The sequence below is a fragment of the Diadema setosum genome, chromosome 22 (genome assembly GCF_964275005.1).
Source record: "Diadema setosum chromosome 22, eeDiaSeto1, whole genome shotgun sequence".
In the NCBI taxonomy this organism is placed as follows: Eukaryota; Metazoa; Echinodermata; class Echinoidea; order Diadematoida; family Diadematidae; genus Diadema; species Diadema setosum.
In genome coordinates, this window is record NC_092706.1 from 26,521,251 (window position 1) to 26,593,339 (window position 72,089).

Below are 72,089 nucleotides of genomic sequence, written 5' to 3' on the forward strand. Positions count from 1 at the left end.
ATAATCATTGTAAAGAGACCCGATAGGTTCCTCTAAAAAGTTGGTAAAACGCGGACTTGAAGTATCAAAAATCGGAATGTAACCAGATGTCCTATATCTATAAGATAACTATAATCCAAAAGATTGTGGAGTGAAATTAATGATGGCCTCTAATAGTAAGTTGTTGTTGTTGTTGCTGTTGTTCTTGTTTTGTTTTTTGTTTTTGTTTTTTGCAGAGTGCGTATACGTGCAGCAGACAAGATGATAATGAATGCGACACCTTCTTGAAAAATCCCATTAAAAGATGTTCTCTATTTTAGCTCCACTAGCATGACTTGCCACCATGGTGAAAATAGCAGTCGAGCCTTGTACGTATTGGCTTGACAAGAACTCCTCGTCAAAACAATATGCCCTTGCAAAAGCTGCACACACTAAGTTAATTCACTAAAAATTGAATAACATGAGGATGAAATACATAAAAATATGTCAAAAAAGATCAATCAGTCTATTTTTCTTTGAAGTTGTTATGTCATTCCTACATATTTCTCTTCTATCCTCTATTCTACCACTCGCATTTGGAACCAGTTGCCAACCAAGACAGTTACTGCCCCAACAGTAGCTGCCTTCCAGGAGGCTGCCCTTCCTGTCATCAGAGGACTGAAACCTTCTGTGGGTTCTATTTTGCTGTGAATTTTACAGAATTTTAGTGTGCATGCACATCACTAGTTTTATTGTAAACATGCTATGAAATATTGACTGCACCATCACCTACTGTCACAACAAATCCCATGCCAATTTAGTTCGGAAAGACTTGCTTCAGGCATTATGTCAGTAAGGATCAAGTGTGTGCGCCGATAAGTATAACCCTGTGAGATATTTACTTGCAGAGTAAGTTCTGTTTAAGTTTGAATCAATATAACTTTGAATATGGTTAACAGAACAATAGGAGTATCAATATTGTTATGAATATAAATCCGGCAAAAGATGAACAGTGCATGAACCTGAAAGTTCCACAGGTTTCCATGAAACAATATGTGGTCGACCAGGTAATGTCAGAAAGATTTTTAGATGACATCACCTTATGTGTTTTACTTTGGTTTGTGCCTGAGCATACAATGAAAATCAAGTTTTTAGCAAATAATTTAGCACCTCCAAGCCCCCCCCCCTTATCTAACAATAAATAAATTAAGCACCATTGCATTTAATGTTATGGTAATTCCTATGACGACTCCATGATTAACTTAGTGCAAAATGGTTCTTGTTCTTTTTTCTGCCAAAGGAATTTAGTGCAAGGTTGTGCTTCTATAACAGGTCAAGGTAGAGGTCTTTTTATGGCGAATATGTCAAATAACGCTGCACCCTTAAAAGAGATTTTTTTAAACTTCCATCTTTCATTTGCATTTGCAAGCGTAGCAAAGCACATAGTGTTCTGTTTACTTGATATTCGAGTATCTAAAGTTAACATATACATAGGTGCAGAATGTTTGTCGGTTTAAGGCTTGGCACTGTTTAGATTTTGATGGCAATTCCGTGGAAAATATCAAAATACCTGATAAGAAAGAAAGCTCCCTGCCATGCAGTTATCACGCTTAACACATGTTCTCGTTTCCATCTACATGCATGTGAGAATTCATTCATGCCATTTATATCAGAATGTTGATCAAGATATGCCAAAGAGAAATATATGATCGAAAAAAGCATTTTAATTATACTGCATTTGAGTATTCTTACCAATGGCATTTAAAGCTTCTGAAAACTAGTTTTGATAGTAGCAGCACTGACAACAGAATTGCTTTTGAAATTATTCAGGTGTCTTTGAGGTTGGGCACTGAATCTTAAGGTATATACCAAAATATAATTATATATATATATATATATATATATATATATATATATATATATATATATTCACACACTCGTTGCTATTCATCGAATGTTCATAAAATCATGTATGAAAGGATTGGTTTCTGTCACACTATCAATATCGGTTTTTACTCCTTTTAACAGACATCAAATCAGCCAAAATATTATTTTTTAGAATCAATTGTGTAAAAGAGAACAGGGTGAAACAATTCCGGTTAGATAATTATTTTTCTCACAAAGTATTGCCTTTCAGAGCAAAATTATGTCGGTGGAATATTGCATCTGAGCCAAGTACATGCACAAAGTCGAAATTATCTCTTTTTCCTATTTCAGTTTCCTCTTTCCCCACTTTTCTTATGTTCCGTTTTTCCTCATATCCGCACTCTTGCAGTTTTTCGCTATTCACCTATTTTTTATCTTCCTTTTGAGGTACCCACATAGTATACGCACAGTCTTTTGAGTTTGTACCTCCATGTTTTTTTTTTCTTCTCACAGAATGAATAAACATGTTTGTATAAATTATGCCTCACTTTGTAATGACTACTGACATGAACATGCTACTCCTTGCTTCCTGTACCATTCCATAAAATTCATGTCAAATTTACGTATTTTCTGTACATTCTGTTGAAAGAAAGTGAAAATAATGTTTGAATTGAATTGAATGGAATATACTGCATGTTTAGTTACATTTACAAAAAAAAAGAAAAAGCAAAAGCAAAAGCGGAACTAAACAACAACAACAAACATATAACATTGATAAGCCGTTCTTGTACTTAAGATTAATCATTCCTGGTATGCGTTTATACTTATGTTAGGTCTTGTTTTTTCCTACTAAAATGACCTGTAATGTAATGGTCATTCACAGTCCTCCTCTTTGCGAAAGATATTTGAGATCATAAAATGGCGGTGATAATGATCGCGGTGAGTCTTGTAAACCGCACAGGTCTGCAACCCCGTCGAAGATGGTCAGTCATGGCGCTTTGGTAGAAATTGCATTACTGGGCCTGTATACAGCAACAGAGGAGCAATTAAGCAACAGTTGAAGAAATACAAGGAAGGCACAGATGATTAAAGGGGAAATTTAGCATACAGTCTTTGAAAGTCCTTTCCAAATTTTTGGACCTGTAACAGAATACGCTTGAACATGAATATATCCCATGAGTGTTTAGTGTTTGGTGCATTGAAATAAACGTCCTTGTGCCGTACAGAATCCGGGTAGGTTTTTATATCATGGATAAGATTTACTCATGGCATTGAATTACTCAGGGAAGACTAAAATCAGCAAAGGGATCTTGAGAGGGATTCTTTAGTCTACTGGGAGCTAGTGGAAAAACCTCAGAACTTGCGATATATGATCTGATTTTTTAGTGCTAAAAGGCAAGCTGCAGAATTCTCAAGGCCTTGGATATTTCTTTTTCTAACAGGAAGCTTTCAGATCAGGGAATTGCGTTAGCCCTTTGTTTTTTAGTTACTTTTGTTTGTAGAATTTTCGCAAACCTGTTAATTCCCAACATTTTACTTATTGTATGAAAAAGCAACTTATTTTACATGGTTTAAGTTCCCATTTCTCTCTCATTAATTGCAAATCTTTGAAAACGATGTTTCAGAGTTTGTGTAATGAAACAAGTTCTACTAATCTGTATCCAATACAGGATATGCAGCGTAAAATTTAGAGTTGCCCGCATAATGAGGGCAAAGTGATATTTTCTGCTGAAGAATTGCCCTAGGATTTGTTGGTTTAATGTAGCTCTCTAGCGTATACTCGCAGCACACGTACTACACCGCCAACAATCAGATAGAGCGCCAGCGGACCCCAGCTGCAAACATTGTGGCGCCGCGCCAGGTTTAAGCAGCTTGAATGTGGATCTCCATTTTATTTCGCAGTACTGAACGGCGCTACATCATGTGCATGCACACAGCGAAAATAAAGCCATTCAGAAATTGCAGTCATTTTAATACAAGAAAGAAATGACAACTGGCAATTGCAATAACCGATATCCCATCATGACGCCCTTGTTTAATCCTTTGTGTGCTGGATTAGTGCCAATTAACATAGGAAAACACACACACCATCCGACTCCTCGAAAACAAAGAGGGTGAGTATAGGATGGGCAACGAATCACTTTTCTGTAGAAAATTCGTATGCAGTTCAACTGCACATTCCACCATGGCTACGAGTATTCATTTTTCGAAAATACAGCATATGTATAATGTGCATATCGACTATATCTGACTCTGCATCACAAAACCCAACTTAATTCACCAAGCAAAAATTTTGAGTCGATTACGATTAAGACAAAATCATGAATTGAAGATTCTCAACTATGAAATCATACAACAAATTAATTGAGATTTGATATTCCTCAACCACTAAAGTAGATTTTGGCAAACACCATCTACACACACACATGCAAACAATAATCATAGATGCTGCTATTAAAGAAAGTAGCATTTTGACGTAACGGGCCCAGTCTAGTGCAATTACATATAATTGTGAGTAGAACAAAAACAAAAACAAAAAGCATAAAAAGGATTTAGAAATGTTTAATTCATGTTATTGTGATTATATCAAATCATCAATGTATCAGTTTTGTCACGTCGGAAAACTCAAAATCATTTCAATTGCCCCGATATATCTACCTATCTATCATATCTATGCATATCTATAACTTATAGCCGAAGTATGCTGTATACTCTTTCTGAATTTCGTAAAGATGAGTCAGGTATAGAATAAACGAATTGTTTGAATGCAAAAACGGAGTTTTTTGGGGATGCGTGCGGTAAGGATAATCATGATTAAATATGGAGAAACATTAATTCTTAAATGATACTAATCTCGTTGGATAGCAAGAAATGTTTATGAAGATGTCGAAATTATGATATCAATTCTAATAATTTTCTTTGTTTTTAAGCAGAATATGTTATATACTATACATGTGTATGTATATATATATATATATATATATATATATATATATATATATATTCAATATCATGAAATGAAGAAACAAACTAGTAATTCATTTTCGGCCAATAAAGCATGAGTTTATTCGACTCAAATTTTTTCGGCGTCCTACGCCTTCTTCAGGAGTTTTGACAAGAAGAAGAAGGCGAAAATGCATTACCAGTTTGTTTCTTCATTTCTTCGTGAAGCAAATACGTGAAATCTCAAATATATACAGCGTTTGCTGTAGTTGCTGTAGTTAACATCTCACAACTTTTGTAGAATTTCATCGAAAGTACCGCCGACAGCTCATCGGAGTCTGCCACTGACTAACTACTTGTATTTTTGGGATAGTTTTATCTCTTCTTTTAGATAACATAATGACAACACTCATGAATGTTTATCAAATCCGAATACCTTATGCATACGTAGCAGTCATACTTCTAAGAGGTAGCCATAGCCAGTTGTGGAAAATTCGAGCAAAGAGTATAAAGGGGACGGAAAAACCGAAATCAAATTGATTTAGGCCTAGCTGGAAATAACTGGCCGTCGAAGATACATACATACATTCATGGCCGTAAGCAGGTAAGGGGGAGGGGGAGGGTTCGTACACCAGCGAGGGAGAGAGGCGACCAATAGGAGGGGAGACGGATCGGACAGGGTATCCCTTTGCGACCCAATGGAGCCTTTGTATTTTTAGACTAAAAAGAACAATTCATTTTTAATTCTGTTAAGTATTTCGCAGATACTAACTATATCGAATTGTAGAAAGTAGAAATATACGAAAAATCATAAACTTTGAGAAATTGAGAGGGCGGAGAGGGACACCCCTACCCCCCTCCGATCCCTGCCTATGGGAATAGTTATGCTACAATTAGTTATTATGATGCTTAATTTTTCAGATCATTTCTTCTTCTCTTTTTTTGAACGCGGCCCAAGGCAATTCGAATGGACGTTTTTAAGATTAACTGTATCCCTTGATAGATAATAATACCAGGCAATGAGTCCGGAGGGAAATTTACAAGACTGCTAATCTCTATTTCCATAGCTGATGATATTTTCCGGTGTGCTTGAAAAAGAAGAAGGAAAAAGTTCCGGGTTCGTTGTGGCAAATATATTAATGATGTGATCAGATACTTGAACTCAAAGCTCTATCATTCGATAGGAGAGCATATTGCATATCAAGTAACCGGGCAAACTTCACTCACGCTGAAGGAAATTCATTGAAATGATAACACCAGGAAGTTAATTTCAACATTGACCAATCTGATGAAATATTGTGAATCAGTTTCACAAGAAATAAACCAACCAACCAAACAAACAAACCTAGAACACCACGTTACCTTATCTACGAACGCTTCATGATTATCCGCTCCTCCTTTTCACGTCCGGCATTAAATCTCAAGAAATAAAGTCCAAAGTTCTTGTCTTTTGTTCAGTGTTGTTTTCATTTTCCTCTTTTGCTTGCATAACACATTCTTTTCATGTCTGTGTCTGCCTTCTTAAATCATGTTACCTTCGTTCAATAGATATCTTGTTAAATATAGATATGCCCTAGAGCGCATGTAAGTTTATTGAAAGCAATAAAAAGAAGTATACAATTTTGCGACTGATTTTACCCACCTCTTTTACAACTCAACCATGATAATGAAATAAAAGAAAGAAATAAGTGGCATCTTCTTTTCCCTACATCACCAGGTTGCACTTCGACATACTTTTGCTACTTCGGAAAATCGAGGAAGTAACCTTTCAAAATTGAAAGAAAAATGCATAATCGAAGTAACTCTTTTGAATTCTACATTCCCCAGAAAAGTAGACGGGTTAATTGATTTAAAGTCTCATCTAATCACATTACTCATTTTATTTGTTTAAGCTCATTTGAATATTGCAATCTGTTCTTTCTGCTTAATTGTTAACACCTGAATTTGGTATCCCATTATTTGCTTTTATCAATACATGTACCAGCATCTAGGAGCACTATATTATATGCGACAACTTTAATATCACAGCATTACAAACAAGTAAAGTGTATTGAAAATGCTGAAAATTCACTCAAAGTATGTATTGAACTTAAAGATTTCGGGATTTAATTTGTACCTCACAGAAAGTGCAAATATGTACGGTACGTTATCAAAGACGACGTTTTTGTTTTTTTTTTTTCTTCTTCCAGCCATTTGTCTGTACTTTTTTTAACCTATTCATTAGGTAAACTGCACGTCAGTATTGTCATGTTTCATAATATTTGCATATCTCAACCTTGGCATGGATAAAAAGCAAACGTATAGTGTCCTCTGCCGTAAATAGTTACAGGGGTGCCATCGGGAAATATCAATCTTTCAGTTCAGGCTTCCCACTGTCAACTCCATCGAAATTTGAAAGCATTGATATGTATAAGAATCTATTAACATTTCAATTTTTTCCCTTAAATAGGTAGATACAGAAAAGGATCAACTAGGTGTACCTAATGCTATTTAGAATGATAAAATTCTATTAAACTGACGAAATATTGGTTTGATGTCAACTTATCGCTGGCTTTAACATGTTATGTATAGTAGGTTGTAAAGTCCTTCGACAATGGACTTCCCTTATGATGTAAATTACATCCCTTCGAAATGTAAATTGCAGGTTTTTAAGCAATAACCAACAGCTTCTTTTTTTTTTCAAATCTGTTTCACCTCATTTCATACGAACCCTTCTGTTTTAAATGCTTTATCTATAGTCGCCTTGTACGTTTATCTAAAGAAGATTTGAAAACATGAAGCGTTGATTACGTTTATGGTATATACGTTGATTGATAAGATTTGCTCGGCGCCAATGAAGAAAGAAGAGTGATTAACTTCCATACATAGGTAGATATCATCTAGTCGTTCTTCTCGACTTGTGGAACAACCATTAACTACTCAGAGCGGCGAATCGCCAACTCACTTTCTTCATGTGTATTCGTCTGTCCGTTGCACTCTTCCCTGTCACAAACGCGCCTTCTCTGGAGGACACCCCAATGTGAGCATGCGTAAACGCGCGTGGGCGATGGAGGCGTTGTTCTATTATAAGATTAGGGAGTGGCGGGTAGAGATGGGAGAGAGAGAGAGAAGGGAAGAGAACAACGAGTCGCGATATTGACGTACCCTATACTTTCGCTCACGTTTCGTACTTCCAGCTAATAGAGTGCGAGCTGGCTGCGCCGCACTATCCCGATGGTATTTTACCTCGAGGAGGGACCGACCAACACAGAGAAAAAAAAAAGGGGAGAAAGAAAAACATCGCACACGTGCGACAACTTTCACGTGGCTCCAAATATTCAAAGCGGTTCTTATCTTTTAGCAGAGACATTGCTGATTGGTCGCAGCTACCGAATATCGGTCCCTTTTTTTCCATTATTGCACAGTATCATATTGTGGATGTAGAGCAGGGATTTGAAAGAAAGCTGCGAGGGCTGTTGCTATATTTTCTCTTATTTCTTCTCCTTACCCCCTTCCCAAGTTTCCGTCCTGTTCTCGAACAAGACGTGTTTCCTTCTCCAATATCGTAAAACTTGTCTATTCACTATCGCGTCGTTTGGGTACGTGATATGACGTATTTCTCAGGACTTTTGGTCTTAAACTGTGGGTCAACATTGGACTATATACATTCGTCTATTCAGCCATCTCCGAAATAAGGTAATGTGACAACATGTTTGAATTGTATTCTCTCAGATAAAGGATAACTGCAGCTTCCTGTAATATCTGATAACGATTTATAATATTCAAGTAGAATAACGATTTATAATAATCAAGTAGATTCCATGCTGCAGCACACATTATTTCCAGCACCAGTTCTTTGCTTTCAGTAGTTAGAAATTTCGGGTAAAAATCATCTTGCATCTTTTGACACACTAAATCATTTTAAACATTATATAGCTGGCGCAACTTTTTTGATTTGACATTAATTTGATAGAGTTGACAAATCCTGTATTTAAACCTTAATACATCATTAGTTTTGTTATACTACTGACATTAATGCGGGCAATACTGTTCTTATTAGTTTTCACAAAAAGAAAGAAGTAATCTCTGGAGAGATGCTAAACCTGTTTTCTTAATTGATATTCTGTCTATCATAATTGTTTCAAAACTCTCCTGGGATACAGATTAAGGGATATTAGATTGATATCCAGAGCAATATCTTCACACAAAAACAACAACAACAACGCTTGATGAAATTGTGGAAATATCGGGCGATTCGATTTAAAGTTTTTAATTGGACTGCAGAATCTAATCGAAGTAGTTTATTTTAGTATGTTTCCCTGATATTTGAAAAGGGTGTTAACAACAGCCATGACGCTTGAAATAATGACTTCGAGCATTGCAAATTTTTCTCATGCCTTTGACTCCTTACCTCCAGATAATACTTTTTGAGTGATACTTTTCCCCTAGTGTTGACAAGATAAACACTTCCGGGTCCAGTAAGCAATAACTTAAGATGCCACTTCCTTTTGACAAGGTAGTCCACTCACACAAAATGAAACGGGACTGTACAAAGAAAATAGAAGGATGGCTTGTGACCGTACACATAATAGTTTCATCGGCGCACTTCTTACCTTCCTTATTATACCTTCTTCAGTATTTGTGACATTCCGATGCTTGAGCGTAATACGAAGTATGGGAGGGTGCATGTTCGCTTCATAGTAACAGAAGGGAAGAAAAAAAAATGAGAGAAAAATAGGAAAGAAGGAAAAAATGACATGTTCACCTCGGGTTGTCCAACACTATTACCGTCTCTCGGAGGTGGATAACCATTGGTCGAGGGAGTTTACTGCCTGATGATGTACAGTCGTGTAATGCGCGACTGCTAGGCGATTTCTCCACGTCACTATACGTTGTCAGTATCAGCGTAATACACGTCTGTCGTCACAGATTTCTATGAGGCATGCCAATTAGGGTGTGCGCGGAAATAACCCGACTGGATAAGGCGACACTTTTTTTAAGTCGTAAACACACTCGTTATCTGCAAGGGCTGGGAGCATTTCAAATCTGAACTAGGATTAACAGCAGTGTATATATCGGTACAAGAATAACGCTCCCCTGCAACGACTGCCTTCAGAGGAAACAGAGCAGAGAGTCGTCGAATTGAACTAGATATTAAATTCTTTATTCAAATTCAAATTCTTCATTCTAAATCGGGGGAACACGACATACGACTCGGTAATCTTCTTTTGGATTTCATAATATCTAAGTGATTTCAGAAGAAAATTATTCCCCCCCCCCCCAAAAAAAAAAAAAAATGATTAAATGTGGCTGAAATAGAATATCACATCTATCCTCAAATTTTAGACGAGATCTACAGGATATCCAAATTAACATCGTTCAAATAATCAAGAGTAGTTTTCTCCGAAATCCTTTTTTTTTAAACGTAATCATTTCCATAAGTGTAGCCTGTGGAATAGCTCGGAGTACCCTGTTCTCTTCGTACCTCCCTGCTGTTATCCAACTTTACTACGCGATATACAATTTCACTGCTTAGAAACGATCGTAGATACCGGAGCAACAATTTAAAGGGGCATTCCAGACGATTTTCATAATTCCACATCATGTCGTACATAAATCAACAGCTCTATGTATGAATTTGTGGAATTTATTGTGATTCAGGAGCAGAAAACAATACTATAAAAAAAAAAAAACATATCACAGATTACACTGAACAAGGATGATGACATAGGAGGCTCACATATTTCAGAAATGTAGCAGTGTAATTCCATTACAATACCGCTTGCTTGAGAGTTCACCTGTGTATAATCTATTAATGCCTTCTTCTTTAGTTCTGCTTCCTTGAGCCCAAACTCATGCATTCTTATGGTAACCGTGCCATGTCATCATCGTTGTTCATTGCATTTTGTTATAAATTTCGAAAATATTCTTATTCTTCATCCCAATTATCATAGATTCTGAAAGTCTGTCCTCAGTATAACTAATCTACAATTGTTCAAACGTAAAAATCTTAGAATCATCCGGAGGTCTACTTTAAATGTCACACGCCGATTGATTGATGGTAGGCCGCTGCCATGATAGATGTGTTCGAATGCAAGTAGAAATATATTCAAATTGTTGCAGACGTTTTGCCTAACCCGGCGTTTGGGTGAAAGACAGAAAAATATGATGTTGCCCTTTGTAATAGTCATTACCAGCATGTCCAGTGTGAACACTCATTTCCGCCAAGCGCTATTTGAAGTCTTCCTTAAGGTCTTGAGTTTGGTTTTAGGTCTGTTAAGAGCTATACAGTCATCTTCAATAGAAGACATCCCTCATACGAAATCAGAATCAAATACTTATTTTGTCTGTCAGGCTAGATGAGGTGTTTGTAGGACGGGATGACTTCATGATTACGCTAAATATCACGGCCGCCATCATCATCACCACCAACACGTGAACTCTGACGGCGTATCGTTAGCCATGCACTTTTACGGTTTTGAACATCCGTTAATCGATCGTTTGCGTTCATACTAATGTCACCAGGCTGTGTCAGAATGATCTCGAAATAGTGGGCAACAATGGTCCACAAGTTGGAGACATGAGTCGTGCATAGTTTCCAACCTCAAGGCGGTATCTCTCTGAGCAGCGAATATTTGCGAGCGTAGCGAATTCTAGGGAATCTCAGATTCGTTAACATTAATCATTGCAATCAAATTCGCAAATAGTTTGCATTGTCGTTGACAGTCTTTGTTGTCGCAAAGAAATTTTGAACATGCTTAAAATTGGCCGCTCAGTGAGACACCCCTTTATCTGTGCACCTTATAGGTTGAATATGCATTCACATGCATTCTTCTTGTTTTCCATAAAAATAAGACCTTTCGTTCCTTGATCTTTTCATAGTTTGCCATTATAGCCTGAGCTACACAATCATATTGAAATATGAATCATCAGAAAGGTACCATTCCTTTAGCCCCTTTATTTCGTTCTTAAAGAGCAAAATGGTTTGAAGTCTGAACTCGAGTGAACTAACAGTCAATGAAGTGTTTTATAAATGCATAGGGCCCTATATACTCACAATGTTATAATTATACAGATAGAGATATACGTTTATATTTACGTATATACGTGTATGTATATAGGTATATACATATATTTATCAGATCTTATGTCATATATATATATATATATATATATATATGTTTATCAGATTTTATGCAACATATATATATATATATATATATATATATATATATATATATATGACATTCATATTGGGCATTCAAGAAAATATGCAAGGTGTGGTTATTGCTCTAGTAAAAACTGCCGAAAATGCATAAATAGAAGAATGTGGCATAGCACAAAGGTAACGATCAATTTAGTGAAAACGCGTGAAACACACACACACACTCACTCACACTGTGTGTATTATATATATATATATATATATATATATATATATATATATATATATGTATATATATATATATATATATATATACATATATATATATATATATATATATATATATATCCCTAGTTGGCACCTTAGGGAGACATATTGGGGGGAAGTGTCTTCATTAGGGAGACAACTGGTCATTAAGGAGACAATTTTCGTGTCTCCATTGCGTAAACTGTCATTGAACATGTAATGATAAATTTGCATATAAAACAAATGGAAATGTCTTCCAAATGACCCATCTAGGAGTATATATATATATATATATATATATATATATATATATATAACATCTATGTGTATAGCAATAATGCATACATATTGTATATATCCACATAAGTACAGTATGTGTGTGTTTATGTATGTCGCCCCTCAGAATTGTTATATTTCTTTTAATGTTGAGGAGGAGATGTTGTTTTTAGAATCTGACGTTGTTGACGTTGATATTTCGTAGTGTATCTTAGTCCCTCCAGAGTCTGTCGAGTTACTGCTAATAATTGCATTATTACCATTCCTTCTCTTACCTACATCGCATGAAAGCGAGCCAGTTTATCATCCCGTTGTTTTACAAAATATGTATGAAATAATTATTGTCCAGATTCATAACTTGATGCTCGCATTTGCATTAGGAATGGAACTAAATATATGTTACTGTTTGAGCTTGATTAAAGGGACATTCCGGACGATTTTCATAATTTCACATCATGTAGTACATAAATCAACAGCTCCATGTATAGATTCGTGGAATTTGTTGTGGTCCTTGAGCAGAGAAACCAATAAATTGAAAATCTTAAACAAATTACACTGAACAGTGTCGATGACATCAGAGCCTCATACATTTCAGAAATGCAGCAGTGCAACTCCATTACAATACCACTTGCTCAACAAGTTCACATGTGAAGAATCTATGCATGCCTTCTTCTTTTGTTCTGCTTCCTTGAGCCCCAACTCATGCATTCTTATGGTGAGGCTGCCATGTCATCATCCTTGTTCATTGCAATTTGTTATAAATTTTGAAAACATTCTCATTCCTCATCCCAATCACTATAAATTCTGAAACTCTGTACTCAGTTTAACTGATTTATAGTTTTTCAAATGTAAAAGTCTGAAAATCATCCGGCGGTCCCCTTTAAGCAGTAATACAACCCTGTTTGAGTTTGATTAAGCAGTATGTGTCGCATGCATGACGTCATTACTTTATAATATAGGATGAAATTATTCCTCGAAAAGCGAGAATAGGTTACGGAATCACCGTGGATTACAACTTGATTCATGGAGAGTGTATTTGAAGGCGACGGAGTCGATTTTCCCTCTTGCAAAGGTCGTGGTCAGTTGTATATTTTACCCCCTTCTCAAGCGACCGTCCGCTCTATTTTCTGCGAACCTGCGTGGGCTGGGATGCAACTAACATCAGCGCAGAGCGCGGATCACATAACAGCACCCACGGGCTGGGGGATACCTTTTATGGTAGAATTCACTCGTGGTGTACGTCGTACCGTAGAGTGATTGTAGTTCAAATTGTGTGCTAATTCTTTGTGCCCTTTTGTGCTCTTTTACGTTCAACTCTCGTACGTTTCTTTGTCTTTTTTTTTTCCTCTCTCTCTCCTGTTCTATTACATGTCTCTCCCCCTTTGAATACCCCTTACTTTTCTCTCTCTCTCTCTCTCGCTATCTTTCTGGTTTTTTACAGTATTAGTAGAGTTGTTGGGCTGTAGCCTAGTTTTACATTCCGTGCAGGCCGTATTTTTGTCTCACCTTCTCTGCGTGTGTGCGTGTATTTGAAAACACGTGGCTATTGTTAGAATCGATTATAATGTTGTCTTTCAAAGTATGTGACAATTGGCACGTGCAGTGCGTTGGCGTTATTGATCAGTTTTATTTCATTGCGGGTATTATCTGTGGGAAACTTATTGGTCCTGCATAAAGATTATGCAAAAATTCTGAATCTCGTAAGGAATGTGTGAAAATATATCATGTCCCCATAGAAGCAGCATAAATTATCGCATATTTTTGGTCATATTTGATTATATAGCGTTCTCCCCTATTTCCCCCTTTCATCCTAGCGGATGTGCGGTAATGCACAATTGCGCCTTAAAACATTACCTAAATTTGATTCAATTTGATTCCTGCCCTTTTTCAAACAATTTAAATACAAGTAGATCGGAAATATTTCTTTTCAATAAATTCACATTTATATTGTATTTTGAATATGGCTAGGCATAATTATAGCATGCGATATCAAATATCTTTGCATTTCCCTTCATGCATAAAATAAAGCGTCCGTCTTCTCTTCCGATAAAGGACATTTCACCCCAGGCTGTAATACGTCTGCATAAAAAAAGGATTTCGTCCGAACGTAGCTCGCTTAAGACAGAGAGGGAAAGAAGTTTGTTTGTTTGTTTGTTTGTTTGTGTTTTGCTTACAAGCGAATTACAAATAATCTATCATCATCTCCTTCGTGAATAACCGAGGGAATCTTGCCCTATTTTACGTATTAAGACTCGGAGAGTTTTACAATGCCAACTCGAAAAAAAAACAAACAAACAAACAAAAACATTATTCAAACAAGCTGACATTTTAACAAAATAACGTAGATTCGTCTTCTTTTTAGATAAAGAATTAAAATAGATAAAATAGAAATCTAATGTACTATTTCACTTGGAAAGAACAAGTGTCTGACAAAGAAAAAGTATTGCAGATGAGATACGAGTAATTTCAATATACTAAGTAAACAAGCTTGCAAGGTGTTGACGGTATATACCCATCATCTTTCTCTGTTTTATTGACATAATTAAGACATTAATGATTGAAGACTTGAAGTTTACAAAATCAGCGTCCATGCAGCCGGGAAAACGTCTCTACCAGAGAATCATGTATAAAGATGGTGGTAGTCTCGAGAACACGTATCTGGTTCAAGTACATTTCACCGCGTACCTGTTTTGAATTGTTAAAACATTAAGTCCCCCCCCCCCCCCCGACAATGCTATAAACACACAATTAAAGTGAGTATTTCGGAGTTGGAATTGGGAAAAAGGAATGTACGAGTTCACGTCTCCGCTATATACCAATTGCAGTTCAAAGTAAACGAGAATATTCTACGATGGCGGGGAGACTTTTAATAGATGGTAGCCTCAAAACTTTGTGGCTGGCTGGCTGGCTGGCTGTCGACCCGAATCTGAAAACTCGGACTGTCTCATAATACATTGGCCGTAATCCTCTATCCCCGTCTCATTCCGATAATGGGGTACCCCTGTTTGCTCTGCATCTTATTTCGCGGGGGAGGGGGGGGGGGAGGGGGAAGGGGTGCCAATATATTACACGTATACATACCTCATCTGTCTAAATATATCTCTACCATCCGAGAATTATCATATATACTATATAGTATTTGATTTCCTACCTAAGACACGCCTTCAGAAAAAGAAAAATATAAATCATTTCATTTGGGGCATGAACTGACATACTTTTATATGTCTTTATATGTCTTATATGTCTTTCTACTCTTTCTCTCTCCTAAACAAAAACATACACACACACACACACACACACACACACACACATATATATATATATATATATATCTGAAAAGCACAAACACGACAAAGTCACATAAAAACAGATACATCAGCATACACGATTCTGCAGGATAGCGCAAAAGAGAAAATAATAACCATTAGTCGAAAAGGGACACGTGTGTACATACACATATAGAGTTAAATATGATCCGCGTGTGTTTGAAAAAATAAGGTGTACAATATGATATCGTATTGTACTATTTTTCTTTCATCAAGTTCACCCTTTAAAAAAACAAAGAAGACCCAGAGGAGGTACATATCTGAGAATCTGAACTCTAAATGCGTGGTCGTATAATCCATGCTGGTTTAAGGGCTGCAGGTACTTTAGGGATCCCCGTGATAGTGATTCACGGTCTGATATCTGTAACCCCAAATGTCAAAAACAGAGGAGGTCGCTCGCGGCTCATGCGCGCTGAAACTATTCAGAAAGGTTTCTGTGATCAGGTGCGAGTTTCTTCACTTTGTCTCCCTCTACAAATTAAATTTGTTAAGATAGCAACTGCTAATTTGTCAATTAACAAACATGTCGGTGATTATGAATTGGTCATGTTGATAGGTTGATAAGCATCATCATAGTCATTATTTCCACTGCAAAAGGTAGCATCACAGTGTTAAGGCAACTTTCAAAGATTATGAATTGGTCATGTTTTCAAGTTAACAAATATGACAGTCATTTTACGCTGCAAAGATATAAAACATCTCAAGTCTTCTTACTGGCACTAGCGACATGTGTACTGTAGGATGGGTTTCGTTATCACTAGCAACACACCCACCTATGAGACTGCCACGCGTTCACATCACAGCATTACATTCTACGAATTAGTTTTAATTCTCTCTGAGAATGTCCAGACTGATCTTATTCCCCAGATTTTACGATACCTTAACAATGATTAACTGTACGAATTAAACACGAAAGTAAAACTCCGTACACCTCCTTTTGACTCTCGAACGGTATTGCCGGTCAGCTATAAGGATTAATGTTCTGAGGGTAGAACGAATAAATACTGCACCGTCTTAAAAACAACAAAGATATCGTACAGGAATAGATAAGATTGTATAATCCAGGGGATAATGCTGCTTGAGAAATTAATATGTACCCTACTTGGTATAATGCTTCATATATACCAGTTGAAATGATCATAAGAATTTTATGCACTATGATCACATGTCGTCACATTTTCCCCAAAGCAACGAAAAAGCCAATAGCTATGCCAACATTTTGCTTACATTTTCCATCCCATTACGGAGATAGATAGATAGATAGATAGAGATAGATAGATAGATAGATAGATAGATAGATAGATAGATAGATAGATAGATAGAAGGAAAGATTCACATAGCATACACAATATGTTTGGGGAAGGGATGAGGGACATCCATCAATTCTTAAATACTTTTCTCCACTTCTTACGTGTTTCGGGAGAACTGAGTACAAGTAATACGATGGATGTGGAATGCATTTCATCTCATGATATTCAGTGCGACTGTCCAGACTTTTTCATCTACACCCTCTCTGTAGCATTTCCATGATTTCTTTAAAAGTTCTGAAGAGTTACAGCACTAGTTAGGCCTACATACTCTTGCATGTCTACATTATTGGCAAATGTATAGTTCCAATGACTGCTCAGAATGAATACACGATCATATTACAATGTATGCTAGAGTTTACTTACCATTCTCAAGCATGATTCATTAATCCACAGCTGCAAAAACTTCATGATTACCTCGACACGCCAGCAGTATGTACGAGCGTTTACCTCGCGTCACGCCAATACGTAAATTCCTTCGTGTGGGACATCGCCTCTTTTCTCCAATGCAAATGAACGTAGTTTCACGTAGTTTCACGTAGCAACGAGGCCAACCATCCCGGCAGCGTCAAAATGTGTAGTTGTTTAGATAGATTGATCTTTTCCGATGGGTAAAGAGACTATTCTGCCAGTCTAAAAGTGCTGTTGATAAACTCAGGGGAAAACGGGAACGGGGACTCTTAGGTAAGCGTATCGCTGAGTGTGGGTGGAGTTAAGAATCTCGGATCGCCGTTCTCGTCTGACCGACCTCCCAATGGTTTCATTTATATTTACCATGTCCGAATGGAGAGCTGAGAGTGAGTTCGCACTTTCGTCTTGCGATGACAAAATGTCACATGAATCTGAATGTTAATTAGAGAGTATGGCTTAATTTAACAACTTGGCATGTGCCCGTACTGCCGTAGCACACGATGAACTTTGTACAGACATCTAAAATCGGTAAAGCTGGCTGACAAGGAATGTAACAGTACCAGACAGAAAAAAAAGCACACAAAACCCCAACAAAAACAACAACAACAACAACAGCAACAGATAATAATTGTACAGGGCTGCTAAGTGCAAAATGTCTAATGCCACCATATATAATTCAATAGTGTCTCAGGACCAGGAGAACACACACACACAAAAAATAGGACAACAACAACAACAAAGAAACATTCAATGATTTGTTGCTTGCATAAAGTTTGATTTTTACAAGAGTACTGTTTTGTTTTCGTTTACAGCGCTCTAATTATGGGAACAATGTGACAATGCCATATTGCTGCTTAAAATCATAACTCTCTCATCCGACATTTCGCATTCACAGCTATACAGTACACCAGCTGTAAAAGCACCATTGTATAATCTGTTAACAGTAATGTAGGCGATCACGATGGTGCTTTGAGCAATAAAACAAAAGGCAGTGATGGTATGATGAAAGCATTGGTATCAAAGGTAAATAAGGTAACCTCTACGAAGGTTCTAAACCACCAAGGTCGAGATAAAACTGTGGGAAGAACATTTTTAGGCTCACGTTGTCTCTTTGTCAAACAGTTTATCTATTTTTTTTTTTACAGTGAAAAATGAGGGGGAAATAGCAATGCTAGCAGGGTTTATTTATCACATAAAAATCACTTTAAAAGATAGAGATTGCAAAATGTGGTTTCAATGCACTTTCCCTTGGTGCACTTTTACCACACGTATGAAGATGTGAATAGACTGTTTAAAGAATGAAGTGTATTACATCCCCACAAAGTCGATCTAAGCGTTACATTATATTCGAATCCTACCTGGAACACTTATATTTGGACAGATGTATTATCCATCATGTTCCTTTGATACCAGCGAGGTAAACGGATCGAATGGTAATGTTAAGGCTTTTTTTTTTTTTTTTTTAGGGGGGGGGGTGATTTACCCTAAGTGGGTTGCCTATAGTACAGGAGACAATATATCAAAGAAGGGAAGAAGGAGAGAAATAGAGAGAGATCGTGGAATATAATTTGAGAATTTAGCTGTATGTCTGTAAGGTGACTGGTTGACGTATGCCTGTTAGGACAATCATTATCATAAATGAAAGAAAGATATTATTCAAAGGGGTGAAGGTTCAGGTGTGAGTTTCTTCAGTTTGTCTCCCTCTACAAATTGTCACTGCCGGCAACCAGGGACAGCCTGGTGGTATAGTGTCGCTGCCCGGAAAGCAGTAGATGACAGGTTCGAGTCCCACTGGTTCCTTTTTTTTTCCGACGTGTTTGTTAATTTACAGATCAGCAGTTGCAATCTTAACAGATTTAATTTGTAGAGGTTGACAAACTAAAGAAACTCACACCTGAATCATTATCATAATTATTATATACATGTATTATTATGTAGTACATTCTGGGTGGAGTTCTTGTTCGAAAACCGTTAGGCCTATCCAAACAGCACCAAAATGGTATCTGGCAAATTTAGGATCAAACTGTCTTGCCCTACCCCATGATACTCCAAGTTTATATGGAATTTAGAATAACTTGCAAGGCAAGACCGTCATCTTAAAGGGACTGTACAGTACTGGTGGAGGGGAGGATTCAGGTTTATAACATTCCTCAGTGAGATAATGACAAATCTCTTATGAAATATGAAAGAGCATGTAATTTTAAGAAGGATTCAACGTTTATTTGATGAAAATTGGTTTTCAAATGGCTGAGATATAAAAAAAAGCGACAGGCCACGCCTTTTATTAGGATCTCTTGGTTTCACCTTGTTTTTGGATATCTCAGTCATTTCAAAACCGATTTTCATCAAATAGACTTTTGATTCCCCGCAGAATTGTATTCTCTTTGACATCTCATAGAGTGGTTTCTGAATATCTCGCAAAACATTAAAAGCTAAATCCTCACCTCAACCAGAACTGTATGAATCATGCACTAGCCAACATAACCTGATATCCATTCTTCTTATTCTATTCTACACAGATTTCTACAGCCTTGCTTGTGTGCTCAAAATGGTGTCAAAGCACTTCTTCAACCAATCATGAACTCTACTGATGATGAAGACGTGATCATTACCAATGGCTTCATCATCTTCGAGATCGTCATCCGCCTCCTCCTTGCTCTCACGGGCACCATGGGAAACACTTTTGTCATCTATGCCGTTGTCATGACACCTAAGCTGCGCACGGTACCAAATGCTTTCGTCACCACCGTAGCCTTACTCGACCTCGTGGCCTGTGGAATTCTCGTCCCCCTCATGGTCTTTAGCACTGTGGACAACGAATGGCCCTTCGGTGTCAAGTTATGTCGAGCGCACGGGTTTACCTTAATCCTCTTCCATGCTCTATCCCTGAATATCTTAGGATTAATTGCCTTAAACCGCTTTCTCAACATTACGAAGCCTCTGCATGTCTATCGAAAGTTTGCAACACCTCACCTATTTGTCCTTCAGATTGCAGGCGCCATCATCGTCGCCGGAGTGCCAGTCCTGTCTCCCCTCTTCGGCATTGGTGACGTCAACTTTGTGGGCTTCAACCCTATCCTCGGTCACTGCACCTTTGGCTTTGACGTTGAGGGCGTTTGGACTTATCAGGTGGTTCTGCTATCCCTTGGACTTATCATCGGTATCGTGGTGATTCCATTTAACTACATCATGATCTACAAGCACGTCGGAGCGAGTCGTTCCCGCGTCCACGCCTGGCAAGGTAGCACTTTTCCGAAGCCGCCGGGAAGTCGGTTCAGCGAGCAGCGAGCGCACAGCGACGTCTGTAGCCGATCGCAAGAGGGAAGTCTCCCAGTGTTCCACTTCGCCATACCGAGTCGACGAAACTTGCACAGAGACAACATACGTCTGACGCGTAATCTTTGGCTGTTGTTCTTCACCTACATGCTCTCCATCATTCCCTTTTTCCTCTTCGTCTTCTTCGACAGGGACTACGAACTGCCCGCGTGGCTCTGGCGAACTGTAGATATACTCTTGTGGTCGACGTCCACCGCAAATCCATACCTCTACGCCTGGATGACGAGTAGTTTCAGGGAAGCCTTTAGAAAATTGATTTATAATTGTAGCTCTCCGTGACCCAAGTTGACCAGATGCTAAAGAATCAAAATATCATCTTTTATCTGGTCCGTTATGTGTAACAACGTGAGTCGCCATCATCCTTTTGAAATGAACTTGGGCGTCAAGTGGTCATTGCATTATTTACAGGGATATTTGTTTATTTTCCATTTCTTTACTTTGGTCCTTAGGCCACTGCTTAGTGTTCAGACTTTTTCCAGAGGGACAAAGTTAATGTTCATGCAATGCAAATACAAAATGAAATATTATGTGAATTACGAATATAATACATGTATCATTCCTGAAAAAAATGCGATTGTTTAAAGTAGACATTATCTGTTTGATTCTCGTTGTTGTTTCTTCAGTTTATAAGATTTGAGTCCACATGAGAATTTAAGATCAAGTTAACACTTTAAGTATTCTTTTCACAACTCTGCCTGTGCAGAGCTGTATAAACCAATTGTCATGCTCTTATACTGTGGCTTGCGTATGGAGTGAATGAAGTAGATGCGATGACGTCATAGTGTCGCTCTGTGCATGCGTTCTTGTCCTTTTGTAAGAGTTAGAATTCATCCTGATGTTAATCATAATGTACTCTCCTGTGAAATGTTTATGGAGATTTTTTTGTTGTTGAAATGTTATAGAGAACGTATAGACATTTAGTTGTCGTCGATAATTCGGTTACAGTTCGTTTTTCCCAAAGTTCGTTATGACGCAAATTCGTTATTTCGAGGGTTCTTGATACCGAAAAAGAAATTAAGTTGGTTTAGATATTCCCAGGTTTGGTAAACGCAAAAATTAAATAAGGTTCGCTATTCTGAAGATGCATAAATCTGAAATGCAAAAAAAAAAAAAACAATAAAAAGTTCATCATCCCGAAGTTTCGTTAATAAGAAAAAGAAATACTGTTCGTAATTCCATTTTTTTTTTTCGGATTAACGAACCTTATTTCGTTTTGGAGTTTTGATAAAGGACCTTTGGCATTACTAACATTCGGGAAAAACGAACCTTCTGAAAAGAAGAACCTTCGGAATAACGCCACAAATTTCCGGACTACCGAACACTTGTTTATTTTACGATTAGCGAACCTTTGCAATGAAGAATATTACCCGACAATTTATTCTTGATCCATCTCGTTGAATTAGTTTATGATATGATGTATTATAACAAAATATATTTTGGTCTTATCTATCCAGTAAATCCACTTTAGTGTTTTCAATGCTCAACCAGAAGGACCCTACCACCTACCATTTCATTGCCCTAACATTGCCAAGTACCCATTTATACACCTGGGTCGAGAGGGACGTGTTGGAGGACATAGGCACTTGAAGGGATTCGAACTCGGGTCTTCCGATTGAGAGTCTAGAGTGTCAATACAACTATGGAAGTCGAGTCATAGATTGAAAGATACGGACTGAAAATCCAATGCCGCTGGTACGGCAGGTATGACGTACACATAAGCAAAGAATGCAGTGCCAAAACAATAAAACAAGCTGGAAGATTCTTTCTCCGAGAAAAAGAAAAGTAAACCCGCTTTCATTGCAACTGATTGACAAATTGTCCTATACATCGACGTAAATAAGCACTGAATTGATCAGTGTTTTATTAGTAGCCATGATAAAAGAAATCATGGGCGTACGTATACTCGAGCAGGATTCGAACCTAATTATCCACGTCGATGTAGGGCAATTTGTCAATCAGTTGCAATAAAAACATCTCGACGGAAGAATTTCTTTAATTTGAATAAACCCGCTTTACTTCAAATATTTTTGTTTGTTATGAATAAAGAGCAGAGCTTTCTTATGTCATATTATGATCACGGTTTCAAGTTAAAGGGCGCGTATAGTTTTGGTTGAAACCTAACTTCAGGTTTCTAACATTGTTGGTGAGATAACGAGAAAATTCTTTATGAATATGAAAGAGCATGTAATTCTAAGAGGAATTCAACATTTATTTGATGAAAATTGGTTTTGAAATGACCGAGATATCTAAAACAGAGCGATCTTGATAAAAGGTGGGATCTACTTTTTATTGTGATTGCTTTGTCTTACTTTGTTTTTGGATGTCTCAGCCATTCCAAAACCAATTTTCATTAAATAGATTTTGAATACCTCTTAGGATGGTATGCTACATACTATTTCATCAGTGGTTTCTTGGTATTTCGCAAAAAGTCAGAAGCCTAATCATCTCCAACAGTACTATACTACCCCTTTAACTGGTTTTCCAAGTCTGAAATTTATATGTAACTTGATGTAACCATTACTTGTATTAAACAAATAGGACAATAACGATATACATATAATGATTATTATGTGCAAATCACGTCGTGCGCACATTCTCTCCCAACACCCCGAAACCTGTCGAATTCGTCGGACTCGAGTAGCTAGGCTTGCCGCATGTCGAAAGATTGACAGGAACAGAAGACATATTGCGTTCCTCCTGCAAGGCTTGACAACCTTGCGCAACGTAGGTGTCTTTTACGATTCAGTGCCACGCAATATATCTTATCATATTCATGTATGTATACTATATTTATTTTTTTGTACCGAGTCAGTTTGATATTTATATTACCTGGAGAGGACTTTTCATCGCCAGAGCTTATTGTTTGGTGCGTTGTAAAGGACGAAGTTGAAGACGTGATTGTACCAATATATATTCTCACTATTATTCTAGCACTTTGCACGATTGACTTTATTGGCGATTTCCTTTCTTACTGTGGAAAGTTGTCTTTTCTGATGATTATTTATATAATGCTGAACACGAATATTATAAATGTCATTAAAATATGAAAAAAGAAACATATACGCAAGATTCCAGGTTCCATTTTCTTGTCATTACGTATTTTTAAACTGCAATATCTATACTACTAATTGATGATAATGATGATCCGCAGCGTTTGTATAGCAGAGTATATCTGTTATAGCTATTACATAACACCTTGTTGGTGCGTGTGTTACAAACTGCTATTTTTATAGCAATCAGAGTAGCAATAGAGGACAGTGAAGGCTGCTGTATATCTATTTAGTAGCTACACACGTAGTAGCGGTATTGAACATGTTGAAAGCACAACACCAAAAGTTTTCACTCCATCCATGTTAATATTTCCAATCAAGATTTTTTTTTCTTTTGACTGTGTCGTAAACAGTAGGAAACTTAGACATGAATATATAAGTAAATAGATAAATAAATAAATGAATAAAGACAGAAGCATATAAAATATAAATATATATGTGTATAAATGATGTATAAATATACATATATATATATATATATATATATATATATATATATATATATATATATATATATATATTTATGTATTATGCATGAAGGGAGGGCGAGAGAGAATTATCCGACAAGCCTTTTAGAGTGGAAAAGAGTCTGATTTTGTTTTTATCTTTATCTTACTGTAGCTACACGTCACGTTTTCTCCAAGGTTCTGTTAATGTTGCATGACCTCATTAGGAATTGACATGCATAAATAACTTATTATGACCTCCCGTCGTAATTAATGGGAAGATGAAGTATAGTATTTGTCACACTCATTCTGATGATGGTACCAGCGCTTTCTGCATCTATATGATAGTCAAGATAATAATCATTATAGGGATTGTCGGTGATAGCCTCGGTCACATAAAGCAGAACAATGATATTCACTGGCAATTACAGGATCTAAAGTGGTATACCAATAGCCACAGCTGATGTCTAATCCTTCCTATTTGTTGCTTTGCGATCGAAAGCCCGAAGAAAAACCTGATAAGTATTATACTTCGATCATTTCCCTTGCCATTGACGGTCCGATAGTTGATATTGCCAATTAAGAAACTACACCCTTCTCTCTAACCAAGAATTATAGGGATGGTATGGTATTGGTTGAGGTGAGAATTCAGCTTTTAACTCTTTGCGAGATGCTTTGATAGAGACCACTATATGATATGTTAAAAAAGCGCATAATTCTATATGAATTCAAAGTTTATTCTCATGAAAATCGGTTTTGAAATGGCTGAGATATCCAAACACAAAGTAAAACAAAACGATCCGAATAAAATGTGGGTCTCATCTTTTATTAGGATCGCTCTGTTTTGGATATCTCAGCTAGTTAAAAATTGATTTTCCTCAAATAAACCTTGAATTCGTCTTAGAATTATGTTGTTGTTTTTCATATGTGGTTTCTCATTATATAGAAGTATATTAATAAAAAACACATTGGAAACCTCAAGCCTCATCTCAACCAAAACTGTACCATCCCTTTAAGATATTAATTTAGATGGCCAGGCGGACTCACTGGGTGTTGAACGGGTTAATACGTCTTACCTCAGGGGAGAAAAACCAAGACAGTGTTACTGGGGCAGTGACATAATGGTGTTAAGCGACTAATACCCCTTTCACACCCCCCCCCCGTTATCCAGATAAGACTAATGCGATACAATTCAATAAAGACTTGCATTCACAAACTCTGAAGAAAGAGAGAGAGAGAAAAAAAAATAATTCGCACTTTCTTACCTTTCAAAAAGTCTGGAAAAGAAGGATAATTAACGCCGTAGGTGGTGACTGTACATACCCATACGCGTTAAAATTCTTCCACTTGGGGGAAAAGGTGATCTTTTGATCACACCTTGGAAATTAATATTATCTACGTAATTTTAGTATTGCGTTCACAAACTCTTAATCTGTCTTCGATGCGGATAGGCACATAATTGCATCTGTCCAGCGAAAAATGCTGATCAATTACTCAATTCTATGACCAAATAACGCTGATAAATGAGTTTATGAAAGGGGTATTAGATTTTGCTGAGGTATATTTTTCAATAAAAATTCAGTGAAATTTCGACGTTCACTTTCCCCGTCTTTTAATAATAGAAATTTTCATGTTATTATCAATAATAATAATAATAATAATAATAATAATAATAATAATAATAATAATAATAATAATAATAATAATAATAATAATTATTATTATTATTATTATTATTATTATTATTATTATTATTATCATTATTATTATTATTATTATTATTATTATTATTATTGATAATAACATGAAAATTTCTATTGTGTTTTCACGGAATGAAACAAATCATTGTTAAAAATTTCAACAGGCTTGATGTAAGAGGGCGCATTCACATAGATCTGTTGCAACGCTGGATGCAAACCATTGATCTCTATAGGAGGTATCTGAATAATATCTCATTGGCCAATCACTTTTGAGGCCACAGCGCCACCATCTTTCCACGTATGTACTATAGCCCTAAAATTACATTGTGTGAGGAGATCACGACATCACATGATACTATGGCGACAGTCTCCTGCTGGAAAATGGGTGCAAGTCTCTATAGAGTGTGCCTGGTAAGATGGCGGCGCGGCGACTTATAGTTTGTGCAGCTTGAATTGGGCCAATGAAATATCCAGATTCATCCCATAGAGATCAGTGATACAAACAGGGGGGAAAAAATGGGCTAGGTCAAATGGCGTCGTTCTCGTCGATGTACTTAAAGGGATCGTATAGTTTTCGTTGAGACCTAACGTCAGGTTTATAACAATTATTGGTGAGATAATGAAAAACCTCTTATGAAATATGAAAGAACATGTGAAGAGTTTGTTCGCAAAAACCGATAAGTCCATTTTTGAAGATTTTGAAGTGCGCTCTCTGTCACAAAATACAAAATAATACCTTTTAATGATATATTGGTCACTACATATAAAGGTACATTTTTGAAGTTATGGTCAAAAGAAGCAAAAATTTTCTTATTATTCTCTTTATTTTTCTTGACCTTTAATCGCAAATATCTCCATTTTGCAAATATGGACTTATCGGTTTTTGCGAACAAACTCTTCATGTAATTCCAAGAACGATTCAACGTTTATTTGATAAAAATTGGTCTTGAAATGGCTGAGATATCAAAAAAAAAAGTGATCCTAATAAAAGTGACAGGCCACGACTTTTATAAGAATAATAATAATAATAATAATAATAATAATAATAATAATAATAATAATAATAATAATAATAACAAGAGGCGTCTGACAGAGTTATACCTCATTATCAGGGAGGTTTGAATGATGTTGTAATGATGATATATTTTCACAGCATACAAGCAGCACACAACGCATTGGAGTCTATAATGAGTCGCATTTTACATAGTTAGATAAAAGACAGGAAACTTTAATAAATTACTTTCCACATAATGCTGTAGTTTCAATAATTCCATTGTGATATTAGATTTTTATCAAAAGATGGATTTTGGCGGAACTTACGATTAGAAGACCAAATAACAAGCTCATAATTATTCCTTTACCCGACACGTATGATTTCATAAAACACACAATTTCATCTTGCTTCATTCAGATAGATTTACGCGATTGAGAAATCTCGCAAAGTACTGCTAAGAAGATTAACAATAACCTAGATATCGCAGACAGTGGATTGTTTGGTTTTAACAGTAAAAGACAGCTAAGTTTCCCTGCGGAATAAAAAAAAATGCTGGATAAAAAAATGGCGAGTAGAAAGGGGGAAAAAGGGAAGAAGTGTGTACAGAAAGATTTGACAGTCAATGTATTCAGTATACACACAAATCACTGTTTTAGTTAATCAGTACTCTTGTTTCAACACACAGCAAGAATACGTGAATTATATTGAACAGATAGGAGGAACTCTCAATAACATACACACATTCATATCAAATACGATGGACGCATCCGAATTAAAAATTGGAAAATGGGAAAAGTATAAAAGGAGTTTAGAATAGATAATGGCATGATATTAGACACGACAGTAAAAACACAGGGAGAAAGATGGCGAAAGAAAGAGGAGAAAGAAGGAAGATATGAAGAGGAAAGGAAATCTATGGAGGAACAGACAAACAGACAGACAGACAGAGGCATGAAGAGATTTAGAAGGGGGTCTTTTTGAAGCTCATGGCATCACGCAATAAATTTGCTAAATTTCGGAGTGAGCTCATACATGCGTATTATTCCAAGACTGAATCAAGTAAGTCTTTGGCAATTTACTCTGACACAATTATAACATTCTAAAATTACTCATTATTTATCTTTTTTCCTTTTTTTTTTTGTAGTAAATTCATTTCCGAGTGATGCTGTGATAGGTTTCTGTGTAGCCGATGTGTGAGAAAGGCTCTTGGGAAAGTTAGCATAGTATCTTTCTGCGCAAGTCGTCATTTCAAATTGTCATGGCCTTAAAGGATACCTCTAAATAATTTTAGACGTTTGCATTGAAACGTCTAAAAATTGGCTTTGGTATACTGGGTAAAGAGTTTCAATATTTATGGAGATTGGAGTGAGGAATAAGAATGTTTTAAATATCACAATGAACAAGGCTGATGACATAGCGGCTTTGAATGCATGAATGGGTGCTCAAGTAAGCAGAACAAAAGGAGAAACCACGCATAAGTTCTATACAGGTAAACTTGTTAAACAAGTGGTATTGTAATGACAACAGATCGCCACATTACTGGAATATGTGGGACTCCTGTGTCATCATCCTTTTTCAATATATAATTTTGGAGGTTTTCAGAGTGTTGATTTACTGGCTCAAGGACCACGATAATTTCACAGAACTCTACATAGCCCTTTCAATTTATTTACTGTCTGACGTGGAATTATATAAAGTGTCTAGAAAGCTCTTTAATTGGCATCCTGGATGAGCAATGCGGCTTTCTGTTAAAAAAAAAGAAGAAGTGGAAAATATCTTTCACGTGTACACAAAAACAAATCAGACCTTAATACCGTAAAAACCTGAAAATTCGCATCATAATAAAAGAGAAAGCACATTCATCTACATAGTTCATCTGCATCGTTCTCCAATAGAACACTACGCCATTTTCACTTGTAAATCTACCGAAAGGTACCATCATGGTCAATGTAATCTGGAAGACATTCAACATAAACAAAAACATTTCAGTTATCAATGGTACATCTAATTTGAATATCCTATCAATTATACGTACATTGTATTATGTCATACGGAAAGATACAAAAGATCGTATACACATAATTACCAAGTACTGTAAACTCGATTTCTCTGCTCTGATGTAAAAACATCGTAACGAAATCCACTTCCGCTCTAAGTCTTAAAAAAATCTATAATTTGTTTTCTCCAACCGCATACATGCACCTACTGAAACAAGTATCATATTTTGTTTTGGCAATGTTCCACTTCAATAGCTGAAAATATTTGACTGCACTGCAATCAAGATTCCGTAGATTTGAAGCCCGATAGCTTATCAAAATCCAAACTTTTACTGACATCTCATCGTCCTTCTGGGAAATCAATACAGAGACAATCTTCTATGTTCCCACCAACTCTACACCTACCATCACTGACGAAATCAATAGCATTCTTTCGGTGTTCAGATTCAACTGTTCAAATCACTCTTTTTTGACACACTTGACGCTTCTCGCTCCCAAATCGTAGCATTTATACGTCATTGTTTGTATTGGAATCCACGTCACGTCTGCTTGATAATTAGCATGCTGGTAGCATGCTAGAGATGAAGATCTAGGCGTTTCCAGACGTTGTCGGCCACTTATGTCGATGAATTTATCCGTCAACTTGCCTCACGACAAGTACTTTTTCGTCATTCGTCACCCAAGTTACATTTCATTTGGGACCACTTTATTTTTGAAGTGCAAAAAAAAGAAGAAAAACAAAATAGAGTGAGAACAAAAAACGAAAAGTCACTAATTCAAATCAGATAGCAGATAAAAGAATATAATATGTAAAGATGTCACGTGTGCTTATTAAACTATTATTGGTTCCGATGTGCATGAATTGATGACGTCATTGCTGCATATTTCTCCTAATGACTGCATACATCCCCTCATCACCCCGACACTACTCCATTGTTCTCTCTCATTTTTATCATTATACAGCGTGCCGTTGTGTAGGCTACTGTTTGTGGTCCAGCTGTCCATCGCACTGAGCTTTTAAAGAGAGCGTCCAGGATCCAGTGTCCATGGGCCAAGCTTCGTGACAGCACGGAAAACTTTTTATCAATGCTATCTATACAGCACAGTCTTCTGTCTGAATCCAGTTGTAATTGGCACCTGGTATAGCATAGGAACTTAACTGATATGTTCCCCTATCGGTGAGTGGAGACGTGTGTTGTTGTTTTTTTGTTGTTATTGTTTTTGTTTTCTAGGTTCCATTTCTCTGCTTATCCAGCCAAGTCGCGCACCTTACTCGCTCCCGCAACCGACGGCACTGCTCCCCGCAGAAGCGACAAATCATGGTGCGTATTCGACGGTTTGTGAAAGAGTAGATGAGTGGATTGAGCATGGCGTTGACGTAGCCGAGCCACATGGCTAGGACGCTGGTCCAGTGAGGTGCAACGTCCATGGGGAAGAAACACGAGTTGATAATGAAATAGGGGGTCCAGCAAATTACTGCCGTCAGCACCAAGAGACCACCTGTAGAAGATGTTCAAACAAGATAATGTATTGTTAACATGGTTGGTTCATCCATTATTTGATGGTACATTTCATTATGGGCAATTTGTAATTCTCGTATAATTTAACAGTTTATCTCGACAGGCATTAATGTTGTGTTTTTTTTTTCTTTCTTCGTCCCCCCCCCCCTTCCCACACACACACACACACAAATCTTCTCTCCTCAATACGGCTTAAACTTTCATTTCCAGTTCCCTGGTATCAGTGGAGAGATTGTGTCGATTTCACACTGCCAAGTCTTCTCGTTCGTTTTGTTTTCACCATCACCACACAATGATCACTTTACTTCCATCATGTCCATATCTTTCCTCAAGAAATGCTGTCTCTTGAGGCACACACCAACCAACACACAAACGCATATATATATATATATATATATATATATATATATATATATATTCAAATATATATATATTGAGTAAGTTCACCAAATGTTGGCATGATAACATCATCAAAAACAATACTGAAACAAAGTTCATGCTGTATTCACCAACTGTTTATTCCGGCACACACATTTTCGAGCGATTTGCTCTCTCTCAATTGTTGATGCTGAGAGAACAATGAGCAAGGCATGAGCTTTGTTTCAGTTTTGTTTATGATGATATAATATATATATATATATATATATATATATATATATATATATATATATATATATAAAATTATGTACACACACACACACACACACATAACTATGCAGCAAATATCACATACTCTAAATGATACATGTATGTAAGTATATAAAGAGTTACATACTCCATTTTTTTTGTCGATTTGCGATATTTGCGGTTAAACCTGCTAAAAACAAAGACAATGATAAGAGAATTTGTGATAAAGAAGTTATTTTCAATCAATATTCTTTGTTATGCAACAAGTGATGAGGTATATTTGGAAAGGTTTTATTTTGCTCTACCTGACAGTCTGATAGTAGACTTATAGGCCCGAATTCACGAAGGTGGTACAAATTAAAACCATGGTTTAAACCATAGACAGAAACCATGGAGCGCAAAGTGTTGCACGGAATATTTCGTTACAAGATTGGTCATTTTCGTCGACAAAATGACCGTTTCGATAATGAAATTATCATTTCGTGGACGAAATGTTCATTTAGTTACAAAGTGTTGTCATTTCGTTACAAAATAATCATTTCACCGACGAAATGACTGATTTTGTAACGAAATTTTCCATGCGACACTTGGCGCTCCATGGTTTTTGTCCATGGTTTAGACCATGGTTTCATTTGTACCACCTTCGTGAATTCGGGCCATTCTAGAATTTCTAAATAGCCGCGTTTATCTCATTTGGCCACCAAGTCTTCATTTATGTAGGTTTTGATAGCCAGATATAGCGTTGTGATATTGTACTATGAACTATCATGCTTTGCCATAACTATGATAATACGGTTATCTTTTCAATAAAATTGTAATATCAGCATTAGTGGTGTTATCGTTAGACATATATTGTGATGAAACCAATACTCTCCTGGCTCTGAAACGCAAAGCCTCACAGAGAGCTAGCAACCCTGGGGAGCTTCCATTCTTTATTTCCTTCTCAGATCAAATGGGAATTTCAGGAGATGTAAATCATCCCTTCATCAGCTTTACCAGTAAAATTGTATATACAGCGACAGAAGAAAGTTGATATGTTTTTTGGACATTTTGCAAATCCCTGGAGAGCAGAATGATACCGCATTCTGTTTCCCGTGAGAAAGTCTGCTTTCTCTTTCTCCCTCTCTCTCCCTCTCTCTCTCTCTCTCTTGTTTCTCACTCTATCTATCTCTCGTCTTGAATACAAACACCCTCACACAGGCAAATACACACATACACATATTTCACAAAATAATAATAAACATGCGAACATTGTGTTAACAACATCTGGTTTGTTAGTGTGTTCTTTTTCATTTTGGCTGTTATGTCTTGAAACTGTGAGACCATTTTGGGCTTTCTTTACACACACACACACACATTATATATTTTATATATATATATATATATGTATTATATATATATATATATATATATATATATTATATATATATATATATATATATGTATGATATATATATATATATATATATATATATATATATATATATATATGAAGCGTTTGTTTGCAAAAACCGATAAGTCCATATTTGTCAAATGGAGATATTTGCGATTAAAGGTCAAGAAAAATAAAGAGAAAAATAAGAAAATATTTGCTTCTTTTGACCATAACTTCAAAAATATACCTTTATATGTAGTGACCAATATACCATTTAAAAGGTATTATTTTGTACTTTATGACAGAGACCGTACTTCAAAATCTTCAAAAATGGACTTATCGGTTTTTGCAAACAAACACTTCATATATACTGTCAGATACTAAATGCCAGATCTCAATATTGACATTATTTTCTTTCTTTGTGCGCTTACAATGGCTTCTCTCGTTACAGCAATCAGAAGAATGCAGAACAGTTTCGTGCGTAAGGGAGAGATACGTGAGGGTTTAAAACTTTCGAATGTATCATACACTGAATCAATCAGCGAAAAGCCGTACAACGTGACTGAATTCTCGATCAACTTCATCGTCACGTTCTAAACATCCGGTGGAGACTGGCCTTGCATGAATATCAGCGAATTTCGAGGTCTGTATAAACCAGAAAGTAAAAATCCTCGATCAGATCAAAGTATCGAGCAATAGCGCATTTGTTTCTGTATTATTTTCCTTTTAGATTTTTTTTTTCATTAATTCAGCCATGTTTTGGAATCACCAGCAGCAGAGCAGTGCCCGCCTTACCAAATGCATGCCTTTCGTATTTATTGGTCAGTTAGTCATAAAAAAAAAAAAAAAAAATGTGCTATTTTGTTCGACCTCATGTGTTTTGCAAGGTATCAATCAATACGAACAACTCCTTTCACATTATTCAAATGTAGATATACAGAAATGTTAATGTCAGTCGAATAATATCTTTCATCTCCCACTCATTTTTGTGGGGTTTGCATATTCTCGTCATCCTCAAATGAATGGTTTTCTTACATTTCTTCCATCTGAAACTTTATGGCACTTTCCAACCGGGCAAGTCTAGTTGAAGAAGATTAATTAAAATGTAACGATAATGATAGCAGTAATAAGGAGAAATGTCAATCCTAATACTCATTTCCTAATTAGCTTGATTATTATTATAATCATGTATGTATACGAGTACGCTGTGTATGCTACACGTATCTAAATATGGATTATGTATCAAGTCTTTCACACATCGTAGTTGACATGTTTACCAAAGGATATAAGTATCAATTTCTGGTAACAACATGATGAAAGTCGCGCCCCTAAATACAGAAATATGGTACTACATATTCCAAATGAAATAATTCAGGACACCTCAAACTTTAATAGTCTCGAAATTGCAGAAAGTTAAACGAGCTGGTCATGTCTATACTAGTGATCTTACTCAAACATCTCAACCCCACCCCCTCCCAACCGTCTTGTTGCGCTTCTGAGTCTCCGTACCCGTTCCCTCGTGTAAAATTTCATATCACTGTGGCATTTTGAGAAGTAGTCTAACATCACAACATGCCTGTATGTTTTTTGCAGTCAACCATTTCGTGGTTACAAAAAACAGTCATATACCAGTTATAGCGGTGACATGCTTGTGAATGTAGCCGGTTAGATTGTAGTAACAATGATGCCAGGAACGTCGGGAATAGATAACGTATATCATCATCGTCGTCATTATATTTGCTAAATGTGTCATTATTGTAATCACCACTATCTTCAGTACCTTGTGATCTAATGCTTCGTCCTGGTATGTGAATGCTTTGCCAAACATTTACTAGAGCTTTTTTTTCTATGCCAAATGGAACTGCCAGATTTTATCATGCGTGGGCCAAGACAACGCAAGAGGTGTCATCTAATTCCGTTCCTTTATGTAGCTATGCCAGTAACTTAATCTGTGGAGATAAACGTAGATTCCATTTTGGGCGCCTTCTCTTGTTTACAGACCGCCGATAGACCCAAACTATATACACGACCTTAGCACGATACGCCAGTAGAAAGAAGGCTTCAACAATAAAGACAACTTTACAGTCATATCATGCTTTAGATTTTCTGATAAGGGTACTCTTTTTCGAAGAATCTGCACTAAATAATAGGGGCTCCTGGAGGGATCGATGACTTATGGTGCACTTGGAAGGGCATCAATATATTTGATGGTAAAAGATCAAGTTCACTCAGACTGCACGCACAAACTTGTCTGCGCCGTGTCGTATTTCATTTTTTCCTCTTTTGCTCTTACTTCCTTATTGTCCTTTCTGCTTCTGTCTTGTATGAAGGGTTGTTTATTTGCTTGATAGTGTGTATGTGTGTGTGTGTGTGTTTGTGTGTTTTGTTGTCTGTGTGTCTGTGTGTTTGTTTGTATCTGAACTTTTTTCCCGACCTCTACAACTTTCATTTTCACTCTTCCGACCTCATCCAAATTGTTCTAACCCGGTTCTTTCCTTCTTATGAGTGAGTGGGTGTATGCGGGGGCGTGTGCATCAACATAGTACACGCTGTTTGTGTGAGTGTGGGTGACCGTTAGTGTTTGTTTGTTTGCTTGCTTGCTTGTTTGTGTGTATGTGTGTGCGTGTTTATGTCCTAGCTGTTCCCGCCGCGCGTCAAACTTTAAGCAGAAGCATCTTGACATTGTACAAATCAGTAATCTTTGAATTCGTTTAACCATTAAAATTATCTGACCCGTGTGTTTTATAGCTATGCATCCGCTTTGAACTTCAAAGCATTTCATCAATGTACACTTTCTGTTGTTATTAATCATGAAACGTGTTGATTTAGTTTTTTGAGGGCATAAAGTATATCTAAGTTGGGTCTGGAAATGATGGAAGCATAGTACGCAAAAAAAAAAAATGTTCGCAAGGAAAACTAAAAGCTATGTCAGCATGCGCGATCCGATGACCTTGCTCTTTGAGAGTAACTGACTGTATAGTACCCGTACAAGCCGTACTTTCGTCTGTGCCAATTTGCTTGTCCCACAAAGTATCATTTTTGGAAAATTGATACCCTTATTGTTCAGGAAAGTGTTGCACCTCAAGGCAGTCTCAGATGTGTTATGATATATACCTTCCGAGAACAGGTTTCTTTTCTTTCCTATACCCCTTCCTTAACAAAGGTAGAAGCCCACAATCATGTTACATAGACCAAGAAGAGAGTTCAAAGGTATAGAAAAACAAAATCCATCAATATCACCATCGACGGTTCCCACGGTGCTGCAAGACGTATAGTATTAGTTATCCTCCAAACGTAAGTTGTTACAATTATGTTATTGATTACTGGTATGAAATTAAAGTGGCATGAAAACAACGGTTCTGTATGCTTGAACGTGTTGCATGATGAATGCACATGATCTTCTTCAAAAGACCAAGGAATAAAGATCTGCATGAGAGAATCCACCTTGAGTAATATATTGTAAATTATGTAACTTACCCATTAATGCCACCTGTTTGTCTGCCGTCAGCTGCGGCCTCATGCTAGGTCTCCTGCTATTCCCGCGACGAATCTTGGTCCCGGTGTGACCGACCTCGAGGAGCTGTCCCGATGACACGCTTACCAAAGATACTTTTCTCCGCCTCTGCGTTCCCGTTTTCAGTGTCGCATACCTTGACGTTCGTCCCGCGTCGGGAACGGGAATCGTGTTGGGGGAACTCCCTTCGCCTTTCATCTGACCTTCAGATGTTGGAGAAGTGCCGTTATCAGTCGTTGAACTGCTTTCTTTACAGTCCGTGCTGTCAAGGATGGTCGTATCCTCTTTGTTCTGATCTTCACAGCACACTGGCAGTTCGATAGGCGAGTCCGTCTGTGTTTCGGAAGAATGATCATCATCAGGGTGTTCACTAAGGGTGTTCACCTCAGTCACGTTCCCACCAACATCATCATCACCAGAGAATTCCTCCACTTTGACTAAAGGAACCTCCAACCTGGGACTGCTCTCCACCTCTGTAACTCCAGAGTCGAGGGTTGAGTCGTTTGCGGATAATTCGTCTCCTGTGATGGAATCGAGGTCAACTGCTAGTTGCTGAATGGAAATGATGACTTGTTGGCTCTCGTCGACTTGTTGGCTCTCGTCAGTCGATGTTGATACCGACTTGTCCTCTGGCTGGGTTTCTGTTTCTTCAGTCTGTTGAAACAATGGTTTGAAGGTGTCTTGGTGCTCCATGGATGCACTCCTGTCTTCTGAGAGCACGCCGCTGAGGGAGGGAGCTCCGTCGCTGCTATCATCGGAATCCATGGCACCAGCCGAAGCAGCTTTGCGGAGGTTGTTTGAATTGACCAGTTGTTTAGCTCTCAGCCTAGGCAACGAGTCGTATTTCGAGTTCCGATAGGATTTCTTTTTCTTTTGCAACTCTTCGATGATCTTTGCCACGGATGGCTTTCTTCGGAGGGAGACCTTAACGTTTAGACTGTCTTCATCACAGTCATCTTCACCATCGTTGCTGGCGGAATTATTGCAGTTGGGATTGGTTCGCCAGGGAATGGTGTCGACATTCCCAAGGCCTGAGTGTCCCGGAGACTGTTTGTTGTTGGCGTCCTGTGCCCCTCCAGGGCGACCCTCCGATGGAGAGGTGTAACCAGAATCTGAGGTCACTTTGTCTTCGTCTGAAACCTGTTTTTTGTCCACGTGTTCGTCGGATTTCTTCTCCAGGCTCAACTCGGGGTTCCTCCGCCTCAGCGAACTTTGGGCGTACGTCGATTTCGATCTGAACGACTGGTGAAGCTGCATCTTCCGCTCCTTCTTAAAGAGGTGGTAGACCACGAAGATGTAGGACAGAAGCATGACTGGTATCGTAACGCCATAGATGGCGAAGAAGACGACGAAGTAGAAAGTGCACATCGTCCAGATCGGAGAACACTGGTGGGTGTCGAACATGTACTCGTAGGACGACAGGACATGGAAGAGTGGCAACACACCAATGATGCCAGACACCAGCCACGTGGACACGATCATGAGGAGAATTCGTGTGCCTGAAGGCGGAAAGCGCTTCGACCAGACGACAGTCAGGTACCTGTCATGGAACATAAAGGAAGACGATACAACATTTTTTTTTTAATTTGATAATGTGTCGAAATCAACAATGACTTTATGATGTATCCCGTAATAAAACTAGCAAGTATAAATGCATGTGTAGTCGATAGACAAGCCAATGAGAGTTAATTGGAATTGGTTTGAAACATGGTCACGCCGTTTAACGATATGACGTAATAATTCAGTCAGACGGGTATTAAAGCTTTACAACCTCCGTGTCAGGTAAACCAATGGGGTCCGTTTCTCAAGACTTTTTTCAGTCGTGGTAAATAACAACAAATACACTTACTTTGAAAACAGCCACGTTACAAGTAACCAAGTAACAATGTGTGAGGTTATAAGCAGTTTGACAAAGATACACGTTACAAGTAACAATATGTGAGGATATAAGCAGTTTGCCAAAGATATACCTGCAATTATTGTACGTAATATTGACTTCATTCTTCCATGGACAGCAGACAAAAAAAAAAAAAAAAAAACTAGATAGATTGTGATGCCTGAAATCACATTTTTTTTTTTAATTTCGGATTGAGCAGCTGTCAGATTTAATGTGATAGAGAATCTTTTTTATCTGTTCTGATAGAGGGGGTTTATTTGAGAGAGAGAGAGAGAGAGAGAGAGAGAGAGAGAGAAACTCAGCGTTTACATAACTTTTACATAACATTAATAAAGGGTCGCTCAATTTCCCCCAAAAATGTTCATTCTTTCCACACGAAAGAAACACATTTTCATGAAGATAAACAGTATATGTATGTATGTATGTGTGTGTATTATATATATTCCATTTAGTGTACTGACCGTGCTGTTATGATTTATTACATTCTCAGATGATCTGTTTGAAAATGAAATGAAAGATGATTCATTCAATGATCCAAGTACGAGCTCACCTGTCGACCGCTATCCACAGAACAGTCAACGAACTGGCAACGGGAAATGATACCGAGGCAAATCCGTTGAACTATGTCGAAAAGAATAGAAAACATAGAGGTAATGCCAATATTAATCGATAATGGATAATCTCTATTAAAGAGTGTGTACAGTCATGGTTGAGGTGAGGATTTAGCTTTTAACGTTTTGCGAGATATTCAGAAACCACTCGATGAGACGTAAAAGAGCATGTAATGTTAAGGGGTATCAAAAGTTTATTTAATGAAAATCGGTTTTGAAATGGCTGAGATATCCAAAAACAAGGTGAAACAAAGAGATCCTAATAAAAAAGACGCGGCCTGTCGCCTTTTATTATTATCACTTTTTTGGATATCTCAGCCATTTGAAAACAAATTTTCATCAAATAAACGTTGAATCCTTCTTAAAATTACATGTTCTTTCATATTTCATAAAAGGTTTTTCCCTATCTCACTTAAGAATGTTCAAAACATGAATTCCCACCTCAACCAGTACTGTACAGTCCCTTTAAGATATGATATATTAAGCTATAAAATACAACTATAAACATGGAGGAGATACTAATCAAGAAGAAGAAAACATAACCTTGAGAAAAATGAACATGACGATTACTTTAAAGGGATCATACAGTTTTGGCTGAGACCTAATTTCAGGTTTCTAACATTTTTTGGTGAGAGAATGAGAAACCTCTTATGAAATATGAAAGAGCATGTAATTCTAAGAGGAATTCAACTTTTATTTGATGAAAATTGGCTTTGAAATGGCTGAGATATCCAAAAAAAGAGCGATTCTAATAAAGTGTGGGACCCACACTTTATTACGATGGCTTTGTTTTACTTTGTTTTTGGATGTTTCAGTCATTTCAAACCTGATTTTCATCAAATAAACTTTGAATTCCTCTTAAAATGGTATGCTCTGTACTATATCATTAATGTTTTCTTGGTATCTCGCAAAAGGTTTAAGCCCAATTCTCATCTCCACCAATACTGTACCATCCCTTTAAAATAATTATAGACTTTATTCAAACACCATAATATTGTATGAATGGTCATTGATCGTAAGCAATATCAATGCAATGTTCAGGACCAAAATTTCATCCATTTTGCTTGCAAGTATCAGGATCAAAGTTTGATCCATTCTGATGTCAATGATATCACTTACTGTCGAAGCGTGCTCTCTGTTAAAGGTCGACGTCATCCTAGTTGCAAAACAGAATTTACATGAGAAAATGCTTTCAAAGCTGCCTAAAAGTGTTTTACAAGGGATTTACCCCAGATCAGGAGGATGACTTTCGTTTTAGAGACATGAGATACAATGTATATGAACATCATATATGAAAATATAGGATCATATTTCAGCTGTTGAAGAGACACTTGAATCACGGTGGTCTAGGTTACACAGGTATTGTCTTTTTCGTTTCCATTGTCGTTTTTCTTTCTCACGTTCAAATAACATCTCATTTTTCATTTTCTGTTTCGCACGTTACTGAAGTATGTTCGTTAAGTATCATGGTTGAAACAATAATAATTTAGTTGGCATCTGAAAGTCACGAAGCAATGGTAAATGAAGCTAGGTGGAAAAAAAAGTATGACCGCTTATTGAAATCAAACTTAACAATATTTAGACCAGGAAAAGATGTATCACGCAACCGTGACAACTTTAGGGCACGTCGACACTGTTATATTTCTCACGCGCTCTTAAATTTATTGAGTGTGGTCTTAATAATGTTCTCAAGGTATACTCCTTGGTGGTGTTTGCACTGATGTACCACATAATCACACGCAGTTATAGTTCCTTAAGTATTGTCAAGCATCGAATTCATTCCAAAGTCAAGAGAGTCACTTCGGAGGATCAAATTATTTTCATTTTATCAAATAAATTAGGATAACGTTGTGATAAATCCTTGATTGTCTTGCACAAATGATCATCGATTAAAGGTTAAACTGAAGTTAGTTTCTATTGCTTTGTTTTGGTTCGAGGGAGCGGTTTTATTTAAAGAGTAATAATTATGAAATGTATGAGTTAGTGTGAATTTATTTTCTTTAGAATTGTGATAAGTCAAACTAAGAAACCGTGACATACATTCGTTTTGCGTGGCACGTCATTTGCAGAGGAACTGAAGAATTGTGTTCAATAAATGTTGCCACAACCAACTTATGTTTTGTTTATAACCAACATATGTTTTGTTTATATCCAAAAGCCTGAGGTTTCGGATCATTCGGTGATGTTGAATTAATCAGTGGTCATAATTTTTTTTTTAAAATCCAAATTATCACATTTTGTAATTCTACACAGTATCGTCATATCTCTTGTGATCTCAAACATTTGGTTATTCCCATTTTAAAAATCTAAAATATTGTTGTAGACTATTGCAAGAATTCACTGTATGGGTACAACCATATTTTTCCGATTTTACTCGCAGTCTAGCCAATGTGTCCGCCTAGCAAATTGATTCAGTTCGGGTGTGTTGTGGGGATTGGACAATGGAAAACGAGTACACCCACTCCTTACCCCGCACAGCGGCTTGTTGTGCGACAGTAGCTCTCCCTGGTCGAACACGGACACGAGGGCAAACGGCATACTGAAGACGGTGATACAGAGGCTGACGATGTTCAGGTTCAATATCAGATAGTTGTGGATGTTATCACGCAGAGCTCGTACGCGCAGAATAGTGATGGTGGCGAGTGAGTTCGCCGCCAGCGACACCGTGATAATGGCAGCGAGGGTAACAGCCGCCGTTGTCGAGGTTCCCCTATTGTGCCCTTCATGGTCATGGTCGGGCTCGTGGGTCGCCAGCGAATCGTTCGATAAAAGTATCTCAGACGACATCGGGAACTTTGTTTAACGAACGGCTGACGTGGAGCTGCTGCAACGTACAAATGAAAATGTAGAGATGAAGCTGGTAAAACTATGGTTTAAGTGATGAATACACTATGATATGTGATGGATTAATGACTGAATGAATTTGAATCTATTATCCAATACAATATCATAATCATTGTACATGTTTACAAATATGTAGTCACATGAAGAAAAGAAAAGGATGATAAGGAACCTGATATTCCCGGATACAAAGACCAGCTAGCGTAGCTGAGTATGCTTTATCCAACGATCTTGTCATATAGAAAACAAACAACAAACAAACAAACACACAAACACAGACAGACAAAGGGGTAATAGGAGAAGAAGACGTTCTCAAAATCCTGCACGTTGACAAACCCGGGATATAAAGCCACAAGCAAGATTTACCCACTCACAGATCTGTACAATAACCGACAGCGGATATCTGCGGGAACTTTCCTTTCAAACTGACATTCACACCCGAGACGCAAAGATACGAGATCATATTCTTGTTGTCAACAACGGCGTAAATCCGTACTGAGGAGTGGGGGGGATGGTCACCATACCACGCTTACAAGCCCATAACCGGACCGGCGCAGCCTTGGGGGGGGGGGGGGGGGGGAGGGGGGGGGGGAGGGGGAGGGGGAGGGGGGAGAAGCTTCTCTTCCCCCCCCCCCCCCCCCACGCACACTTTACAGGGATCGGATGTCCCACTCTTTTGCATGAAATATAAAGTGGGAGGAAAGTGGCAGCAAAAATATGAAGACTTTTTGTTCTTGTTGTTGCTTTTTTTTTTTTGCTTGTCAGATGACTGTGCGGCGGAAAATCAGACCTTAAAAGTATGAAGACATTATTTTTTGTTTTTGAAATATCTGTGAGAGAGAGCGGAGCGACCGGGTTACGGGGGGAGGGTGTGTATGGGGGGGGGGGTCCCTCTCCCACACGAGGAGATTTTGCATTTTCAGACCTGAAATTCAGCGATCTGGTGCACACTTTTGGTGAAATTTTTGTTTGTTTTTTCTTAAAAAAACCAATAGAAATGAAATATTCACAATATATCATTGAATGACAAATCGTGGTATTTCAGCTCTTGCTCCGCCTGTGCGACATCACTGCGAAGGCCTACTAAATAGTGGGGCCTATCACCGGCGTAGACAGGATTTGATCTTGGGGGAGCGGTTATGACATCGTGAGGGAGCGAAGCAAGCGAGGGGGGGGGGAGGGTATGGTAGGGGGTTTCTCCCTCCCACGGTGAAATCTTTTTACATTGAAAATTTTGACATTTTACTGTCCAAAAACTGCCGTTTGTAGCTATATTCTTCGCTTTGGAAATTAAGGGGGGGGGGGGCACACCGTGCGCAACTGCTGTCAAATCACTGGCAGCAGCATCAGGAGAATGGCATAGCGATTAAATGCGAGCGAGCGGAGCGAGCGAGCTTGAAATTTTGACATAATGCTTTTACATGCTAAAAACTGCCGTTTGTAGCTATACTTCTTCGCTTTGGAAATCGGGCGCAACTGTTGTCAATCACTGGCAGCAACATCAAGACAATGGGATAGCGATTAATGCGAGCGAGCGAAGCGAGCGAGCTTGAAAATTTTGACATTTTACAGTCCAAAAACTGTCCTTTGTGGCTGTATTTTTTTTGCTTTGGAAATTAAGGGGGGCGCACCGGGTGCAACTGCTGGCAATTACTGGCAGCAACATCAGGAGAATGGCATAACAATTAAATGCGATGAAGCGAGCGAGCTTGAAAATTTTGACATTTTACAGTCCCAAAACTGCCGCTTTTGGCTGTATTTTTTTCGCTTTGGAAATTAAGGGGGGTGCACCGGGTGCAACTACTGGCAGTTACTGGCAGCAACATCAGGGAATGGCATAACGATTGAATACGAGCGGGCGAAGCGAGTGAGCTTGAAATTGTGACTTTTTACAGTCCCAAAACTGTCGTTTGTGGCTATATTTTTCGCTTTGGAAATTAAAGGGGGGGGGTGGGGGTGCACCGGGCACAACTGCTGGCAATTACTGGCAGCATGCAACATCAGGAGAATGGCATAACGATTAAATGAAAGGGAGCGAGTTTGAAAATTTTGACATTTTACAGTCCCCAAACTGTCGTTTGTGGCTGTATTTTTTCGCTTTGGAAATCAAGGGGGGGGGGGGACACACCGGGCGCAACTGCCGGCAATTACTGGCAGTAACATCAGGAGAAAGGCATAACGATTAAATGCGAGCGAGCGAAGCGAGTGAGCTTGAAAATTTTGATATTTTACAGTCCCAAAAACTGTCCTTGGTGGCTGTATTTTTTCGCTTTGGAAATTAAGGGGGGCGCACCGGGCGAAAACTACTGGCAATTACTAGCAGCAACATCAGGAGAATGGCATAATGATTAAATGCGAGCGAGCGAAGCGAGCGAGCTTGAAAATTTTGACATTTTACAGTCCCCCAAACTGTCGTTTGTGGCTGTATTTTTTCGCTTTGGAAATTAAGGAGGCGCACCGGGCGAAAACTACTGGCAATTACTAGCAGCAACATCAGGAGAATGGCATAATGATTAAATGCGAGCGAGCGAAGGGAGCGAGCTTGAAAATTTTGACATTTTACAGTCCCCAACTGCCGTTTGTAGCTATATTTTCGCTTTGGAAATTAAGGGGGGCGCATCGGGCGAAAACTGCTGGCAATTTACTAGCTGCAACATCAGGAGAATGGCATGACTAAATGCGAGCGAGCGAAGCGAGCGAGCTTCAAAATTTGACATTTTACAGTCGAAAAACTGCCGTTTGTAGTTTGTAGCTATATTTTTCGCTTTGGAAATGAAGGGGCCGGGGCGCACCGGGCGCAACTGCTGCCATTCACAGGCAGCAGCATCAGGAGAATGGCATAGCGATTAAATGCGAGCGAGCGGAGCGAGCGAGCGAGCTTTAAAATTTTGACATTTTACACTCCAAACACTGCTGTTTGTAGCTATATTTTTCGCTTTTGTTTGTCCCACTAACACGGAGGAACCATTCCCCCCCCCCCATCGACGCCTCTGCATATGAGGGTGCTTTTGTTAAGTGAAGGATCTGCTGCACACTCTTTGATAAATTAGGGAAATATACGTCAATCTCAAAAGTGTACAAAGTCTATCGAAAGGGATCCTGTATAGCGGAGCTTTTGCATGTTTATGATTGCAATACAACGATCTGGTGCATAGTTCTGGCGATATTTGGACAATTTTCCATTAAGAAAGTTCGAGATTTGTCCTCATCTCGGGAATTGCTTGGGGGATAAATGATTTGTCTGCCTAAACACTTCCGTAGGGGCGGGGCAAATGCCCCTTTGCCTCCCCCCCCCCCCCCCGAGATAGATTCGACGCCCCTGATCTTCCCTGGGTATGCTCATAGATGACGTACATTGTATCCTGACTGAGTCACCAGTCACTGTCGTTTCTCAGGAATGATTCAGGAAATGGAGGGGGTTCAATTATGGCGATATAGTTTTTGTCATTGTTTGTTTGTTTGTTTGTTTTCCTACATATCTTGCAGATGGTCCCCAGTTACTCGCGTCATAGCATGTTTACATTATAGGCCTATACTATTTGACGTTGTCAACGTCTGAGCCATACCTTACAGTGTATGTCGATGTTACTTTCTTCGCGAGCGAGCGAAGCGAGCGAGCGCTTGAAAAAATTATGTATACATTTTCCAACAAAATAGAATACTGTTCAGCTCTGTTACCTGTCTGAAGGCCGGCGTACAAACGTCATGCAATATGCCAAAATTGATACAATCACATTTCTGCTTCCTCCATTTTTTTCCCAAAATTCAGGGGGGGATGATTGTACAGGCCATCCCCCCCTCCTCCATTTCAGGGGGGGATATATCCCCCCCATCCCCCCCGGGATTTACGCCCATGGTTGTCAAATATGTTAAGTTATCTTCACACACACACACACACGAAAATATGACTTTTCAAATAGAACATTCCTTACTTTAGAGCCTCTTGTAATGGACGTATGTATGCCTCCTTGATTGAGAACATTATTTTGACGATTGATTCTAAATGCGAACATTAAGAATGTTAAGTGTGTCATTGCCCGTGCTCTAGAATATTATCGGGACTATTTGATTAAAATCTATTTTGGTGTCCTTTTACTTGCTTCACAAGAGGAATCCGGACTTATCAAGAGATACTTGTAACCAATTTAATGACACTAAATGACACAACTAAGACACCCTTTTATTCTTTCATTAAGCAATTTGTCTCATAAATTGTCTACTCTGAGTTTCTCTAATTTCTTTTCTCTTCCTCATTGTTTGTCCGTTATCTTCCGAACATTTCTCAATTCCCCCCCCCCCTCATCTTCACATATCAATTTCAGCAATGTCCGCTTTTTATTTTGTCGATATTAACGTGTCCGTGTGGCAACCACTTAAGATGAAGGCCCTATTGCCAAGTAGATGCCAAGTAGATGCATGTGTACCTTTTTCGATCGTATAATTATGCTGTAAGGGTGGCATCATCTTTTCAAATAAACCAGTTCGCAGTTACAATTTGAGTATAATATGCAGTAAAAGATATTCCAGTCGTCTAAGAATTGACTTATTTCTCATTCAGGTGTTTGGAAAAACAGGAAAGGTTTCATAAACATGATTAAATTACGTTTTAAATGTTCATTACTGTATGAACTATTATATGCATGCCGGAATGAACAGGGGATTGTGTATTCCTTTCAAGCAAATTTACAAAATCCATACTCTTGTAGCGCTTCACATATCAATTACAGCTGAATTACAACTTTCTGCTTGGCCGTTTCCTACTGGTCTTCTCATTCAAAGATGAACCCATATTATTTGAAACGTCTGTGGGCCAGATATCATTGCGTACAATTGCTAACTGTGAATTCACTTATTGGTCCTGCCATCTTAAATTTTAGCAGTATTTCTGTCGTGTTAAAGCTAATTGAATGATGATTTGAATTTTTTCCGTCAATTGCTGTTAGACGCTTTCTAAATGTTATGTTACTCTATAATATTTTTAATCTTACTGGGTTGCTTTGCAACCGATAAGATATTCCCATCAAGAATAAAGGTAAAAGGTTAACTTCAAACGCTATTATGACAGTTATGTTATGAGAAATACATTTCACATGATGACAGTGCATTATTCATGCCCATCCTCAAGACTGCAATATATAGTGTATGTTTGTGGAAGTGCGTTCAAAATTGAAAAAAAAATGTATTGAAAAATTGAAAAGTTTTGTATTCAGCGGGTACAACGTTCACAGAGATAGTTTGTTATCCTTAAGCGTCTCATTCGTGTGTTGTCGATTGTATAATGCATATATAGATATCTACATGTTGATAGATGTATATGAATATAGATGGATAGATAAGTAGGTAAATGCGTCTCTTTCTCTCTCCCTCTCTCTCTCTCTCTCTCTGTTAGAGAGAGAGTGAAATTTTGTCTGGAAAAGAGAGTGAAACTTCGAAGTATATAGTATTATCATTCTGGACAACAAAACAGAGGGGGAAAAATATCAAGAGTTTATAGGGTCCTTCAGTATTGTGGGTTATTCATTTGTGTATATCGGGAATCAAAACATTCAACCATGAACACATAATAAGATTATAGGCCTATACCGAGCCGTGGAGCTTTGTGGCCATCAAGACCTCCGCTTTCAAAGCCATGGCTGTATAAAAAAAAAGGCTCGTTTCCTGTCAAATTCACAAGAGGATACAAGGTTCCCTGTACTGAAATGTGAGTGGTTGAAACTCTACCCTGGATTGCGTTTGCTTCCTCTTTATTTTCTTTTCCTACACTCGAAGTAAAGGACAGGATTAATCCAAGGATGTGTTGCTTTCAAGACATATCCGTCGGTTGGTAAGATGATTCGATTCTCCTATAGACACCACATAGCAAACTGCATAGCATGAGGCATGGCAGGTATACGGAGTTCTTAAAGGACCTATTCACTGGCTAACGTCTTCTCTATTTTTAGGAGAATTATTCTGTTTCATGTGGATTGTCTGATTATTGTGAAGATTAGATACATCAAAAAGACTAACCATTAAATTCTATAGTTTCAACAAACTCTCTTCATCAGATCAAACAATGATGATAAATCGATTCTTATAACAAATTTCACTGTGGTTTGTTTGTTTGATATTTTCTTCCAACACAATTTCATACATAAATCAAGATTTTTGATTTATGTATGTATATTTTATGTATGATTCTTCATACATAAATGAAATGATTAGTATCACAGAACAGACATTGGAAGTGTGTGGACGTCTGACTTAGAGGACAAGTTCACCTTCATTAACATAAGGATTGAGAGAATGTAGCAATATTAGTAGAACACATCATTGAAAGTTTGAGGAAAATCGGACAATCCGTTCAAAAGTTATGAATTTTTGAAGTTTTTGTGCAGTCACCGCTGGATGAGAAGACTACTGCAGTGTATGATGTCACATGCGTACAACAAAGGAAAATATAAAGAGAATCTCACAAAATTTCATCTTTTGAAAAAAGTACACATTCCCTTGACTCGTTACTGACATATGTTATGGGTAATATTATTCCCACTGCCTTTAGAAAGAGGCAAGTCAAGTGCTCTTTTATTATGTGAAAAAAAGTGAAAATATGTTGAATTTTCTTTAAATTTTCTTTATACTGTTGTACTCATATGACATCACGAGCCTTAGTAGTCTCCTCATCCAGCGGTTCCAACACAAAAATTTTAAAAATTCATAACTTTTGCATCGATTGTCCAATTTTCCTCAAACTTTCACTGATGTGTTCTACTGATCTTGCTACATTCTCTCAATCCTTATATTAATGAAGGTGAACTTGTCCTTAAAAAAAAGACAACAAGAACAAATGACCTTGTCATATTGCCCACCAAAGCGACCAGAACAATAGACGATTTGATTTCCAAGGATGTGACGTCATTGTCATAGATTCTTGGCACTACGGTTGGCAAGAGTATAATTCACCAGTTCGCATGAAACAATAACAAAAAAGATATTTGTTTTAAAGCCGTTAATGGAGTGGACTTTGGCCAAGGTATGGTGGGGTGAAAATCCGTAATCATGGGGGAAAGCTTCCGGACGACATAAGCGTGTTGGAATCACTTATGGGTATAAACAACACTGATTCTAGAAAGGCAAATAAGAAGTTAATTTCCTGTGAATTGAAAGAAAATAACAACGACCGATTTGCATCAGGCCCCCAAGGACGAGTCTCCAACCACCCCCACCCCACCGCCCTCCTTATTTTGTTTTTCCCCAATCAACAGGATGTTAACACTGGCAAAAGAATCTCGACACTTTTCAATCACTCCCCAGTAATACGAATTATGTTATTCTGATTCCTCTTTTCACCCAGTTGATTTTAGCCCCCTCCTGGTTTTCTCTTTGCTTGTGGATCTCCTATCATTAGTTTTGGTTGCTTGATTCCGTTAAAAGACAGACTAGTAGAGCAGTTTCAACTCTCTGAATTTGTTTTTAGATACCATTTAAAATATTTCTGTCCTGGCTTTTCATTTTCCTCGGATGTTTACCGGTATGTAAGGCTTCGCTAGTACCCCAGGAGAAGAATAATGCAAGTGATTATAAAGTTAATGTGACACGCCGAAATCAACCGTTGTCCTTTTCCCCATAACCTTCCTTACTGTGGCAGAGTCATTCTTTTTCGTTTTATTTTGTTTCACTTGCCTATGCGACCCCGATTTCGCCCAACAAAAGCACCCCGCAAAAAAAAAGAAAAAGAAAAAAAGAATCACTATCGTTTTCCTGAATGCGACATCCTCTTCTGCCGAATAGTCAACATTGTTTGCCCCATGACTGTTTGTCTATTATACAACATCTGTGAGCGGGAAAAAAAAATCAAACACGCATACACATTTCACTTTTGCTTTCAAACAACATCAACAAAATACCGTAAAGAGTTCAAAGCAAATGAAAACACAAATAGAACTTTGGCTGGGGAAAAGGAAGAGGAAGCAAACAAGATGAAAGACTAAGGTTGGGGGAGGAGCAGTTTAAAGGGATAACATAGTGTTGGGTAAGATGAGGTTTTAAGTTGATAACTTTTGCGAGATACTGAGAACCACATATGCAATGTTACACAGCATACAATTCCAGGAGAAATTCAAAGTTTAGCTGATGGAAATCAGTTTTAAAATGGCTGAGATATGCAAAAAGCCAAAGTAAAACAAAGCGATCCTAATAAAAGATGGGTCCCACCTTTTATTAGGACCCCTTTGTTTTGGATATCTCATCATTTTCAAAAACCAATTAAACCAATAAAATTTGAACCCCTCTTTGTTTAAGAATTCTTTGTGAATCAAATAGCTTTGAATATGCAAAACATTGAAACACGGAAACAAACTGTTGTAATTTCACTAATTTCCAAGAATGAAAACAATTCAATCGAGTCGTTGGATGCCACTTTTGAATTTACTTCATGATTTACCTTTCATATGATAAATATTCATGAGATATCTAGGGTGACCCCATATATACTTCACTGTATACATTCTTCCCCAAGAGTCTATAGGCATAATATACTTCGAGACCTCACTTTTCATCATTGTTTTCAGGAATTTGATATTATGTTTCTTTAGCTTTCCATTTCTTCTTTAACTGAAGAATAATAGGCGATAGATGAATATATAAAGGGTTTTGTCGATGCCAATATCAGATATTCCGTTCCAATTCATTTCCATCTTAATGTCCAGATTTACATCCTCAAAGCAATAGAGTTTATTCATGGATGCTTCTAAATCAAAATCATGTTCTCGATTGCTTGGTTCTAAAAGCAAAAAAAAAAAAATAATAAAATAAAAATGGAGAAGTGTCGTTTCTGTTGGCGCACTTTGCTTTTCCTCATTCATAAAGCAAATTACGTTTCTGGATTGGAGTATAGAATAAAAGCCAGGAAGAAAACTTTAAGGGAAGATGGCATGAGGTCAACACGAAAGAGAAATGGATAGACAGAAACTGATTGGGTTTTTTTTCCAGATTTTTACGACTCCTTTTCTGGAAACGATCTGCATTTGCGTGTGTGTGTGTGTGTGTTAACCTTACTCCTTATCCTGTTTGACATCTTCCACCACCTTCCGTCATTTTGCTCTCAACAAACAGTGTTCATACCACACTAGCACTCGTTTCCTGTCAAAAACACCACTGTGGAGAGTATTGCTAACCCTTAACGTATACATATAAAAAAAAAATGTCGTGTAGTTTCCCTTTACTGTTTTGCTTTTCCTCGCTTCAGTCCTATTCCACATACTTGACACAGTAACCACGCTGGACGAATAGGCGACTGATCGTATTGGACAATACAGGGTTTACTTGTTGAACAGGAAAATAAAAATGCTATTGTGAATAGCTTAAAGTTTGCCATTTTCTACTTTACATTGTTCAATACTAAAACATCGTCATTTCAATCCTTTTTGAAATGAAAAGCTATCAAGAAAGCGGATGTCCAAGCACGAAGTTCTGTAAGTGAGGCGTATTACAGCAGGCATTAATTCAATCCACGTACTATTGTCGGCGCCCGAAGAAACCTTTAAGAGATTGGGTATACTGTAGGGTGAAAAGAAGGGTTTCTATATCTGTTGAAAGGACTTGAGTACTTATAGATGATTTTTGTTACCAAATGCAAAGCAGGCGCTGAAATCAAGAACTTAAGCAGAAGAAGTAACATTACAAACAAACAAACAAACAAGCAAACAAACAAACAAAGCTGCATTTACCTTTCTCTCGGACTGTATAATACGGGTGTTTATTGGATGTCAAGAAAAAAAAAAAATGTACACCAAGATATTATCACAGCGCTTCGCAAGTAAAGTTAACGTGTTTTCATGCATGCTTCAACATCGAATACGAGTGAAGAACTTACCTGTTCTTTTTATTTTCTTTTGTTGTTCTTTCCTTGTTCCAGGTTACATTTTCATATTCCTTGAGGTCATTTCCATGCGTGGAAAATTACCCCCCAAAAATGTAAGCGTCAAAGTGTACCTATAGGCTGCTTTCAGAAAGATATCCAAGGGGGCAAGATTATTGTACAGCAGATACAAGTGCTGTGACTTTTACGTCAAGATCAAAGGTTTAGTCCCACTTATAGACCATTAGGGAGTCACGACGTGGCGTACTGATGGTCATCGGTCAACGACTCCAAGAGAAGTGTGCTCGTCAGCGGCAGCGGCTACGATAATCGCCCTTTAATGCGTCGTGTCCAGGTCATGTTTTGCCGTTAACAATCGCAAACTGTTTTGTATCCAAGGGGATGAAGAGGTGAATTCGATACTGTCCAGTACGACACTCTTACTACAGGATACCAGCAAGAGGAGATCTTCTTGCAACGTCGAGTCCTTCGGAGCTGTGTCAACATAAATGCGAACGTCACGATGCAACTACCCAGCGATAGTTCACGTATGGGAGTTCGGGTTAAGTTCCTGGTTGAGATTTCTACATTAGTGGTAAAGTTCCTCCTCTCTGCGCATATTTTGTTTTCCACTCTGCCCCAAGTGCGCTGTTAATTGTTAGGCTCATCATGTACAACCTTGAAAGTTTCAAGAGCACATTCGGAAGAGCGTTCAAACATTTAATCAATGTTAAGTAAAGTCTTAGGTTTTTGACCTTTCCATTCTGCTTGAGAGGAAACGTGTAATCATTACAAAGGCGGACTGGAAAACAAGGAAATAGAATGACTTGGCTTGCAGTTAGAAGCCTTCATAGCATAATGCATCTCCTACCATGTTTGAGTTATCTTTCATGTATATAAGCCTTTATTTTTTTCGTGAGTACCGGAAAAGGTAACACAATAGTGCATAATGTACATGCAGATCGACATACATACACACATACACACATACACACATACACACATAATTATGATAAACACATTTGCACATAATGCATAATGGACACGACATCATTCAAGGAAGAGAGCACAATGATATTACAAAACAACGAAGAACAAGAAGAGAGAGGACAGAAGAACAAGATGTGATAATTCTCATGCTTTCATGTTAGAGATGTCGCTCATGACGAGCACTGTTGTCTTATTTGCAACATTTTAAGGATCTATTAAAGGAGACCTCCGGATAATTTTCAGATTTTTGCATTTGATTATCTATAAATTGGTTATATTGGTTACAGAGTTATAGAATTTATATTGAAATGAATAAGGAGTAAGATTTTTTTTTTCCAAAATTCATAACAAATCACAGCGAACAAGGATGATGACGTATCAGCTTCACATAAAAATGCATGATTGAGTGCTCATGGAAGCCTAAAAAAAGAAGAAGAAAGCATACATAAATTCTACACAGGTGAACTTTAGTATGTGCATTATAATGATAATAAATTGCTGTATACATAACTGGAATATGTCAGTCTCTTATGTCATCATCCTTGTCCGGTGTAATATGTTCTGAGTTTTTCAGAGTATTGGTTTGTCTGCTCAAGGACAACGATAAATTCCCAAATTGGCACTATTGATTTATGTACTACATAATGCACAATTACCTATGTAAATCGTTTGGGATGTCCGTTTAGGGAATTTTACACAAGCAGTCGTAATAGAGAGTGTTTAAGACTTTAAATTGTGAACCGATTTAGAGTTCATTAGTTGTTTTCCTGGGCAGATTGCCTCTTGCCCTCAAAATGGATATCCGGCAATGATGGTTTGATCGTCAAACAGGTCTCTCAGCTAAAGTGGTGTATACAAGATTTAAAACTGCTACCCTGGCAGATAGTGTACAGGAACATTGCTATCACATATTATCCTTGTTGTCTTTATTTGCATTACCACTATGTGATTACTGTCAAAAATTCTTCCATGTCGGGGAAAAAGGTTTTAAAGTTTCATTCCTTTAAATCTGAGTAATCTGAGCAGTATGAGTAATTTGCCATTACTTTACCTGTTGCGTGCTGTGTCGATATTGTGGATATAGTGTTACAAAGATCTGATTTGTAACCAGTTTGCATTTGTTAGTTGTTGCTAGGTCATGTAGGCAGAACGACATGGAGAAGAGTTTCTTGTTACCAAGGAAAAACATTTGTTCTCAGGTATCTGAAGTATGACATTAAGAGTACGATGCGAAGCTTCCCTATTCAACAATGAGTAGTTTCCACGTTTCACAACCACCTCAAAAAGCGATTGTCATCATTATTTCAATATCTTTCCCGATATGTCATTTCGCGACATATTCTGGTATAGCATGAGCAGAAGTATTTACATGTGAATACATTAAGTTCGGAATCTATTCATCACAAACACCGCAGGTGGGCTTGCAAGATGACTCTTGTAGTTATTAGTTTTCATCCGCCAAATAACACACACACACACACACACACACACATATATATATATATATATATATATATACTCCTAGATGGGTCATTTGGAAGACATTTCCATTTGTTTTATATGCAAATTTTAAAATACATGTTCAATGGCAATTTACGCAATGGAGACACGAAAATTGTCTCCTTAATGACCAGTTGTCTCCCTAATGAAGACACTTCCCCCCAATATGTCTCCCTAAGGTGCCAACTAGGGATATAAATATATATATATATATATATATATATATATATATATATATATATATATATATACATACATAATATTCCTTCAATTGCCACTTTATTGCCACAAATGTTTACAGCGCAATTCATCCCGGTTGTTCTAACTCAATGTATACTTCTACATTTTTTCTTGCAGTAACTTATTGTCTTTTTTTTGCTTGTTCTTCTTTCTTTCTCTCTCTCTCTCTCTCTCTCTCTCTCTGTCTTTCTTTCTTGACAGCAGATCAAGACAGGAGTATAACTTTTTTTTTTCTTTTTGAACTGCTTCTTTACTTTCTTTTTCTTGTAATTGTCACAAGTGGTTCCTGGTTTGGTTTCGTTTGACGTGTTTTTCTTTCGCTCTACCGAATCTTTGCGCCTGCGTGTGATTTTGGTTACGTGCGTGTGAGCGCGCTGCTTACCTGTGCTTCACTGTGTTTGTGACTGATCAATGTGTAGGAGTATTTGCTGTCTTTATTCTTTATCCACCTTTCCATCCGTATTCGCAAACCTTCAGTTTGTTTGTTTGTTGGTTTGGATATTTTAACACCTCCTGCATCTGAGGAACGCCATATCTCTCATGTTTTGTTGCTGATAGCTGAGAAATACAGCCATACTAAATCGATAGACATAGACAGTATCCATACAATGGTTGGGTAGAAACTTGAGGCCAAATGTGCAAAATGTACTTGAATGTGTCATTATTTTGATACATCATTTTGGTCGATGTAATGACGTATTCATCGTGTGTTTGTCTAACTGGACCAGTTACGTAACGCAATGATATGTTTGGATCTTCATAATAATGACACTGGATAAAGGTGCAGGTAAATTTCTTTTTGTCCTTGCTAGATGTAATGACAGCTGAAGATATATCTGTTTTGTCACTTGGACGAGGTCATGAGGCATTTGTGTGTCTGTGTGTGTGTGTTGGTGGGTGGATGTGTGTGTGTGTGTGTGTGTGTGTGTGTTGAGGTTTGGATGGTTTATAGGGTCATAAGTATCAAGATTACCTTTATTTTTCTATCAAGAATTCCATTAAGATTGTGGACTAGGAAAATTGACGTCCTTTCATCCTCACCCTGAGTATCAAATAGATTACAAAGCAAGCAAAAATATTTGTAATTACACTTACTTTTTCCCCAAGTATCTATGTATTACAGTATTATATTGTTTATTCATATCGAGAACTATTACGAAGAGACGATGGAGGACGAATATATCACTCTTGTTTACTTAATGCAGTGAATGTTATTTATAGATAATATATTTTGAGAGTATATTTGTACGATTTTATGCATATTTTGTGTTGTAGTATGTATCTTTCAACAATTACTTTTGAATTAATTTATGTGTTTTAACTTGCTATTCGTTTTGCATGAAACGGGCAATGGAGGAGATAATAATCATGATACAATACCTGTACAGTTAATATTTTGTCGAGCCGTTTCCATGTTTTAATCACGACAAACATTGTGATAGTTGTGGATGTTGAGAAGAACAATCATTTAGTTTTATTAATGATTTTCGTTTTCAGCCGTCTGGGGCATATCCGCATATGAGCCTCGTATCGCGCACAGATGGGGTAGAATTCCCCACGCATAGTTTTTTTGAAAAGATGAGAAGATGACTTGCGTAAATCTATGAGGTCGCAAAATGAGATAACGGAATAGAATGTAAAGTTACCACATTTCCGCCAGCAGGTCAGACGTGAACGATCGTCCGTGCATTCACAGCAGGGTACCTGCATACCAGTAACCGGTCACCGCCCAAGTCCTGTCAACAGTGTAAATAACTGTAGACATGGTGCGATAAAGACAGACACAATAAGTGTATGTGCGTGTGTGTGTGTGTGTGTGTGTGTGTGTGTGTGTGTGTTTTAGTATATCAATTCGCATCCATACAAAGAAAATAGCACGGTAAGGCTGTCTGGATAAGGCGATCTAGTGAAAATGACACATTGACGTCATCACCGTTTAAATTAGATCCAAATTATGCTAGAACAGGGTTGCGATCTTGACAAGGATCCACTCTTTGGTCTAACTCCATGACTATAGCAGAGACATTGTACTCACCACTTATCTTTATTTTTTATCATTATTATTATTTTAGGAATCTGAGAGAGCAGTCGTCGACCAGGACAATGACTTGTTTCCTGTGGAATTCCCCTCACAATGAAGCTTTTCATGTGGTGCGAATTTTTTCCTCTCTCGAAGAATCCTACCCACATCCTACCGCTTTATGGATATTGATTTCTACAGTTACTCTATAATCTCTATTGTCATTAGAAAAAAAAACGTGCCGTACGACATATCACTGGTTCTCATTAGTTGTTAGCACACACTGAATGTTTGTTTTATGCTTTAAAGGGAACCCAAACCCAAAGAGCAATGTGGATTGAGTGAATTTGAAAGCAGCAACATTAGTAGAACTCATCAGTGAAAGTTTTAGGAAAATCGGACAATATATTCAATTCAATTCAATTCAAAGTTTATTTCATTTTTCGACATAACATATGTTTCACTTCTTTTGATAACAGAGAACAAGGTAAATAGAACATAGTGAAATGAATGGACTGTACAATAATTGAGGACCTATAGTAATCATACATTGTATAGTAAAAAAGCAACAGAAGTGATCGAAGTGAAGTACATGTATACCGTGCGAAAAATGGAGGGACCCACTAAAAAGACAGAGCTTGTAGTGTGTGGGCCCCTCTGGAAAAGAACATTGATGGAATCGAATCATCGTAGATACAAAAGATAACAAAGTGGGAGAAGCCTGGATACAAAAGATAATAAAGTGGAAGAAGTCTGGAAGCCCACTGAAAATTAGATTACCAGATATACACTTTCATAGACGCGAACAAACATGAAACAGGACTAGACAACGAGACAACTACTGAAAAAAAAGGGTTGTACAAGACAAACGGGATGGACAAGACTGACAAACTGAAGACAAAATAGCAGACAAGAATGCACAACAGAAACAGAAACAGAACAACAGAAACAACAGAAACAGCGATCTTCGGCAGAAGCATGCCAAGAGAATAAGAGGATAGTTGTAGGGGAAAAGTAATATTTTGACGCCTGAAAAAAGACAAGAAAATAGAAAATAGAAAATACAGGGACGTATGAACAGGAGTAGCATACGGAAAGCCAACTTCAAGACGCTATGGGCAAAATGGCATAGGTGACAACATTGCGAGCATCCAGGAAAAAGATACCATTAATTCTTTGAAGAGGGGACAAAGTGAGCAGGTAAGTGTAGCTGAGAAAAAAGGCCAAATGGTTAATTCGGTATTGTAGAGTCATACGATTGCAATAAAAAAGACTTCAGTCTCCTCTTGAAAGAATATATGGATGGAGCGTTTTTTATGTCTTGATTCAAAGAATTCCAATAATTTGGGCCTACATAAATAAGTGTGTTTTTAGCAAAAATCGTTCTTAAAAAAGGTAAGTGAAATTCATTGGAACGCCTAGTAGGATATTCATGAAATGATTGATTTTTTTAGGAACATAGAGTCAAAAATAGACGGAAGCAAGTTATTACAATACTTGTACATAAATTGCCCTAAATTAAACAAAAACAAATCTGCAATTTTTAAGAGCTTGTTGGAGGCGAACAACATATTTGTATGAGAACGTACAGGGGAATAACAGATAACACGGAGAGCTTTCTTTTGTAAGAGGAACACTCTCTCTAATAAATTCTGATGCGTGTTGCCCCAAACTAATATTCCATAATTAAGATGAGGCAATATTAACGACGAATATAGCATAAGTAATGATTTTTGTGGAATATGAAATTTCAATCTATTCACAATGCCTATATTACGTGAAATTATATTGCAGACATTATCAACATGTGATTTCCAGGAAAGTTTTTCATCCACAATGACACCCAAAAATTTGATATGTGAGACTCTTTGTAGATGAGAGTCATCTAATACTATATTTGTACTTAAACTATCAATAGTATTACTAAAAAGCATATATTTTGTTTTTTGAGCATTGAGTGATAGCCTATTGGCCCTGACCCAATTTGTCACTTTTTTCAATTCAATGTTAATTTTATGAACGAGAAAATCAATATCATTATGGGCAAAAAATACATTAGTGTCATCTGCAAAATGAATAAAAGAGAGGTCGTCGGATACGCGACAAAAATCATTGATATAAATAATGAACAATAACGGCCCTAAGAGACTTCCCTGTGGGACACCACATTTAACTTCTCTGACAACGGAATCATTGTTGTTAATTGTAACGAATTGTTTTCTATCAAGTAAATAACTCTTGAACCACTCCAAGGCCTTCCCACGTATTCCATAATGCGATAACTTATAAAGTAAAATATCATGATTGATAGTGTCGAAGGCCTTGGAGAAGTCCAAGAAAATACTAACTAAATGAGAATGGTTATCGATTGCGTGAACAACTCTATCAACAAAATGCAAAAGAGCATGCGTAGTACTATGTTTCTCACGAAAACCAAACTGAAAATTCGTAAAAACGTCATGTACCTTCAAAAAATTTACCATTCTCTTGTAAATAAGTTTTTCTAAAACCTTAGACAATGACGATAATAATGAAATTGGGCGATAATTGCTGACTTCGAACTTATCGCCTGCCTTAAATATTGGGATTACTTTAGCTAATTTCATTTTATCAGGGAACACACCATTAAAAATTGACAGATTAAATATATGAGCAAGTGGATCAGCAATCGAGGAAATAACACCCTTAAGTATGAAATTATCTATCTCATCATAACCGGAACTTCGTTTATTTTCAAAAGAAGAAATTATATCAATAATTTCAAATCTGTTAGTAGGTATAAAAAATATGGAATCAGAATTACGCTGACCTAAAAATTCAGTAAAATGAGAATCTGTTGCAGGAATGTTTTGAGCATAATTTTCGCCTATTTTTGAAAAATAAGAATTAAAAATATTTGCAATATGAAGAGGATCATTAATCAATTCATCATTCAATTTAATTTTATCAATGTCAGAGTGTTTACTCGGAACATTCATGGCCTGTTTTAGGACTTTCCAAGTATTTTTCATATCAAACTTATATTTCGATAATTGCTTAAAGTAATATCTTTTCTTTTCAGAACGTAAAATCATTGTCAAAGTATTTTTATATGATGTATATCTATTCTTCGATCGCTCAGTTTTTTCCAATTTATACTTGTAATACAAACGATTTTTTCTATTAATTGAACGAAGAATTGATCTGGAAATCCAAGGTAATCTAGGTGTCTTTTTATACTCTGTTCTATTTCTTTGTTTTGGGATTACATCATCTAAATGATGATTAAAAGTTTCCATAAAATTACAAAAGGATATATTAACATCATCGCTGCCAAATACTCCTGACCAGTCAGCGTTCTCGAGAGCCACATCAAAACTAGCTAACTTTTCAGGTGAAACTCTACGTCTAAACAAAGGAGGTGAAATAGGTTTAATATTAGCTGGTGTTTTAAGAGTAAAACAAGTCATTATTGGAAAATGATCAGTCATATCTGAAAGGATTATAAAAGAGTGAGGGAGGGGTAGAATATTACAAAACAAGTTGTCAATGAGGGTGGCAGAGCGATCTGTAACACGTGTGGGTTTAGAAATAAGAGGAAGAAAGGACGAGGACAGAAGTGTGTGAAGAAAATCACTAGAGATATTATCATGCTCAGACTTCAGCAAATCAATATTGAAATCACCGAGTAAAAAGCAATCCTTATTTCGGAAAACGTGTGAATTATCAAGATCTGAAAAATAAGTTAAAAAATCATTGGCGTTTGAATTAGGAGGTCTGTATATAATGCCTACCATAAGATTTCTACATCCTGGGATAAGAATTTCTATAAACAAAGATTCAACAACATTGTCCATTCTAGAAATATCTTCATGAACAATAGTATCAAAGGAACGAGATATGTACAATGCAACGCCCCCTCCATTCTTATCAAGCCTATTGTTAACAAACAAATTATAACCCTCAATTGCGAAATAATTTTCTGTATTGGAAGCTAACCATGTCTCACTTAATCCGATAACGGATAGCGACTGGCTTGCATCAGATTCTAATAGAAACTTTAAATCATCAAAATGTTTATTCAGACTCCTTATATTTAAATGTAACAAAGAAAACGTGTCCTCTGAAAAATTATGAATCATGTCTTTGCATTGATTCACTGTAATATAATTGCACAACATATTTTGAGTGAAATCATTACTAAGATCATGAGGCAATTCATTTGCAGCTGTATTCAGGCTATCGGTAACAAAATCATCGTAAGGGGTGGTTCGTGTACTTGTTAACCCACTAACTGGGTCAGAATCTAAGCTTGTGTTCCTAAATAATTCAAAAAAATCATCGTTGGATACGGAATGAAATGGAGCATTCAGAAAATTAGCCATAATTAAAAATACGAGACGAATTTTTAAAAGTCTGCGTTATTAACAAAACTAGGATGTCATGAATAAGTGGACGATACAAAAAAATACCCAGTCGCCGGGATGTGGCGAGACGCTGGAGTAATCTACGAACATGGGTGACGTCAAAATCATGATAAGCAGAAGATCGCTGAAGAGACGTAGAACGTGAAACGAGAAAGGGCAGAATAAGGTAAGTAAAAACACTGAAAAGCAGGGACAGAAAAAGACATAGAACACACAAAACATAATAAGAATAAATCCAGTGTCTCTGTGGGCTTCCGAGACGACAGCAAAAACATACATACACAAAAATTTGAGCCGACATTAGACAAGGACAAACGTGGCTTGGCTATTACATTCGATCAATTTCCAGATCATCAATGATATACGATAAGTACAGAATAGCTCCAAAAACCCCAGGCCAATTACCTTCTCGGGCACTTGTTAGCACACCGCAGGTCTGAATACGAAACATATTTTCACACCAATGCCGCCAATGGCATCATTATAACAGTGGTAGTGTGTGTATGCATGGAGTGTGTAAGCAGTGTTTTAACATGCGAGAGTATGATTGTGCTTGAGAGTGTGAGATTTGGGTGTGTGTGTGCGTGTGTGTCTTAACGTGTGCGTGTTTGACGTGGGCGTGGCTGCGAGTGTAGGCAGATAAGGAAAGAGTTCGGTTCAGTGCAGACGATACTGGGACCGTACAAGTGAAGAATTGCTGTTACAAGCAAGTACTGTATACTTTTAATTACACCAGTTTGGCAGAATGATGAGTACGCAGGAATTGTGCGCATATGAATATGCAGACAAGCGATAAAGATCTAACGTACGGATAAAAACTTGTAACTTTTCCAAAAATTGTCACAATTAAGAGGGGGATCAGACTTGTAGTAATAATCATCTCAAAAACGAAATGGATGGGGGGGGGGGGGTCGTTTATAAAATGCAATATATTCCTCAATTGCTCAAAGTACAACCCAACAAGGATTACACATGTATTGAAAATATGATACAGACAAATGAAGTTAATACACACTACAGACACAATCAGTTGAAACACCTGGAAACCTTTTGTTCCATTGTGTAAATATGGTGTGGGGGGGGGGGGACACTCGCAACCGCATAGCCTTTCGGCACTGAAAAAATGAAATTCACTATTGTCGTGTACAAGATATCACTGCAATATTCATGTATATCATTCATTACATCATAATATCAAGTTTGCGTATTTCCCCAACACCAACAAAAAATAAATAAAAAGAAAGAAATCCGAACAGTTACATAAATCTAATTCATGAATCCAATTCATCTCTAATTTTACAGGATTTTCAATTAAAGCATACCACAACATATCATATTATTAAACAAAACAATATTTTGTTGGCATTACCTTATATATATATATATTTTTTTTTTTTGTGAAAATGGAGGAGAGAACTTATGACCAGTAGAATTATTTATCCTGATTGCACTGTGATGTTTTGCAAAATAATCAAAATTATATGGATATTTTCATCAGACCCGACGGCACTTGCTGTCAGAAAAACAGTCAAAACCACAACCGCAAACAATATCATATTGTTAGACAATAACATCACATTGCTAAACGACATATCCTATTGCTAGACAAAGCAATACTTTGTTGACATTTCCATATATATATATATATATATATATATTTGGGAAAAAAAAATAAAGGGGTAATTGTAACCAGTGAGAATATTCATCCTGATAACATTTCCATATATATACATTTTTTTTTTGGAAAAAAATAAAGGGGAAATAACTTGCAACCAGTAACAATATTCATCCTGATTACACTGTAATGATTTGCAAAATAATCAAATTATAGGTATTCTCAATTCAGACCTGATGGCAATTGTCGTCAGAAACACGGTCAAAAACACAACCGTAAACAATATATCATTTCGTCACACAATACATCATACTGCCGAACAACACTGTTAGGCAAAGCAATATCTTGTTGGCGTTTCCTTACATTCTTTTTTGAAAAAGGGAAAAAACTTATAACCAATAACATTGTTAATCCTGATTACACTGCAATGTTTTGCTAAATGATCAAAATCATGGATATTCTTACTTCAGACCTGACGGCACTTGCTGTCAGAAACACGGTCAAAGACACAATCGAAAACCATACATTTTCATTCTAATGTCAATAAATTCCATGCTATTTTCATTACACAAATTAATTGATCTTCAAGTGTGTTCACAAGAGAACGAAACTTTACAAACGTGACAGTAATTTTCCATGAAATGTCACATTCATAACACTCGGTAAAGTTGTCTATCTGATCACATCAAACACACAGGGAATACATACTATATCAAAATGAAAATTTGAATTCCATGATCACAAAACATGAGTTTTCATCTATTAAACCATAGCAAGTTGCGCAATACAAATCCTGCATTACGCCAAAATTCATTTTTGTTATCATAATATGCTCGGATTCTTTTTCAAAACGGATGTACTCCGGTTAAAAAAAAAAAAAGTGCAAAAGTTATAGATTTTTAAAGGTTTGGTGTTGGAACCGTTGGATGAGGAGACTACTAGAGGTTATGACGTTATGTGTGGACAAGAATATAAAGAAAATAAGAAGGGAATTCCACAAAAAAAAAAATTCTAGCATAATGAAACAGCGCTTGACTAACCGCTTTCAGAAAGCAGGGGGATTACTATACCCTTAACATAATCTGTTAGTATCAAGTTGATGGAATGTGTAATTTTCATGAAAAATGAATTTTTGTGGAATTCCCTTTATATTTTCTTAATATTGTTGTCTACACATGACGTCATACCCTTTAGCAGTCTCCTCATCCAGCTGTTCCAACATCAAAACATATTAAAAAATTCATAACTTTTGCATCGATTGTCCGATTTTCCTGAAACTTTCACAGATGGAGAAATAAAAGAAACTGAAAGTTTACTATGATTGATCATCATTACAGTATAGGACGAGTTTGTCTTTTGTTTGTTTTTAGCTTGATTTCCCAAAGGAATGCCACAGTTTGGGGCATATCTTCCGGGTTGGAGCCACTCATCCTATCACCACGTGGGGACAATGGGTGTTGTATGATGGCGCTCGAACACAGAGTGCAATGAAGGCGTAAAATGTCCCGTGTATAGGCGGCGATCCCGCGGGGCGGATGGGGGCAGATTTGAAATAGGTTCAACCTAAGTTCATCCGTTTCACATTCCGGGCATGAAATGATAAACAGAATATAAGTCAAGGTGACAATAATTGCTTTTCTATATGTGTTTATTAAAGCGTTCATCTGATGATTTTACCCTAACCAGGCCGGGTTTTTTTGGGTGTTCTGTAGTCTGGGCTCCGTCCCCTTTTCCTTGGTGCGATAAACCAAGAGAGGGCGCAAATTTTCTGATTGCGATAATCGAGAGACTGCGCGCCCAATGAAAAAGGGTCCGGGAAGAAAGTTTCAGTTCCGATCGGATTTTGACCGAACGCGATAAATCATTCGCTCTGACAGGTCCCGCCCACCGAGTATGGTAGTAGTCTGTTTAGCCAGTCTCAGTAAATGGAATTCGCATCTATCTGATTTCGTATGTGATCTATATTAATGACATGTAGATCCATATAGGTCACAAATTGGTTTCAGAGTATTCAATTCTTCTGAAGAAAAGATACAGTACCTTTTTCTTCATAGTAGGCCTAATACGAACACATAATGCTGAATTTACTGCTGAAATTGGATTAGACTAGTCATCGACTGTTCTAGGTATTACACAGTTCAGTACCTTTCTCCCAACACCCTGCAGATCTGTCCTTGGTCTCACCATGGGCGGATGGAGTACTGCATGCATGCATTGCATAATTATGTACCTTACCCAGTATAAGTGTTTAGTTTGGCCATGGAGCTAAAAACGAATGGCGATCTACGATCGTTTATCTCTAGTGATTTCTCTCTAATGTTTTTTTTTCCAACTTTGTACAAAAAATAGGGCCCAAGTAGCCATGACTGCTCGTATCATAATTATAGAAATGTTCTTGATTTTTGATCTTGTTTGTGCAACAGGATTTTGTAAGAGAGAGGTATTTCAGTCCGAGTGAATCCATAAACACTTTGAAAATCGAGGCACTGATTCTAAATATCAATTTGATATTATATGCAAATTGACTGGGTATACTACGACTGCAGTCGACTGTATGTTGTACTTGTGGGCCAATCCTATAAGATGAAGCCTTGAACTTCTGGAATCCCCCCCTTTTTTTTTAGCCAAGTATAAACGTAAAGTAGGTTTACAATTGGATTTCTGTATATGTCTGGAGAACAATAATTCACAACACAACCACAATACTATCAGCATAGGGCCTAAATACCACGCAATTTCAAATAAAAACATCCACAAATCTTTCTGAGTGTGGCTCTGACGATGAAATTACTGGTAATAAGTGATTTCATCGATGAATAGCCATCAAAGCTTTATGTGTTATGAAATATAACAGGTTAGAATACAAAACACGCTTTGATTACGCGAGCATACAAAGGTTTACCGCGTTGAGCTTCACAAGGAATAGCATTTTATCAGTTTTGATTAAAAAAAAAAATAACCTGGTATTTTCTTCAGACCTAATTTACCAAAGGAAGATAACGATATCACATGTTTGATGGAGAATTTACGTGGCAAACCTTATACACGCTATGTATCCAAAAATTGAATAGGCATTGTTTTCCCGAAGGTTCGTTAATCTGAAAATAAGAGAAACTTTATTATTTTGAAGGTTTGATAGCTCCCCCCCCCCCCAAAAAAAAAAACCAACAAACAAACAAAACAAAACAAAACAAGCAAACATCAAACAAACAAACAAACAAATGAAACAAGGTTCGTAAATCCACAAATGGAAAAATTGCATACTTTTAACAAACATTCGGAATTACTAACCAATATCGTTTTAAATTAACGAACCTTCGGTATTGCAAACTTTTTTTTTCTTTATTTTTCTTTTAGGGGCTATACAAACGAACATTCGGAAGACCAATCCTTTAGTATTTTAAACGAACCTTATTTCGTTTTGGATTACCGAACCATCGTAATAATAAACCCTGAAAATGAACCTTCAGAAAAACAAACTGTAACCAGAAATAAAAAATTTCTGACTCCAGAATCAGCATTTACCAATCCCGGAGGGCAGCGGATATCATACAATTCTGATATTCACCTTGCATTATAATGATGATGCCATGTAACAATCAGGAGGTAAACTATAATCATCGAGAAGGCGAGAGAGCCTCCTTGATATAACAGGTATACTCCACAACACCATGCTGAAGGGCATATAAATCAGACACTTGCTAATGAATATATCGTAGTGCAAAATAAATTCATTACTTATTCATTTAAACTTTATGATACCACAGTCTCCGGGGTTTACTCCTCAGAACAATACATATTACATGATAACAACCGTTGTATGGACTCCTATAAAGTTTATCTAGCTGCCCTAGATTTTTAATCCTTCATTGTTGGACGATAATTAAAGATGTTCATTAACAGCATGATTAAAGGAGAAATATCTGGTATTTCCAATGAAAGAAAATAGTACGTTACCGTTAAGACAAATTGCAATATGTCGTGCCCCACACTGCGCATCATCAATTTTTATACAGATGTTCAATGCATATAAATGCAATTTTACTAATAGCTGGGTTCGAAAGTTATATCATCTGTGATGTGTAAATATTTGCTAAACTATTTACTTCCGGGTAAGTTGCTTTCCAATAGGTGATCTTCAACCATACAGACAAGAGAAAGTCCACTCCCATTAAAAAAGAGAAGTAAAATGAATGTCTTTTCAACAGTATGGTTTTGCGGGAGGTAATTTGCTAGTCGTATCTTATTCAATTTTGCCCCCCCTTTTTTTTTGTGTGTGTGTGTGTATCAATGAGAATGACCTGTATTCCGTCCTGCATTCACATTGGTGAGCACCCATTAAAAAGAAGTGTTCGCTTTCAAAGTCATAAGACAATTTGAGTCACTGTGTACCTGCGTCTGTGAAGCATTCTCCTTCTCATCATTACAATGTCATGTTGTATTATCATCCTTCGATCAACACGGCTTAATGTATACTATTACAAGTTTGTTTCCTTTTGCTTTGTTTTGCTTTACTGCTAAAGGTTAGCACTAACACCTTTTCAGGGAAAATAGATGTGTGTAACCCTCCTGTTACTTCAAAATCCATTCAGTTAATAAAATTAAAAGAATTGACATATTGTTATCGCCACGTATCAGCACATGCCGTGTGAACATAACAGCGGGTATTGTTGTCAGATGGTTAAGTGTGTTATTTACAAGTACATAACTACAAACCCTTCTTTTAAGTTTCGGCTAATGAACGTTATTTCATTATCAGAAAAAAAAAATAGTGAGCAATAGTTTATTTTCGAATAAACGAACCTTCGGAATAACAGACATAGCTTTTAACCAGCACCATATTCCTCACGAATATAGTACTATCAGCATAATCTGTTTTAAAGGCGTTTTGGTAAAAGGACGCAAGGAATAATGTTGCTTTTACTTTTAGATGGAGTAGTTTGACTATGAAAGTTGTTACTATGAATAAATTCCCTCAGAGCGTTTGTATAAGTTTATAATTGGATGAATCCTGCAAGTTATGTTGGCCAGGGAGTGAGTTTTCGTAACGTATACGTTTCCCACCTGCGCTTTTCCATGGAAATGAGATAATAAAGTTACTTTAATGTGTTCTATAGTGAAATAAGGGAGTAGTTCCTTGCAGTTGAGCTATATAAGGCTCTCATAATCCTTGAGGAGAAATCTCATAGCAGGGTATCACGTATGTTTCGTTGAATCTTAAAATACCTTATGGAATTCGTCAGTGAAATCCGTCTGTATTTGACTCGATCTATATATAAAAAAAAAAAAAACAATAACAAAAACACGAACCTCTTCGTTATCCTACCCGCAGGCGCAATCCAATGAATTTCACTTGCCTTTGTTGACCATGACAATTTTTTTATTCCTATCTACAATCAGGCTTTCAAAGACAGAAATCTATTTTGGCACGATCGACTATTTGAATCTGGTTCCTACATTCGATATTTTGTGATGATAATAATAATATTTTTTTTTTTTTTTTTGGGGGGGGGTCTGGTTTTTAATATCTTTGCTAGAGTTGCTTTACCAAAAATATGACTTCTGTGACACGGGATCCCTTAAATCTATTGGAATATTGATCAAAAGTCATGTATATGAAGATCACATATTTTAGCGGATATAGTGGGATTGACCCTTTTACGGATGTCATTCTGTTATTCTCGGAGGAATCAATCTAAAATAAAGTCTGTAATCTGCAATAAGCCTATAATGTCCAATGAAACATTTTTCATCGTACTGTAAAATCGTGGTATACAGCTCCCCTATTTGGATGGAGGCTACGTTTCATGAAAAGACTTCTCTCTCATAAGACACACAGACTTTACTTCTCTTGTATACATAATATAGCTACATAATTATGAGAATCTTTGGAATTTCCTTGATTTTATGTAAAGACTTTTATATGATGACTTCATGAAATCATGGAATGGGCAGCTTGTCTCTCATCATGCATAAAGAAAGCACGTAGGCCTACATAATGCAGTATGAGCTGGCGATCGAAGTACAAGTTAGTGGGCTCAACTTCAGAACAAAACCCCCTACATTTGGTGGACCAAGGAGTGTGTAGTAGCTCCTTGGGTGGACAATGCTGTAGTGTAGTGGAGGTGGGCAGCACTACCACACACTACCAGCGGGAGTGCGATCAGCTGGTATTCTCATTAACTAGTAAAACTGTCTGGTTGACTGCGAGTCATGAATATTCATGACCACTCTAGCGTGAACTCTTGACCCTGCTCGATCCGGCGAAAGTATTTTACTGGACTCTTTTTTCTCGGGTATCGCAGTTCTCGGCGTATCGCAGTCCTCGGGTGTCACGCCCTCATACGGCTTGTCGCGTACACTGAATCACCCCTACGAGTAAAAAGAGTCCAGAAGCTAGACTAGGTGTTCTGTGGCTGGGGGGTTGATTCACCCCTCCCCCCCCCCAAGATCTCGGCCGTCGATCGTGCAATCGCCACGAAAATTGGCACATGCATTACCTGTGGCGTAATCTACCAAACTATACAAAAAGAAATGATTTTTTTTTGTTATAATAATTAGTTATGCTAATATGTGCATAAAATCATACATTTTGCTCTAAATCAGAAAGTAAAGCTCCAAGAATCGTAATTTTTGGTGATAACATTCTTTGTAGCATTCTTTGTAGCATCAAACCATTGAATTGAATTGCATAGCATTCCTAACAATGTACTCGAAAAAAATCTGGTATCAAAATCAATTTCTTATGTATTTTATTGTTTTATGAATTTCTTATGTATTTTGTTTGTTTTTCGACCTTTTGTTTTATCATTTTTTGCAAAATTTATGACAGAACCTATTTCAAGCATAAATATGCTAAAATTAATTAGTTTCAGCCTATGAAAGTGAAAATAATCATATCTTTATGAATAAGAAGAGAAAGCTCCATTTGCACAGACTTTATACACAAAATCACGTTTTTGAGCCATTTTCGGTCTGACAGGTCATGAATAAAAGGTTGTGCAGGGTCGTAACGGTATGCGCGATTTTCGCAAAAATGGTGTCAAAAGATGCGAGAGACTTGAAAGTAAAAAGTCAGCGAACGGCGCGGTCAAAAGATTTCGCGCGGCGGAGTAGTCGCAAAAAATGTCGAGGGGGGGGGGAGTTGATTCAACCCCCCGACCTTTTTAGGGTTAAGAGCAAGCTCTTATTAAAATGCCATTAACACTATATTTACCTATAGAGACTTAAATAAGAAAAGTCCATTAATGTTATCCCAAACACTAATATAATAGATACTGTTTGATACTTAATGAGCACTAGTAGCACAGACTCGTATTCAATACAATACAAACGACAGTAAGTTTTAACATGAAGGGCCATGCAGTAAGATATTTTCAAACCTGGAACATTTACATTCATTGTCTGCTATTATAAGATCTCATAACGTAATGGGAATCAGGTTGCCACAGTCTCTCCTAATTTTTTCTCGTGCCTGAGAGATTTTTTAATCAGAGTGTTCGTGAGATCTTTTGAAATCCCAAACTTGCTCTACAAACCACAACCAGCTATTGCATATCATAGCAGGAAGTCATTTCAATTGAAACCTCTTTCTCGAGTTGGATAAACATGGTGAACGTGACTAAAATCACATGCCACAATGGATGCTCACTATAATTCTATCTTATATACCTGACACTTCTGCCCCTCGATGTTAAACCACCGGTGTGACTTTCTCTATAAACCTATAATTATTACACATCAATTGAACAAAATCATATCACGTTATACCTGAGGTCATAATGTGGAATGTGCCATCAACAGATACAATTCTCAGTTCATTTCAATCTTACCCTTGTCTCCATCAAACAAAAGGTAATATAATATACTACAAAGCATTCATTATTTGGGGATTATATTGTTCTCCATATTTTGTTAAAAAAATACATGATAAGAAAGAAATGATGTATCATAATCAATGTTTAATGTATTTTTGTTTTCTTTTCTGACTTGATTGATGCCACTTTTAATACCTAATCATTGTATTAAAATAGAATTTGAAATTGTATGCAGTGTATAGGCCCTATATATTTTTGTTGATTTCATGTTGTTCACGGATTTGCGGAACAGCTTTACTAAAGCAGATTGCCGTGATTAGATTAAATAAACTGAAGTGAAACTGAACGGAAACCGAAATATACAATATGTGTACAGATTATGTGAATAATTACATATGTAGGGTAGATACATGTAAAATATATCTTTAAATGACGAATAATTTCTAGTATCAAATGGCCCCTCGATTGTAGGCCTATGAGAATATCACGGTGAATATAACTAGATTGCTCCCTTCAATCATAATCTCACTTTCATTCTTTCTCTCCCCCCCCCCTTTGTCTTTACCTATTATTCTTTTCATTCATCCAATTCTATTTTTTTTTTCACACTTACTCATCAAAAAGTTCGGAGACTTTCAAGCTGTGTTACATGATTATAATGGCATTTTTAATGAGATAACATCTTTAGAGTACATTCATAACATGATTGCAAAGTTAAAAAGCATGTAAAAAAATACATAAACAATTAAAAAATCACGTCAAAGACACATAAGAATCAAATAAAACCTAAGAGATTTAAAGAGAAAAAGGAAATACAGCGAAGAAGAGAGAAAGAAACAGAAAAGAAAAAGAGAAGGGGAAAGAAAGGAAAAAAACTAGAAAGAAGGGAGGAAAAACGAAAGAAAAAACGCAGGGGATAGAGAAGGGTAGAGAGAGAAAGAGATAGAGACAAGGAAAGGGGGAAAGAAAACTGGTGCAATTAAAAGAAGTCACTTTATACGCCCTTCTCTAGTCTCTTTATATTTATACTTTTCATTCCTCTCTGGTCAGCTCAGAGAGGATATTCTTGACATATTTACGACCTAAGGCGGTTGCAGTCTGAGAAGAAACGATAATGTCGTGCTTACAAAATTATCTGTTCCATCATAAGAAAGAAAGTTTCGTTATATTCTTAAATTCATATGCACAATCAGCTGATGAGGGAAAACAAAATAATACCGCAAACTAACGAGATGCTACAGTGGATGACCACAGCGATTAGTTTGAGTGACATTGGACTTTGTTTCTAAATGTGAAGGCACCATAATCACTTTCTATTAAGGCTATAATTGCAATACCGAGAGGAAAATTATATCTTGTCACTTTTGAGACATGGCTACATGATATGATCACACCAATTATTGTTACAGAGTACAGTTTAAATCACGTGCTGAAGGGCAATTCGTATGTGTCATTCACATTGTGTTGATTAATCACTCAGTTAAGAGAAGCATTTGATAATGTGACTGTGATTGATATGATCATTGAAAATCAGTATGATTTAAACCAGAATAAAGAGACACACTGTCTTCCCTGCATCCATCGTGACTGGGCCCGTCTTTTTTCCCTTCTTACAGCATACAGTTTATCTGGACGGGTGTAACATGCATATAACTATATAGACGTATATATATGAAATATAATTATGATAATAACTATTATGCTGGCATCAACGAAACGAGATTAATAAGCGATGAAGTATCATCATAGTAGACTGTACGTTACACTAACGCTTACCTTGTCCTTATGATCTTGTAATGTAAACATAGCACTGTTCTCATACGTCATGACATGTTACAAGATTTTACCATTCAGTAGAAACGCTGAACAAGAAAGTTAATGAATGTAACTCTGGGTTTTGCTAGAAAAAAATAAAATAAACACAGGTTACATCAGACCCCTCCAGACGGTATAGAATGCGTCGTCCTGGTGTGGCGTCTGGGTCTAATTAATCAATAACTGTCACTCCAAAAGTGTGCAAAAATGAGCCCTAAGAATGATTTTAGGGGAATTCTACGTTACACATCTCAATGCTCTCGAGATAACACTCTCGAGATTTAATTGAGTTTGTTTATTTGTTTGTTTGTTTGTTTTTGTTGTTTTTGTGTTTGACTAGGTGTATTTTGGTTTTGTCGTAATATCTCTATAAACTGTCCAAATGATAAGTTCTGATATGTAGTATATATTCATGTTAACAGGGCTCTTCTCTTTTTGTTTAGGACTTTTGGCTCTGAAAAGA

General features: G+C 37.2%; 2 protein-coding genes across 2 annotated transcripts; one reads left to right on the forward strand and one right to left on the reverse strand.

The window, feature by feature from the left end:
- Positions 1–20,044: 20,044 nt before the first annotated feature.
- Positions 20,045–21,092, forward strand: LOC140245262 (G-protein coupled receptor 84-like). The gene has a single exon (XM_072324846.1). The coding sequence runs from the start codon at positions 20,055–20,057 to the stop codon at positions 21,090–21,092; it is 1,038 nt and encodes a 345-aa protein (XP_072180947.1). The 5' UTR covers positions 20,045–20,054.
- A 9,136-nt stretch (positions 21,093–30,228) lies between these two features.
- On the reverse strand, positions 30,229–41,342 carry LOC140245493 (uncharacterized). Its single transcript, XM_072325062.1, has 4 exons — positions 41,014–41,342; positions 38,484–38,554; positions 36,000–37,576; positions 30,229–30,500 (listed from the first exon to the last, which is right to left on the reverse strand). Exons 1-4 carry the CDS (start codon positions 41,329–41,331, stop codon positions 30,229–30,231), a joined length of 2,238 nt encoding a protein of 745 aa, XP_072181163.1. The 5' UTR covers positions 41,332–41,342.
- Between the last annotated feature and the right edge of the window lie 30,747 nt (positions 41,343–72,089).

What these genes read in the sequence shown, in the direction of transcription:
- LOC140245262 (XM_072324846.1), top strand. Translation starts at nt 20,055, where the DNA reads ATGAACTCTACTGATGATGAAGACGTGATCATTACCAATGGCTTCATC.
- LOC140245493 (XM_072325062.1), bottom strand. Translation starts at nt 41,331, where the DNA reads ATGTCGTCTGAGATACTTTTATCGAACGATTCGCTGGCGACCCACGAG. An exon ending in ACAACAAGCCGCTGTGCGGG is followed by an intron (nt 38,555 to 41,013) that starts GTAAGGAGTGGG and finishes TTTTCGACATAG; the next exon opens with TTCAACGGATTTGCCTCGGT. An exon ending in CAAACAGGTGGCATTAATGG is followed by an intron (nt 30,501 to 35,999) that starts GTAAGTTACATA and finishes CATCTTCTACAG; the next exon opens with GTGGTCTCTTGGTGCTGACG.